Raw genomic sequence first — 72089 nt, 5'->3', positions numbered from 1 at the left:
ACCTTTGGTAGGATGCAAAAAAATGTTGCCAGGTATAATGTTATTGCAATGTATGCAGTTTAGACATTTCAGCATTCCTACCAAAGGTCACAAAATTGATCTACTGTATACAGGTACCTGTGACTCAAAAAATCTAATTTATGCCATCAAGTGCCCATGTGGCAAAATCTATGTCGGCCAGACAGAAAGAAAGATTAAGACAAGAATTTCAGAACACAAAAGCAATATCCGTACCAAAAACATGAAATCAGCATTATCCACACATTGGCTGGAAAACAATCATCAGATCACTCAACTTAAATTCACTATACTGGAGATACTTCCGCAACGCCACGACATGGATCCCACCAAGCAACGTCTACAAGCAGAATTTCATTGGATCAAAAAATTGAATTCCCTCCAACCAGCAGGGATCAATGACCGAATTGAATTTTCATGCTTCCTATAATTTCTGGCACTCCATAAGGTCATAGGAGCGATCCCCCCACTCCTCCGAGGATGACCCCATGAACATCAGTTAACTGGACTCTCTTGATTAATAAGTCATGTTCAAATGCTTGACATTTGTAATTGTTATATTCATCAGCAATTGTTACATTCATCAGCAGGTATCGTTTTGTTATACCATTTTCTTTACACAGCATTTTTCACGAGCGCTCATGAGTAATTTCACATAGCTTCATGTTTCAGTCAAGTTCCATGGTGTTGTATGTTGTCAATTTACGTTTTTCACAATATGTGTTTTGTTTGTATACCCTGCATTTACAATTGCGCAGGGCTGCCTTGTTGCACTGTCTTATTCACCAACCTTTGTTTACATTCACTCGGCGTCACACGTGACCCCTGTAGACCTATCAGATCACGCCAAACTCTCCACGCTTTCATAGCGCTTTTTTGTAAAGTTGCATTTGTTTTTCCAAACCTTATATTTCCCGTGATTTGTATTACCCGGGCATTTAATTTCATGCTTTTTGGCAAAAATATATTGAGTTCTTCCGGATAGCTACTCCCGGGTCCCGCACCACGTGATCTCGGACCTAGTTATAACCAAGCTCCCGATTGGATGGGTATCTAGCAGGAACAGTTCCGCGTTCGGAACTGCGAGACGAGCACTCATTCAGATCACGGTAAGCTGCCGGTTGCAGTTGGTACTTTGGTTTAGACTAGCGGTCCGCTCTCCTTAACTATTTAGAGCACGTCTTTCTTTTTAATCCACTCACAGAATGCTGGCAGTGAGCTAACCACTTTTTTGTTACTTTCTCGCTAGTTTTCCGTTTTCGTATCAGATATTAGCTCGTGTGACATGTCTTTGTTGATGAAATGCACAACACTCTGCAATTGCGGATATTATTTTGGTTTTGTATAAATGTTAGGAAGCATGTTTTTGTGCATATAATTTCAGCACTTATGCTGTTGTACATTATTGGTCAGTCTGACCCCATGGTTCGTTATGCTGAAAGTTAAGGTCTTGTATGTTTTCATTTTTTCAGGCCCCCGACGAAGGGTTACTCCCACCAACCCGAAATGCATTGGGCAATGAATGAGTAACTTTGAAAATGGAATGATGTTTAATTTCTGTTGGATAATGAATTACAGAAAAGAATACTAAAATGGAATGAAATAAATTCTGATTTAAACTTGAAAAGAAGTTGTAGTTTGGAGTTATGATTATAACATGTGAAGAAACCCACCAGTTTCATGTGAAATTGCGCGCCTTACAGTGATTTCCCATCACAGCTTGGTTCAACTGATTAAACGCCACATGCCCGATGTTGTTCTCCTTCAGTAGACGCATCTGTTTGGGAACACGTGCAAAGCACTCAATCGTAAGGGATACAAAATGGTGGCCCACTCGGGGTTCTCTTCGGGATCTCGGGGGCGGGAGTCCTTGTTCGTACGTCCCTTCCGCTTGAGGTCGACGTCACCCTGATCGATGAGAGGGGGCGGTACGCCGCAGTGGCGGGACGATGGGAAGGGCGTGCCCTGACATTACTTTCAGTTTACGTTCCCCCGGGCTTACAATCTAGCACTTTTCAAGACCTTGGTGGCGCCATTTTAAATTTGCCTGCTGGCTTGTTGATAATGGGGGGTGATTTCAACTCGGTTTGCTCCGGCTCCTTAGACCGCCATCCGCCTAGAGACCTCCGGGGCTCCCAATTGTGGTTGCCATCTTTCCTTGAGACCATGGGACTAGTGGATAGCTGGCGGCTTTTACACCCCACGCTCTGTCATTTTTCCTTCCATTCCGGCGCCCATGGTAGTCTTTCTCGGATAGACTACGTTCTTACATTGGCTGCACATGCGCCTGCCGTTTCTGAGGCCCGTTTTTTGGCACGGGGCATTTCCGACCATTCCCCGCTGTGGGTCTCATTTGATTTCGACATTGTCTTGTCGGATCGGCCGGTGGCAGTTAATCCATGGTATTTCCGCAATCCCAAAACTCGCACTCTCTTAGCCAAGGCCATCGACCTCTATTTTTCTGAAAATGAGGGTTCGGTTGGTTCGGCCGCGACTCTATGGGAGGCGTTTAAGACTGTTTTGAGGGGTGAGGCTTTCGCTCTTATAGCAGAGGCCCGTAGAGTCAGGGATGCCGACTTGGTGCGCATCGAGGAGGAGATCATGGAACTTGACTCCCAGTTGGAGATAGAACCCGACCCGCTCTCCTGCACGACCTTTCCCTCAAACAGTCGGAATACCGTGACCTTGCCACGAACGCTGCCCTAGCTTTGGCTAAGGAACAGCAGGGTCGGATATACGACGTTGGCGACAAGGCTGGGAAGTTGCTGGCCTGGCTGGACAGGAGAGAGATGGCTAGCCGTGTCGTACCCGAGATAATGGGGGATGACGGAGTTGTCGTCTCTGATCCCAGTGCCATTGCCGAGTCCTTCGCTGATTACTTCCGAGGCGTCTACACCTCTATTTCGGACCGGTCTGAGATCGATTCGACAGCGCTTCTCTCGACCGTCGCCCTTCCCCGTCTTTCGGATGAGGAGCGTGACGACTTGGACAGGGACATCTCTGCTGATGAGATCGCCCTTGCGATCCGCTCATTGCGATCGGGCAAGGCACCTGGCCCCAACGGCATCCCGGTTGAGTTATATAAGATCAGGCCGGATGTGGTTTCCCCGCACCTGCGTAACATGTTTCTGGAAGCGCGGGACGCCGGCCTTCTTCCCCTAGACCAGAGGTTGGCCACCATTGTGGTCATCCACAAGGAAGGGAAGCTGAGAGACTTGTGTCGCTCTTATCGTCCCATTTCTCTCCTTAATGCTGAGCCTAAGATTCGCGCCAAGCTACTCGCTAATCGACTGATTGGAGTTATCGGTGACTTAGTGCACCCGGACCAGTCGGGCTTTATTCCTCACCGCAACACTGCCCTTAACTTGCGTAGACTCCACGGCGCCCTGGCCAGGGCCCACACCCTTGAGGAGCCGGCAGTCCTTGCTTCCTTGGACGCCACGATGACTTTTGATTCTCTTGAATGGAGTTACCTCTGGGCGGTGTTGACGAAGCTTGGTTTTGGCCCGGTGTTCGTGGGTTGGGTGAAGCTCCTATATGCCGGCTCACTGGCTAACGTTGCCGTCAATGGCCGCATCTCGGCATCTTTTGCCCTTCATAGGGGCACCAGACAGGGCTGCCCCTTGTCGCCTCTCCTGTTTGCGCTCGCTCTTGAGCCGCTTGCGGCCATGTTGCGCACGCACCCGGATGTGCACGGTATAAGCTGGGCCCCTGGTTTCGAGGACAGAATCTCTCTCTATGCCGATGACATTCTGCTCTACCTCACCTCCCCTTGCAAGTCACTCATTTAGGCATGCGATGTACTTAGACTTTTTGGGCGATACTCTGGCCTCGTTATTAACTGGGCCAAGTCCTCCCTATACGTACTGAAAGGGGACACACCACGCCTCCCTAGAGGCTGTAACATCCAGGTGGCCAGCCAGGGCTTTAAATACTTGGGGATTTATATCTCTGGTAGTGCGAAGGCGCGATATGACCACAACTTGCTTCCCCCTCTTCTGCGCCTCCGGCGTGATGTGGAGGGTTGGCGCAAGCTTCCGCTTTCTTTACTTGGACGCGCGGCATTATTTAAGATGATGTCTTTGCCCAGGTTCCTGTATGCCCTGCAGAACACCCAAGATCCGGTTCCCGCCCGCTACTTTCGAGAGATTGAGGGCCTCCAACGTGCCTTGCTCTGGGACGGCCGTCCCCGCGTCGCTATCACGAAGCTCACGCTTCCGTGGTACGACGGGGGTATTGCACTACCAGACGTGCGCAGGTATTACTGGGCCTCCCAGTTGTGGGCTATCAATCATGGTTTCTACGGTCCGGAAAATAACCCTGGCTACGCAATGGATAAGTGGCTTTTGGGTGGTGGTAATTATTACAGGGTGCTGTATTCGAGGTCTCTGGATCGGCGGATGTCGGGTCCAACGAAAACTGCGGTCCACATTTGGCGGACGATTACCAAGGCGCAGGGCTGGCAGGGCAGGCTGACTAGATTCACCCCTTTGTATGACTCTGATATTTTGGGCAAGTTATGGCACACCAAGGGATTTGATAAATGGGACCTCATAGGCATTTCCAGGGTGGACGACATGATCTCAAAGGGCGAGATTAACAACCTTCTCCCAACTGCAGGCTGAGTATCAGCTGGGTGGCTCGCAGTCCTTCCGTTATGCCCAGCTGCGACACGCGCTGCTCTCTGCTAAGCCGGCAGAGGGGGCGATTCCAGAAAGCTCCCCGTTGGAGGACAGGGTGTTAGATTGCCATATGCCTGACAGTATGAATGAGGGTGGGATGCACACCTTTGTACTCCATTTTTAAAAAAATCTATATTTATACGTCTTCTATTTGTCCAAAGTTAGTCCTTTACGGCGTGCAATGCTGGTTTTTGTGCCTCCCCCGGTGACACCTTTAAATCAATGAAGAAGGGTGGGGTAACACATGTCACCCCAAAACCAACCGCAGCTGCCATCTTTTACGCCTTCCGGCGAAGTTCCATCCATGTTTTACACGTTTTTCATTTTGAATATTCCATAGTTTTTACCATATCATTCCACAGTTTATCTCATTTTTTGTATTACTCTGTCATTTCACTTCACGCTCAGGTTATGTTCTGCCATTTTCCAGATTTCTAATGCTCGAACCGTGCCCTCCGGGCTTCATTTTCAAACATGATCAACGCAGTGGTTCGTCCAAAGCAGTGTTTATTTAAAATCCAATGCATTTCGGGCACATCATTGCCCTTCGTCAGGGAACACTAAAACAATAATGACAATAAAGTAAACATCGTGTACTCTCTTACATCAATTCTATGTTAAACTGAGTAATTAAATGTTTGTGTATCATGATCATTATAACGATTCTCTTGTACAGTCTTTCGCCTTAACCCTAACAAACTTTATCAAACAGTGCCTATCTAACCACATTTTCACACTCGTGATCAGCGCTATTATGCATAAAGATTCTTTCCTATTATTACCCTTCACGGCTGCGTATCGTTCTCTGCTCACCCTTTACTACCAGAAGCTCCGTTTTCTACTCCCTTGGTTTATAGCATGGTTATCTCAAATCCGCTACCAGTGCGTTTTTGATGCTAAGTGAACTATTCCTGTCTTCATACGCAAGTCTGCAGACTCTTCGGTCTTTTTCTGTCTCGCTGCTACATTTTAAGTCCTTCCACGTACCTGCTATGAATGTTAAAACCCATCCCGTCATCCCGTCTTGCTACGTAGTCTTAAGCGAAATTATGTGTACCACCACGTGAACATGAAAGCGTGTGACAGCGCGCGGCTTGGGCCAATTAGGAATAAGGTAGCATAGAGATGAGGTTTAAATGAAGGAGTAACAACACAAGGGTCACTTTACCGGTTTGGAAGCAAGACGGGATGGGTTTTAACATTCATAGCAGGTACGTGGAAGGACTTAAAATGTAGCAGCGAGACAGAAAAAGACCGAAGAGTCTGCAGACTTGCGTATGAAGACAGGAATAGTTCACTTAGCATCAAAAACGCACTGGTAGCGGATTTGAGATAACCATGCTATAAACCAAGGGAGTAGAAAACGGAGCTTCTGGTAGTAAAGGGTGAGCAGAGAACGATACGCAGCCGTGAAGGGTAATAATAGGAAAGAATCTTTATGCATAATAGCGCTGATCACGAGTGTGAAAATGTGGTTAGATAGGCACTGTTTGATAAAGTTTGTTAGGGTTAAGGCGAAAGACTGTACAAGAGAATTGTTATAATGATCATGATACACAAACATTTAATTGCTCAGTTTAACATAGAATTGATGTAAGAGAGTACACGATGTTTACTTTATTGTCATTATTGTTTTAGTGTTCCCTGACGAAGGGCAATGATGTGCCCGAAATGCATTGGATTTTAAATAAACACTGCTTTGGACGAACCACTGCGTTGATCATGTTTGAAAATGAAGCCCGGAGGGCACGGTTCGAGCATTAGAAATCTGGAAAATGGCAGAACATAACCTGAGCGTGAAGTGAAATGACAGAGTAATACAAAAAATGAGATAAACTGTGGAATGATATGGTAAAAACTATGGAATATTCAAAATGAAAAACGTGTAAAACATGGATGGAACTTCGCCGGAAGGCGTAAAAGATGGCAGCTGCGGTTGGTTTTGGGGTGACATGTGTTACCCCACCCTTCTTCATTGATATGCCTGACAGTGCCATCTCACTGTCGTATAAAAAACTAATTAATGTTCGCACTGACCTTCTCCTCGGTGTACGGGATCAGTGGGTGCGTGATGGCCTGGAGATCGACGACGAGGATTGGCAGAGCGCTGTGTCTTCCCCTAAGGAAGTTGACGTAAATAATTAATTTACTCTCTTAATTTCTATGCAGGTAAGTACTTAATCAATAATAACTCAGATCGGAAGAAAAAGACAGAGTCCGTGGTGTTAGAGTTCTTAGGGGTTTTATTCCTTAAAAAGGAATGGTCGTGACCAGGATATCATGTTCTGACCACCACAGGGGTGTCAGAAGGGATAGAGCGCTACATTTTATTAACAGTACATAGCTTATATACTTAATTCATGCCATAAGCAACAGTGCAGGAGGCGTAACAGCTGAGAGAAGACAAGATAACAGTGTACACGTGTTACAAGTGCGTAATCAAGAGGCGTGAACTAGAGGTGTAACTGGAGGTGTGTTCTAGAAACGTCACAGGTAGGTGTCACGAAAGGGGTGGCACTAACAGAAATGTTGCAATGTCAGCAGAAATCGGAAACTTGGATGCGCGCGCAGCTGCATGACGTGTGATTGACTTGAAGCTGGAGGGTGCAGGGGACTTGACATTTACACTGACGGAAAGAGACAGAAGTCTGGCATGTCAGATCAACTTGTGCTTCTATCATATCTGGTATCTGATGTTTAGGAACTAAGCTATCTGGACGGAAAGGTCTCTAGGGCAGAAGCTATTCTATACTTGCTGTGAGTGCGTGTATAAGCGCCTGAGTGTCTGTATGAGAAGCGTGGGGGCATGGGCCTTCCATGGGAGCATGGCAACAAGGGCTATGAATTACTTGAATTACTTGCATATAGACAGGCCGGCCCTTTGGCTCTGCAGCTGAGGGGAATGTTTACTGAAACTGGCAGGCAGGAATGTATTTTCGGGGAGCGGAACAGATAACTCGAAGGTTATAGTCAATCTTGGCAGGCAACAGGCTGAGCTGAGCGCGAGGGGCCGCGCTAGAAGTAAGTCAGAGTTCACTGGTACAGAGGCAGCCTGGGCAGAGGCCCTTGGAGTCAGAAGCCAGAAAAGAGGCTCGGTGGCAGAAATTCAGGGCCTACTCAGCTAGAGCTGAAAAACGTAGAAGTACACTACAAAAAGACGTTGGCATAGCATACTTAGGAACGGACCATTCAACCCATTCAAGGTGGGTCTGAAAGAGGACATGTTAACGTTGGACGCAAATGTATTTGCGTCTTCATAGCTGGTACAGGAGGGAAGTTACATGCACTTTAACTCGTACATGGAGACGGTGGGGTACGCGCTAGGGAACACATCTTGACCATAACATTTATATTTCCTCATTCCCTCCTTGTTCCCTACGGACCCTTCATGATATATTGATCATCATAAATTGATCAGTTTGTTCTTGCAACATCATTTGCTCATCTTTCTTTCTTTGACGATTTGAGAGGAAACTGGAATGTTCAATGCATGATGTGGCACACAGTCCACATATCGCCGGCCCACACTGTAGGCACAGGCAGCAGCTGAATACTATGACAAGGCCGAAACCTAGGAAGGATAGGATCTTCCATCCCCAGGCAGTTAACGTTGTCCAGAACCAACCGGACCAAGTCCAGGTGCCTGGATTCTGATGTATCTGATTTGCAATTTTATGCAGACGGGTAATAGCTTGATAGACAGATGGCGCATTTTGTGGAATGAAAACACAGCAACTTGACCCGATGACCTTACAGGCTCCACCTCTATCTGCCAAGATGACGTCAATAACAAGACGATTTTGAAGGACAACAACCCGCATAGCAGATTGCTCCTCTGTTAAGTTACCTAAGGCGGAGGCAGTTTCATGTACTACAGCTTCAAGTGTTCTAGTTAATCTACGTATTAATTTACTGTTTTGAACAGGTCCTAAAAAGAAAAAGAATCCTTTATTAAAATCAGTGTACTGTTCCCATGCCGTTTCTGTGTAGTCGACAAGCGGGATATCTCTTTTGGGTCTATTCTTTACTAGATTTGTATTTCTATGGTAATCAGGGGGAGCTAGAAAAACAGGTGGCAGAAGGAATGCAATATAACAGGTACCATCCCAATCTGGAGGCAAACGTATGTATGCAGTATGACCACAAACAAAATAGGAATGACTGATAGCTTTAAAGGACGATTTACCATGGTCACTGAATTCGACCACAGTAGTGCATTTACTATGACCTAAGTGTACTGAACCTTTCTTTCGGACACATAATTCACCAGTGACTGGTAATACTAGCATATGGGGCAGAACTGGTGCAGCTTCGGATTCTACAGTAAGAATCATAAGGCTAATTGTGTAATTACCTAATCCATATACTTCATTTTCTAGATCAGTTCCTATTCGAGTGGGGAGTCCCTCTTTATCAGGGTAACAGACGTTGAGCAGAACTAAGTTAAGGTTTCCCCAAACCCAGCCCCCATCGAAGACAGCAATATCAGGATCTAAGGAATTAATTATTTTAAACCATGCCCCACAGGAGCCATTGTGAGTGAACGGGTACGGAAAGAGGGGCAGAGCTCCCTTGTAGTTCTGGTAGGGAGGGAGTCGGCCACATATCCAGCAGTCTGTAGCATTATTAGTCTGATGGGAGTGATGTAACATACTAATGAATGTATTGTTGCGCAGCGCAAGTCTGTAAGAGAGTTCGTGTGCAGGTAATTCACTAAAAGTGTGTTCAGCAGAGACATTGTAAACAGACTGTTCACGCTTGAAAATAGGCCAGTAGATAGGTAGCAGAAGGCTACCAAAGGTAAGCCCGTCTACGCCCGTCCGCGCCTGGACCGCGCCCAGCGCCAGTCCCCCTGCCCCTCGCGCAGCCCAGCCCCCCCGCATTACCTACGATGCCGCCGCCCTCCTAGCCCTTAACCCCGATCGCGCCCCCAACTGCGTCCTAGCCGTTCCTGGACGCACCCATGGACCGTTCTCCTGCCTCTCCTGCAAATTCACCGGCACCCTCAACAACTCCGCTCCGACCACACCACAGATTCCCGACCCCAACCACCTAGAATGCATCCTTCTCAACACCCGCTCAGTCCACAGGCACGCCATTGACCTTTGGAACCTACTAGACACCATCTCTCCAGACGTCGCATTCCTAACGGAAACATGGATGAACGCCTCCTCCGCCCCTGACATCGCCATCGCTATCCCTGATGACTATAAGATTACACGCAAAGACCGCACCGACCATTCAGGAGGAGGAATCGCTATCGTCCACAAGAAATCAATCCGCATCTCAACCAGCTCTGACGCCAACCTCGCCAACTCCGAACACCTTCACTTCCAGATCCACATCGACCCCAAGACCACACTCAGAGGCACCCTCCTCTACAGACCACCAGGACCCCGCGCAAAATTCAGTGAAGACATCACGGACTTCATCACCCCACACGCGCTCCTCTCCAAAGACTACATCCTTCTGGGAGACCTCAACTTCCACCTTGAGAAAATCAACGACCGCAACACCGCCACCCTCTTGGACAACCTCGCCAACCTCGGACTTAAACAACTGGTCACTTCCCCCACCCACATCGCAGGTCACACACTCGACCCCATCTTCACCTCCAGCAACCATGTCTCTTTCAACCACACTACGGATCTCCTTTGGACTGACCACAGCTGCGTCCACTTCTCCTACAACAAGCCGAAACCCATCATCCACCTCCAACCAACTCTACAAAGAAAGTGGAACAAAATCACCGCGGAGCAGATCTCCACTTCGCTCCTTCAAACCTCCCCAGCCCTCTCTTCTAACGCCAACGAAGCCGCCTCCAACCTCACCCTTTGGCTATCCAACACCGCCGACACATTAGCACCACTGAAAAAACGCCACCACAAACTTGGCATCAAGAAGGCCTCATGGTTCAACGAAGACCTCAAGAAATCCAAGAAACTATGCCGCTCCCTTGAAAAGGCCTGGAAAAAAGACCCATCCACCAGCAACAAGGACGCCTACAAAAGCGCCATCCGTACTCACCACCAACTGATCCGAAAAGCCAAGAGAACAGCATTTAAGGATCGACTCGACAACAACGCCCACAACAGCAAGGAACTTTTCAACATCGTCAAGGAATTTTCCAACCCCTCGGCCAACTCCAACGACATCACCCCCTCTCAAACCCTCTGCGACTCCCTAGCCTCTTTCTTCCACAACAAAATTGCTGACATCCACAACAGCTTTGACAACCAACCCGGAAGCCAACCCACCCTACCATCAGCTGACTATCTTCCCCCCGTTAACACCCTTAACGCCTGGAACCCAATCTCCACTGAGGACACCATCCGCCTGATGAATTCCATCCACTCTGGATCCCCCACAGACCCGTGCCCTCACCACATCTTCAACAAAGCAGACTCCGTCATAGCTCCGCACCTCCGAGACGTCATCAACTGCTCCTTCACCTCCGCTACCTTCCCAGAAGACTGGAAACAAGCTGAACTCACCGCCCTTCTGAAAAAACCAACAGCAGACCCCACCGAACTCAAAAACTACCGCCCCATCTCGCTTCTTCCATTCCCGGCCAAAGTCATCGAGAAAGCTGTCAACAACCAGCTCGCCGCCTTCCTCGAAGCCAACAAATCCCTCGACTCCTCACAGTCCGGCTTCCGAGCAAAACACAGCACTGAGACCGCCCTCATCGCAGCAACAGACGACATTCAAACTCTACTGGACAATGGAGACACAGTCGCCCTCATCCTCCTCGACCTCTCTGCAGCCTTCGACACAGTCTGCCACAGCACCCTTTTACAACGCCTCAGAAACATCGGTATCCAAGGAAAGGCACTGGAATGGATCACCTCGTTCCTCTCCGGAAGAACCCAGAGAGTCCGCCTCCCACCATTCAAGTCCGAAGCCTCTGAAATCATCTGCGGCGTACCACAAGGATCCTCACTCAGCCCCACCCTCTTCAACGTATACATGAGCCCCCTCGCGGCCATCGCCCGCCAACACAACCTCAACATCATCTCTTACGCGGATGACACTCAACTGATCCTATCTCTCACCAAGGACCCCAGCACCGCCAAAACTAACCTACACGAAGGAATGAAAGAAGTCGCCGAATGGATGAAACAAAGCCGCCTGAAACTGAACTCAGACAAAACAGAAGTCCTCATCTTAGGTAAATCCCCCTCTGCATGGGACGACTCCTGGTGGCCGGAAGCCCTCGGAAATGCACCCATCCCGACAGACCACGCACGGAACCTTGGCGTCATCCTGGATTCTTCACTCTCAATGAACAGACAAGTCAGCGCCGTATCCTCTTCCTGCTTTAACATCCTTCGCATGCTCAGAAAAACATTTCGCTGGATCCCCTCCGAAACAAGGAAAACAGTCACCCACGCTCTAGTCACGAGCCGACTGGACTACGGAAACACCCTCTACGCAGGTACCACCGCTAAACTCCAGAAGAAACTACAACGAATACAAAACGCCTCAGCCAGGCTCATATTAGACATCCCACGCAACGAACACATCTCTGGTCACCTTAAAGACCTCCACTGGCTACCCGTCAATAAGAGGATTACTTTCCGACTGCTTACCCACGCACACAAATCACTCTACGACATCGGACCAGATTGCCTCAACTCTCGACTGTCCTTCTACACCCCCTCCCGCCAACTTCGCTCTTCCAGCCAAGCACTCGCCACTGTCCCTCGCATCAACAAAACCACCATGGGAGGCAGATCCTTCTCATACCTGGCTGCCAAAACATGGAACTCACTCCCCGCTTACCTTCGCCTCACCCAGAATCACCTAGCGTTCAGAAAGCAACTTAAAACGTGGATATTTGACAAGTAATCCTCCTCCCCTCCCTAAGCGCCTTGAAACCCTCTGGGTATGTAGTGCGCTATATAAATTTTATGACTTGACTTGACTTGACTAGCAACAATAACTAAAATGCTTAGAATAAACATGATTAATAGGGTCACTATACAGTGACTACGGAGTGATTTACAATATGCACCTTTTTTAACTTGTCTCTCTCTCTCTCTATCTCGATCTAGGGGATACATGTCAGAAACTATTTAACCGATTCACCTAGGGGAGGACTTAAACAATTAAACTGTCTGACTTGCTAGATCGGAGTTTCATACGGTACTCTTCTTGGGGAGTTTTTTCTCGTTCGGATACAGTAAAGTCTTTTTTCTCAACACAGTCTTTGGTGGGGGTGGACGAGTCTCGATCAGGTTTCAGTCCACAAAATTTTTTCACATGACTCGTGTGGACCCACCCCTTTCTCCCCTCAATCTTCACGGCGGTCCTCGTGGTGAGAAGGACGGTTTTCGGACATTTCCAGCGGGGCTCCAGCGGACTCTTCCTGTCGAAATTTCGGACCGATACTAGGTCCCCAGGACGGACCTCGTGCGGCTTTACATCAGTGTTGTCAGGGAAGGCTGCGGCAACCTGTGAACGACATGATTGGAGTGCAGACATCAAGGAGGCAAGGTAATCTGTCAACATATTACAATCAACATCAGTGATTTTCTTCGGAATGGGCGTCCCCCACATATTCGGTGGTCTGCCAAAGACCACTTCGTACGGGGATAGCCCTGATCTCGAGTGGGCGACCATCCTCATGTAGAATAGTGCCACAGGCAGGGCGACTATCCAGTCGACCCCTTTCTCCTGACATATCTTTGCAAGGCGGATTTTTAGTGTCTGGTTATGCCTTTCTACAACGCCTGCTGCTTCGGGGTGTCGGACACAGTGGAACTTCCACTGATATCCTAGCAAAAGGGAAACCTGTTTCATCAACTCGGATGAGAATGGCTGTCCGTTATCTGAATACACGACACGGGGCAAACCGTACCGTGGGAAGAATTCACGAACCAGCTGCTTGGCAGTGGTTGGGGCGGTGTAATCTGATACTGGGTAAGCTTCTGTCCAACGGGAAAGTGCACAAACAACTACGAGGACATATTTGAAACCTCGACAACGGTCCATCTGGATATAATCCATCTGGAGGACTTCAAAAGGGTGATCGGGAGGATGAAATCCACCTTGCTCTACAGGGACGCTTTTACCTGGATTGAACTGACAACAGATCATGCAAGTACGCACTTTCTGTTTTGCTGCTGCTCGTAAGTGTTTGTTGTACCAGAGATTCTGCAAACAATCTATCATGGCTTTCTCTCCTAGATGTGCAGGACTATGTGCTGTATTTATCATGCTTTGAACCATTGAGTCGGGGAGAAACCATGTAGATTTTCCCTTCGTCATCCAACCTTGATCTGTCTGAATCCCTCCTAGTTCAGTCCATTTCTTTATTTCATCTGGAGTAGCGTGTGTCTGGATATCGATTACGTCTAGGGTGGGATCTCTAACTGCCATACACTTTGTCGGTACTATTGTCTTTGTCACATCAGTAATCTGGGTGTGAGTCAGTGCTGTATGTTTTGCTGTCTGGTCTGCCAGGTCGTTACCCTGGGAAACAGAATCTGTAACTTTAGTATGTGCTTTACACTTCATGACTGATATGCCCGAGGGCAAATGTATTGCTTCTAATAGTGCTTGAATGAGGGGACCATGTTGTATCTTGGCCCCATGAGAGGTCAGGAAACCTCGTTCTTGCCAGAGGACTCCGAAGTCGTGTACAACTCCGAATGCATAACGTGAATCTGTGTATATGTTAACATTTCTGTTCTTGGCTAGAATACAAGCTCGGGTCAGAGCGATGAGTTCTGCTGCTTGAGCAGACAGTGTGTCAATACGATGTGTTTCTTTAACTTCAGTGTCAGTGGTCACGGCATACGCAGCCACTAATTCTCCTGTACTTGTTCTCATGCATGAACCATCCACATAAAGTGTCAGGTCTGGATTTGTCAGTGGGACATCTGTTAAGTCTCGTCGTGGCTTTGTAACTGCATTAATGACCTCTATGCAATCATGCGGGGCTGGATCTGTCATAATTGTAGGTAACAGTGTTGCTGGGTTCAGGATACTGCAGCGTCTGATTTCTATGTGTGGCTGGAATAGTGTTAATTCATAACCTGTCAGTCGTGCTATAGTCAAGTGCTGAGTCTGGGTTCTGTTTAACAAAACCTCTACAGAGTGTGGAACTTGTACTGTTAACTGATGACCTAAAACAATTGAATCACTTTGTCTTATTGCTAACGCTGTTGCTGCTACTGACTTTAAGCACGCAGGGAGTGCCTGGGCTACTGAATCCAATGTACTAGAAAAATAAGCGCAAGGCTTATGTGCACCTGCTTGATCTTGGGTGAGGACAGACAACGCTGTACCATCATGTTCTGTAACAAAAAGTGTAAACGGTTTGCTGTAACATGGTGTCGCTAAAACTGGTGCTTGGCATAAAGCTTTCTTTAATTCTTCAAAAGCCTGTGTATGTTCTTGAGTCCAAGGGAGGGCAGTCGAAGTTGCTGCCTCCTGCGTCGTTAACTGGATGAGTGGTTTGGCTAGAAATGCATACTGGGGAATCCATTGTCTGCAGTACGAGGTGAGGCCTATGAAGGCCCGCACTTCCTTTTGTGTCTGGGGTTGCGGCATATTTACAATTAACTGAATGCGATCGGGAGTGAGCTGTCTCCCCACTTTGGACAGCAAGTGACCCAAGTACACAACTTGCTGAACACAGAATTGTAGCTTCGAAGGAGACACCTTGTGTCCCTTGTCGGCCAGGAAATGTAAAACTGTCAGTGATGCTTGTTCACATTCGGGTTCACTTCGTGCGGTGATCAGTAGATCATCGACGTATTGCAGTAAAGCGGTGTTAACTGGCATTTGAATACAATCTAGTTGTCTTTTCAGTGCTTGACTGTAGATACTGGGGCTTTCTGTGAATCCTTGAGGTGCGCGTGAAAATTTGAAGCTGCGTCCATTTAAACTGAATCCGAAGAGATATTGGCTCTCTGGATCAATAGGCACGCTGAAGAAGGCGTTCTTGAGGTCAATTACAGTAAAGAACGTTGCTTCTGAATCAATAGCAGTCAATAGGGAGGAGATATCGGGGACCACAGGATACTGTGGTACAATGCATTTATTCAGTTCTCTTAAATCAATCACCAGCCGATATACTGGCGGTGCATTGGGATCAGTACGTTTAAGAATCGGAATGATGGGTGAATTACAGACATTGGAGTCGGTCTCTACGACCACTCCTTGGGCAATGAGCTCTTCAATGATTTTCAGTAAAGCCACTACAGCATCGGGTGGTAACTTGTATTGTCTGATTCTGGGTAATACAACTCCTGCTTTGAGCGTAACACGGTATGGTGTAATGTGCATACAACCTACATCAGTTGGGCCTTTTGCCCACAAGTAATCTGGTACATTTTTCAATCTGACATCGAATTCTCGCAAAACATAATGACCCTTGAAATCCCGTAGAAAGAGTCTAACTCCCTCCGGGGAACAGCATATTATAGCTCCTAGAGCCTTCAATGTTTTTATTCCTAACAGATTTTCTGGACATGATTTTGTAAGTAACAAGTCTGTAACACGTGATAATGGACCCACAGCCAGGGGAACTGGTTGCGATACCTCATTTACAATAGGCTGTCCTGAAAAACCAAGGGAAACATTCTGTGAGCCTGAGAGGGGTGCCCCTGGAACTTCATCATGGCTGATTGTGGTGCGACTTGCCCCTGTGTCAATTAAGAATTTTCTGTCTTTTCCTAATACTTGACTATGTACATAAGGACCTTCTTGATCTACAGGAATCTCAATGAGAGGCAAGCCACCTTCCCTCTCTAGGCTGTTTCATGTATATCGGGGATAATCTGGATATGCGGACTGGGCATACTGATACATCTGCTGTGAAACTTGCTGAGACGCGGCAATGGGCTGTGGCTGTGATACCGCTACTGTCTGTGCTGGAGCTGAAGAAGCATGCATAGGCTGTGTATTCTGTGTATTCTGTGAAGACTGATGCTGGTTATGGTCTTGTCTAGGCGGATGTGGTCTTTCTTTAGTTTTACCTGTCGCTATGTTATGTTTCAGAACTGGGCATTCATGTACGTAGTGACCTGGCTGCTTGCAATAATTGCATGCCCCTTTAACGGGAGCTGTAGGGTGACTTGTCTGGGTCGTACCCTTTCTGTGACCGTCGGCTGGGACCGTCTGTCCTACTAACATTTTCATCTTCGTGTCTTTCATATGTTTCTGTTCCTGATCTTGTTCTTCTCTAATTCTGTTCTGGTGGTATTGTAACATCTGTAACATCTGTGATGGCGTATTTGCCTGCCATGTACTTTCAACTTTGTATACTCTGTTTTTAACTAACGGTAGGGAATTCTCGACTAACTTTGATACAAAAAGATGCGGGTACGACTCGCTACTTGGTTTGAGGCCACTACTAATAATAAAACATTTCTCAAATCTTGAATAGAAGTCACTAGTATCTTCATCATGTTTCTGTTTACAGGACGAGATGGCGTCCCAATCTTCCTTTCTAGTTGTCAATAATCTGGGCAGAACCTGTACTATCAGACCTGGTAATGCTTTAGTTTTGTCCCCAAGGCCTACCCCTGGGACCCGTTTTCTTTCTTCATCCTCTATTTCTGCCCATGCAATCTTTGTGTCCCCCACCTCCCATTCCTTTTCTTTTAATTTCTCGAAGATACCCGTGGGCAACAGTACTTTTAACATTTTCATGATATCATCATACGTGTAATCCCCCATCAGTAACATGTCTTTAAGCTCTCTGTGAAAACCTGCAGGGTCTTTATCATGGCACGGGACTAGTTTCTTCATTTCTAACAGTTCTAGCTTAGTCAATGGCGTGTGTACATATACACGTTTCAAGGTATTATCTGTACCCATAACTGGGTGTACTTCTCGTAAGGGGTTCTGACTTTCAACGCCACTCAGGCGTTGCATGTGATACATTTTCCTTTCTGGGGGCGGGGCGGGAACATATTCAGAGCTGATGAACGTGTCATATCTACGACGTTGTTCTAGAATTATTTGTATTAACTTAGTACTTAAGCCTCTCCATCTATCCATGAGTAGCGCTTCTAGTGTTTCGTGTAAGGGACCTGGATCAGAATAATGTTTTCTGTATTTGATGAGGAGGTGCTGAATCATGTATACACCTGCTAATTTCTGTTCGTCAGGGGAGAGGTTCAGGAATGTCTGCGCTACTGTGTCATCATTATATATGTCTGTATTTTCGGCCCATGATACAGCTGATCGGGCTAGTTCTTGTTCATCCATAGAATTGAGTACGTGGTACCCAACTCGATCTCGAAGCCTTTTATCAGTTTCCTGGAACTGATGTTCAGCAGAATTCGGATTTGTCAAGGCAGAGAAGAAAACTCTCTTACTTTCTGGACGAATGCCCTTCCTAAGGTAATTTCCCTTACCTACATATGCTATAGTATCTGCAGTCTTTTCTGGTTCTTCAGATTCTTCTTCCTCCTCGGAGGGAGCTTTGTCTTTCTCTTTTTTCGTGTATCTCTATTACTGTCTTTCTTATTTTCTTGTACATGCTAGCTATGCAATTCTGTCTATCATGTTTTCCTTCCGATATATTTTGACCCCACTTGTGGAGTGCCTCTATTTCATCCTGATCTGTCTCAGGCCTGTCTCGTTCTCTTATTAGACAGTTTATGAAAAATCGTAATATCTGTGCTTGAATGTCAACTTTCTGTTTCTCCATGGCATCCTTGATGCTGTCAGGGTCTTTCCCTGTCTGAACAAACTCGTATATTCTATCTAGACGGTCCTTCATTCCTACATAGCATAGCAAGATATCAGTAGCAGATCTTAACCGTAGTGATGCCAATATCATTAGATCGTCTTTTCCGGGTACTGGATCGTATCTGCAAACTGAAATGTTTTCTTTAAATGCATCAAAGCGGGGTGATCTGAACGTGAGAGGACTCTGTATATCCCTAACATTTAATCTGTGAGTTAATGGCGGGGTCCGAGGACCCGCGGTCGCACCCCCCGAAGCGGAGGCTTGTGTATTATCTCCTTGTGGAGTCTGTTTTTGTACTTGAATTTGTCTTTTTGTTAGATCAGGTAAACGTGGTTTCGGTAGATCTGTTTTGAGTGCAGGAAGTGGCGGGGCTGGCGGAACGGGGGAAGTCTGTCGTGGTACTGACGGAGCATGATTTGGGGGCGGGGTGCCACCCTCGTCCCTGTCATTAGGCAGGGCGCGGACAGGCAGATTGGTGTAAGCGGGAACTACATCTTCTAGATAGGAATTCAGGAATATATCTTTAGTGGCCCTATGAGTTACCTTAGTTGGAACCAGTGGTGGCGGCAGATTTTTCGGTATTTCTGAAATGGCGTCAGGTGTACCCTCGGCCATAAGATACATGCCGTTTACTTGGCTATTTCGGATGCGATCTATTTGTTCTGTTTTTACTCGGATTCCTTCAGTAACTAATTCGTTTTCTTGAGCTTTGTCTGATTCTTTAAGTCTGTCTTCTCTACGGAGTGCTCTTTCAGCACGTTTATGTGATTCCTTACGCCAAAATTCTATGGCGTCCTTCTGAGATTGTCTGGCTTTCTTTTTCCATAATGCCTCTTCTACCTTCATGATGCACTCGGCATCCCATGTTCCATTAACTGGCCATCTGTGTCTCTCGTCAAGATGTTTCGTATAATCGGCCCATAATTCTAGATACAATATGGCATCTATGCCATGCTTGTTATACATAAAGTTACCTGGAGTGTCCCTAGGGGGGATAGGAATTTCTTCCTCTAGTATCCCTTTCCTAGTTCCTATCTGCTTTAACTTGTTGAAAAACGGCATTTTGCTTACTTAATACTGAATGCTCGATCCTTGATACTTAATTCTGGATATAACTAGTTTATACAAGAAAAACACACAATAATGCACAAAAAACGGTCACATTCATACCACAACATTAATCACATGGAAAGACGTTGGAGACATAGATGACTACCCCCTATACCGGATGTACTGCTAAACAGTACAGATACACTGCTGTAACAGTGCAGAAATTCAGAAATTCAGAATACTAGATATACTGCTAAACAGTACAGATACACTGCCTAAAAACAGTGCAGACCGGACTTGTGTACCCAAACCCGTCTAGATACGTCCCAGCAATGGTACTCACCGGGAAGCACGGAAAACAGAAGGCCTCGGAAAACTCGACTGGATTCGACTCGAAACTTCGGAAAACTTCGGGAAACTTCGGAAAACTTCGGAAACCTGGTGGGCCTCTTGACACCTCGGACCTTGTTTCTTTCGGCTAGGCTCTGGTCGGGATCCTCCGCACTCCTCACCGCCTCGTCTGGGCACTGATCGCAGTCTTCGTCACCTCCGTGGGTCAGAGGGAGATGCAGGAAATCCTGCCGGTACGCGTATGGTCCATCTAACTGATGGCAGGGGACAGAGCTTGCAATGCGCCAACCGGCGCGTGAGGTGGGGGAGGGGTCCCTATTCGGGCGCCAAAATGACGTAAATAATTAATTTACTCTCTTAATTTCTATGCAGGTAAGTACTTAATCAATAATAACTCAGATCGGAAGAAAAAGACAGAGTCCGTGGTGTTAGAGTTCTTAGGGGTTTTATTCCTTAAAAAGGAATGGTCGTGACCAGGATATCATGTTCTGACCACCACAGGGGTGTCAGAAGGGATAGAGCGCTACATTTTATTAACAGTACATAGCTTATATACTTAATTCATGCCATAAGCAACAGTGCAGGAGGCGTAACAGCTGAGAGAAGACAAGATAACAGTGTACACGTGTTACAAGTGCGTAATCAAGAGGCGTGAACTAGAGGTGTAACTGGAGGTGTGTTCTAGAAACGTCACAGGTAGGTGTCACGAAAGGGGTGGCACTAACAGAAATGTTGCAATGTCAGCAGAAATCGGAAACTTGGATGCGCGCGCAGCTGCATGACGTGTGATTGACTTGAAGCTGGAGGGTGCAGGGGACTTGACATTTACACTGACGGAAAGAGACAGAAGTCTGGCATGTCAGATCAACTTGTGCTTCTATCATATCTGGTATCTGATGTTTAGGAACTAAGCTATCTGGACGGAAAGGTCTCTAGGGCAGAAGCTATTCTATACTTGCTGTGAGTGCGTGTATAAGCGCCTGAGTGTCTGTATGAGAAGCGTGGGGGCATGGGCCTTCCATGGGAGCATGGCAACAAGGGCTATGAATTACTTGAATTACTTGCATATAGACAGGCCGGCCCTTTGGCTCTGCAGCTGAGGGGAATGTTTACTGAAACTGGCAGGCAGGAATGTATTTTCGGGGAGCGGAACAGATAACTCGAAGGTTATAGTCAATCTTGGCAGGCAACAGGCTGAGCTGAGCGCGAGGGGCCGCGCTAGAAGTAAGTCAGAGTTCACTGGTACAGAGGCAGCCTGGGCAGAGGCCCTTGGAGTCAGAAGCCAGAAAAGAGGCTCGGTGGCAGAAATTCAGGGCCTACTCAGCTAGAGCTGAAAAACGTAGAAGTACACTACAAAAAGACGTTGGCATAGCATACTTAGGAACGGACCATTCAACCCATTCAAGGTGGGTCTGAAAGAGGACATGTTAACGTTGGACGCAAATGTATTTGCGTCTTCATAGCTGGTACAGGAGGGAAGTTACATGCACTTTAACTCGTACATGGAGACGGTGGGGTACGAGCTAGGGAACACATCTTGACCATAAAATTTATATTTCCTCAAAGTCGCCATTTCCTCTCGTCTTCGGCTGGTGCAGTTCAAAATCCTGCACAGGGTGTACGTGACTGGCCCCCGGCTTGTACATATGGGCTACTCGACCGATGGGTTCTGTCGCCGTGGCTGCGGCGCCTCTGCTACTTTCATGCACATTCTTTGGGACTGCTCCGTCATAGCCTCCTACTGGAGACGTGTGCACCGGATTATGGTTGAGGTGACTGGGGTGGTGGCGACTGCGGAGGCTAGGAGGTGTCTCCTCAACATCTGGGAGCCATCCGATCACAATGTGGCTCAGACGCAGTGGGTGACCCTTGGCAACATGGTGGCCAAACGCGATATCGCGCAGAAATGGGGGGCTGCGACGGCTCCCCTGGTGGTACAATGGAAAGCCAACATGGATTGGTGTATGTTTAGGGAAAAGACGGTCTATGTTGCCAGGGGTAAGCCCAAAAAGTGGACGAAAGTGTGGGGGGCCTGGAATGCTTACAGGGGAGATATTTGCTTGCCCCCGGAATCTGTTTCTTTGGAGGAACATCTGTCACCATAACCTGTGACACCAACTGTGATACGTTATACTGCTGAATCCTGTCTCCTCCTCTTCCCCCCTACTATCCTGCTCTATTCTCCTGTATCCGTGCTTATGTGTTCGCTGTCCCCCTGACCCGCTGCCAACACCTCGAAGGCTTCTTCTATTCCATTGCCACTCTTTAGCGCCCTTTGGCGTTTTCTTCCTTTCCTTGTTCTATGTTCCTTTTATGACATAAAATTATAAAAACAACCTTCATTGTACTGTGACAATTGTTCTTGCACTATTGTTCTCCTGATTCACCGTGCTGCCTTGCCTCCGGGATGTTAGGCTGAATAGCTGTGTGCACTTTTTAAATAAAGGTTTTAAAAATAAAAAAAAAAAACAAAACAAAGGCCTTTCTGCATTGGTATACATCAAAAGGGGAACTAGGCAGGGATGTCCATCATTACCTCTGCTCTTTGCGTTGTACATGGACCCTCTTTTGCGTAAGCTGGAAGGGAACCATAATATACCACCAATAGATCTTAATGGCAGGCTGTTCACTGTTCTTGCGTACGCCGACGACGGGCAATAGTTATTCCCAACCCTGCTCTAGCAATCCAAGATATAGAGTCTGAGGCAAGTTTGTTTGGTGGAATTTCAGGGTATAAATTAAATAGTAGTAAGACTCAAATAGTTAAGAATTCATATGCAATGCGCAGTGATCCTAGGGTAGTTAGTTCTGCAATCTATCTTGGGGTAGAGATCTCTGCAGATTTAAATATTATAGTGGAGCGAAACCTGGTGCCCCTAATGGCTAAAGTAACCTCGGATTTGGCGAGAATCAATAATCTTCATCTTTCATTGCTAGGGCGCACAAACGTAATTAAAATGTTGATTCTCCCGAAGTTTTTATATTTTTTTAGGGCAATTCCACTAATATTTGAGGGTATATGGTTTAATAAATTGGAAGCACTTTTGAATAGGTTTATATGGGCGTACGGGAAAACTAGGAGGGCGTACAGGTGTATGACTTTATCAAGGGAGAGGGGTGGTTGGGGGTGCCGGATTTTAGACTTTATTACTGGGCAGCAGTCCTTCAGTTCATGCAGGGTCTGGTGGGAGGGGGGGATCAGACCGTAGAATAACATCAACCTCTACCGAAGTTTATGCAACTATTCTTGGCTAGGGACGGAAAATTGTTTCCTAAGTTGCACAGATTATTCCTATTTTAAAAGGACAAGGTTCAAGACCATTCAAGCCGCTTATATGAGATCTGGTCTGCATTTGCAAGGAAATTTGGTCTAGGAATATTTAACAGATATACCCGGATCTGTAACAATAGATCTTTACCCCCAACAATATTTGCCGATGCCATTATGATTGAATTGGCTAGTAAAGGGATTTTGAAAATTGGGTACTTGTTGGGATCGGATGGGGGTATACAGCAGTTTTCAATGCTGGAAGCTAAATACCATTTGAATAGGCAGAGCTTTTTTAAGTATCTCCAGGTGCGCAGTTTTTTGAGTAATAAGAGAGGGGGGACTAGTGGGTTTGCTAGAAATAATATAACGGAGGCTGTTGAAAATGTGGTGAGAGTTCAATTCGAGGGCTGTATGCAGCCCTGGCAGCAAATAGTCCGGATGACATGGGGAAACACGGAGACAAATGGGCGAATAAACTGGAGATCGAATCAGGGTTTTTTCAGGACTCAATAGATCTGGGATGCTCAGTACTTTGTTCAGCTTCACTCCAAGCGCAACATTATAAAACATTATTTTCTTTATATTTCACTCCGGCGAGGATAGCCCAGTGGGGCGGGACCTCTGGGACAACCTGCCCAGGATGCAACGAACCGGAGGCTGACAGTATTCATATTTTTGCTACCTGCCCTCAGCTCCATATACTCATCAAGGCAATCGAAGGCTTTTTGGCCAATTCACTGGGGGTGGTTACCACTCTCACCCCCCCTTTGATTATGTTAGGAGTCAGCACAGATTTGGATAATACATATGGTGAATTTTTATTTATGGCTATGGCAGTGTTTAGACTAGCAATAGCTAGGACATGGTTGGATAAAACGCATCCAGTGATGCAACAGTGGCTGGCCACGCTCCTTGTTGTATACAATTTGGAAAAAGGGATATATGCTAGGAGCGGGAGGAGAGGTCGGCGACTAGGTAAAAAGATCTGGGAGCCTAAAAGGGCCTGGAAGGAGGGTTTTGGCTGAATAATGAGTGACTATCAGTTCGGCTTTTTCTTTATATAGGTAGGGGTTGATATCTGTGGATCCCGCACTCAGCAAGGAGGATGTAGGGTGCAGCTGGGGATACAGGATGTATCTACAGTGGTATCTTTTGTTTCTTCTTTTGATTTTTAATGTTATTTTTTAAAAAAAAAATATTATTATTTACTGCGTATTATAATATTGTACTATACTGTGCTGTGTTTCTCTGGAGGTGTGATGTTTTGTTTTCTTATTGTGCTGTTAATGTGCTGTGTGTTTGGGCAAAAAAAAAAAAATAAATATATAAAAAAAAAAATATGAAACTGCCGGAGTCATACTAAGAAGAATCGTCCACTCTGTGTAGTTTGACATTGTCAATGGAATGTACCTCTGTTCTTTACGACCTGGAAGTGGTGGTAAAATGACTGTTCTTGTGCCCTTTACGCCAAGCACTGGAACCGGAGCTCGATAAGAGGGACCAAATTCTTTCTTGTTTTCGATCTTCTCTCGAACCAGTTCTCCAACTTGAGGTAGCCAGCCAACTACTGGTATCTGCAATGCATCATCAGATGTGGAGGGCAAGTGTTCCTTTACAAGACTTTCTCTAGTCTCTTGTTGTAGATTCTGTAAAACATGACAATGTTCATCTACGTCAAAGGGGGCAGCAACCTCCGCCTTGTCTAGACCGTCAAGGTCCGGGACGAACATTTTGACACCAAAGAGCATTTCGGATGGGGTCCGTCCACCCAGAGACCTTCTAGGGAGATTATTATGAGCACGCTGCACGCTATTGAGGGGGGCCAGCCAGTTCCTGCCAGTGCCTATAACCCTAGCTGTCAAAGACTGCTTTAAATCACGGTTCGTTCATTCCACAACACTATTACTCTCAGGTCTGTATGGAGATGAAAACTTGACTTGGACCCCCAACGAAGCCATGCCATCCTTGTACGCCTTAGAGGCGAAAGCAGGACCCTGATCCGAATGGAAGGTACCACAGGCAAAAATCCCTACAAAGACTCGCAAGTCTCTTACGACAGTTCGTGAATCAGCGCTGCAGTGTGGCCACATCCACACAAAGCATGTGCATGAATCAACTGCTACTAAGATGTACTTATACGCAGTATCAGAAGAAAAAGGACGGCAGTGATCTAAATTAACACAACCAAGTGGTTTATTAGAAATGTACAACTGTGTCTGGGGCGGACGCGCAGTAGTTGAAGGCTTAAACTGCTGGCAAATGTCACATTGAAGGACATAATCACATGCCTGTTTGTACAGTCGCCGCCAGCAGAAACGTTGCTGTAACTGAGATACAGAAGCCGAAACGCCTGCATGCGCATACGCAACACCCTCATGTGCAGCTGTAATCAGTGCTGACCTGCGGTCCATGTTGGGAATTAACCTTTCACCAACGTCCGATATTTTCACATAAGGAACTTTATCAGGACTTAAGTGGTATGAATACTTCGAAGGGAACCCCGTAGGATATTTACTTCCCTTCTCAGTTGCGGCTATAGCCGCCAAGATATCATCATCAATCTTACTCATGGAACGTGTAACTGCCGCAACCAAATATGTAGATACTGCTGATTTTGCAGCCTCATCGGCCAACGAGTTGCCATCAGCGTGAACTCCTACGCGCTGATGACGAAGAGTGTGAATTACATACACGAGTGGCAATTGCTCTTTAAGCTCAGCCACTCGGACCCAGATAATTTTATGTTTTATTGTGCTCCCCATGGAATCACGAAAATCATTCTGAATCCAAAAGAACAGGTTTTCGTTGTAAGACTGGACACAGTAGTAAGAATCACTCACAATAAGAGTTGTCACACCACATTCAGCATACTCCAATGCAAGCATCAGAGCACGGAGCTCTGCCAATTGTGCGGTACAGTCCCCTAAAGTCTGTGTGTGCACGACTTTGGACTAGAATTCATCATTCACCATGGTACCCTCCACAATTGCGCAAGCTGAGACGTATGCATGCTTAGACCCATGCGCCACTTGCGCTGAACCATCAGTGTAAATGATACAATGTAAATCCTCCAAAGGTCGCATAGTCAATGGCGCAGGATGAACAAACTCATACTGCAAAAACTCCTGCGACTGCAAGGAGGCATCAAAAATAAACGTGACATCCGGAGACGTCAATGATGCAGCCCATTGTATCCACCTTCGGTGCAAAGCTTTAGAATGTGGTACACTGGCCTTCGTCACTGCCTCTAGTTCTGGATACGGGGTAACAACCAACATGCATTTTCCCTGCGACAGTGCACGTTCCTTGATAATCTCCATTTGCACTGCTGTCAAAACTTTTTCCACAGTGGAAAATCGCATTTCTGCCAATGTGTACAAGTGTGACTTGTAATCAATAGGTACTGTGTCTCCTTCGTTAAAAGTAAGGTAAGTGAAACCCACCGCCCCAGGGATTATTCTTATCACCAGGTTGGTATGGTTATCACGAGTCAGTAAGAATTTAGATTCAAGAAGATCAGCCTGCAAAGATTGCAAAATGGCTGAATGTTCCGGCAGCCAGCAAGATTTGGTAAAATTTGGTTTTATCAAAGCGTATAAAGACTAGCTACGCTGGGCATATTCAGGTATGTAGGTACGTCCAAAGTTCAAAAATCCCAGCAAGGATTGTAATTTTTAGAGTTGTAGGAGCGCGCCACTGTGCGCATTTCTCCGAAAAGTGAGGAGCCAATCCTCAACCTTCATTGTTGAGCTCGTAGCCCAGGAACAACAATGTGTACTCTACAATGTGAGACTTTGCAAAGTTGAACTTGTAGCCGAAGTCCACAAAGTTACAAATTTTGCGGTCAATGCGACACCAATGCACCCAAATTTCGTTGTCTGTGAGATAGATGCTATCTACATATGAACACGCATCTGGGTCAACTCTCTCCAAGAGAGAGACTATACGGGCAGCAAACACACCTGGACTATTTTTATAGCCCATAGCCAAGCACTTAAATTGGCGTTGTTTGCCGCCACAGGTAAAACTGGTCCATTGAGAACTTAGACCATCCACATTTTGGGGAAAAAAAACGTTTGATATGTCAAGTGTGGTTTTAAACCGTTTTCACACAAGACCATCCACTAGAGCAGAGCCGTGGGTATTCTGTACTGCACAGGTACGGCAATGCGAGTTCAAATGCCAGTAACCCAATACCAAACAATAAGATCCGTCTGGCTTGGTCACAGTAAAAAGTGGGTTATTCATTGGTGACACACAAGTTTCAATTACACCTTGATATTCCAATTGTTCAAGGATTTCCGCTACGGAAGCCTTAGCTTCATGTCAGATGGGATATTGAGGTTGAGGCTGTGGCAGAGACCGTAAGGGAATCTCGTGGTCTGGGGAAAATGTATCCCAACCACAGTGCGTACGGTACAGAGCCGGCGCAAAGGCTTTAGCCCACTCTTCTGCAAAATTCAGCGGATGCTCCTTCGAGACCGTTTGCACGAAACTAGGGAGGATTACCTCCTCCCCTCTGCGAGAACAAAAGTTGGGGGCCAGTCAGCCTCTGCTAACAAAATGTCATAGGTAGTTGTAAGATTTTCCCAAAATGCCCCTTTTATGGTACGCTGTATGTCACCTTCAATTAAGAGGACTATTTCATAAAGTCTATCAGGGGGAGCTACTCTGGTATCAGCTGTCTCCACAACAACAGATCGGTCAGTTGCTGTCACCTTCAGTAGTGGACGCAGGGCCTCTCGCACAATGGTAATCTGCGCCGCGCTGTCCAACAACGTCAGCGCCCATGTCTGATTCCGAAGCTGCGTTCTCACTATCTGTGGCATATCTCGCTGTTAAAGCGGCAACTTTCTTCTTCTGAAACTGGGGTCTTTTCGGTGTTGACTCGTCCTGCTTGCCTTTACCGTCTTTCGGGCGGGGCTGGTCGCGTCCCTGCTGGCCACCCCGACCTCTGCCACCTCCTCCACCACCGGTCGATGAGGCCGATGAGTCTTGAAAAGAACGAGGAGAGAGCTGTTCAGAAACCTGAAAACGATCAGGTGATTTTATCGTCGCGCGATCGCGCAAGTCATAAACACGTTCTGTAGGTGCAGGCACTGGAAATGCAGGACCTGACCCCTGTTTCTGTTCTTGTTTACCCTGTTTTTTGTTCTTTGGCCAATTTTGCTTTTTAGCCTTGGGCTGTTCGCCCGTTTCTGACTTTAGCCCTTGGGGTTGCTTTTTCTCCTTAGTAGAGAAAGGCTTGACACCCAAACTATTACGGCCCACGGTTTTATAAGCCGCCGTAATTATTCTCGGTAACTGTTGGGGTTTATCAGCATCGGAACAGCCTGCAACATATTAGACACCTGAAAGCTTACAGCATCTCCCTTGACCTTTGCAGGTACAAGATCAGAAACTACTTCAAAAGTGCTGCATAGCCTCATTCCCAATTCAACCGCTGCCTCAGGTCCGTGCTCATCTTGAACACGTTTAATGATCGAGGGAAGGACGGTCGGAGACGGAGTGCCGAAGCATCTCGTATACACCACCGAAAAAATCTTACCCCAGGACTCTCAGTCTCCAGCCTCTGGTATCAAACTAATTGTTAGAATCCTGTGTTTTTCAACATGAGTCGTGTTAGGAAATACTGCTTCCAGCAGGTCAAACTTCTCGGCAAGCCATGAAGGCATATCATCCTTATCCTGGGGACGCTTGCCCATCACTGCGTTGACCATCACAGGACTAAGCTTCATTCTGCTCGGTCCGGCTGGAAGCGCCGCAACACCAGGGGCCCTGCCCGGGAGATTGCGGGTAATGTATACCGCTGAGCCTGTAACGAGGCAAGGTCGCCCCCACACACCCCTGCTACTGCCTCACTTGCCTTGTTGCCTGCTGTGCCCTCGTTTTGCCTTCTTTGCTGCCTCGTTTTTTCTACTGCTGTGCCCTCGTTTGGCCTTCTTTGCTGCCTCGTTTTTTCTACTGCTGTGCCCTCGTTTTGCCTTCTTTGCTGCCTAATTTTTTCTACTGCTGTGCCCTCGTTTCCCCTTCTTTGCTACCTTTGTTTTTTTCGTTTTCATTTCATACGCGCAGAGGTCACGCGCAGCGGGAGCGCCGATTGTGCGCCGAAGGCGTGCCAAAGGCAAGCCCGTCTGCAACCGTCCGCGCCTGGCCCGCGCCCAGCGCCAGTACCCCTGGCCCCCACTGCCGATGCAAGACTACCCGACAGACCTACGACGCCGCCACTCTCAATGCACTCAACGCCGGCCGGCACCCGGCCTGCTGCCGAGCCACCCCGAGACGCACCCACGGACCCTTCGCCTGCCAAGCCTGTCGATTCACCTGCTACCGGACCTGCACCAACCCCGGCAAGTCGAGCACCAGCAGCAACCACCTGAAGTGCATCCTGCTCAACACCCGCTCCGTCCACAGGCACGCCGTGGAACTCTGGGACCTGCTCGATGCGACAGCACCGGACGTCGCCTTCCTCACCGAAACCTGGATGAACGCCTCCTCAGCGCCCGACATCGCCATAGCCATCCCGGACGGATACAAGATCATCTGGAAGGATCGCGTCAACCAGACGGGAGGAGGCATCGCCGTCGTACACAAGAACCCCATCCGCATCTCGACTAACCCCGACGAAAGCTTCACCGCCGCCGAACACCTGCACTTCCAGATACACACTGACCCCAAGACCACCCTCCGAGGCACTCTCATCTACAGACGACCGGGACCACGCACACAATTAAGCGAAGACATCGCAGACTTCATCAGCCTACACACCCTTCCCTCCGCCGACTACATCCTCCTAGGGGACCTCAACTTCCACCTGGAGAACAACAACGACAGAAACACCACCACATGCTGAAGAACCTCGCCAACCTCGGACTCAAGCAACTGGTGAACACCCCCACCCACTACGCCGGCCACACGCTTGACCCCGTCTTCTCATCCAGCAAGCACATCTCCTTCAGCCACGCCACCGGACTCCACTGGACCGACCACAGCTGCGTCCACTTCAGCTTCAGAAAAACTACGACCCACCACCACCCGCAACAGGTTCCCCGCCGAAGCTGGAGCAAGATCACCGCCGAGCAGCTCACCGCCTCCCTCAGCCAGAACACTCCCACCAGCACAACGGACCCCAACGAAGCAGCCAGCAACCTCACCAAGTGGCTGACCGCCTGCGCCGATGGCCTCGCACCACTAAAGAACCCTCCCAGCAGACACGGCAGCAAGAAAACCCCCTGGTTCACCGACGAACTCAAGGAATCCAAGAAGAACTGCCGCACCCTCGAGAAAGCCTGGCGGCTCGACCAGACCTCAGACAACAGGACTGCCCTCAAGCACGCCACCGGCAAACACCATCAACTGATCCGTGCCACCAAGAAGACGGCACTGAAAGAACGACTGGACAAAAACACCCACGACAGCAAGGAACTCTTCTGCATTGTCAAAGATTTCTCCAACCCCAGTGCCGGAAACAACTACACCACCCCCTCGCAAGACCTCTGCAACTCACTCGCCTCGTTCTTCCACCGCAAGATCGCCGACATACACAACCGCTTTGACGCACAGACCACGCATCCTACCACCAAACCAACGCCCACCACCACCACCCTCTGCAACTGGACCCCGATCAGCACCGAAGACACCACCCGCACAATGAACTCCATCCACTCCGGATCACCAACCGACCCATGCCCACACCATGTCTTCAACAAAGCCGACGCCATCATCGCACCCCATCTCCGAGACATCATCAACTCCTCCTTCTACACAGCCACCTTCCCGGAGAGCTGGAAGCACGCCGAGCTGACCGCCCTCCTGAAGAAACCAACGGCGGACCCCACCGACCTCAAGAACTACTGTCCCATCTTGCTCCTTCCTTTCCCGGCCAAAGTCATTGAGAAGACCGTCAACAGACAGCTTGCCGCCTTCCTCGAGACGAACCGATCCCTCGACCCCTCGCAGTCCGGGTTTCGGGCCAACCACAGCACCGAGACCGCCCTAATCGCAGCCACCGACGACATCAGAACCCTGATCGACAACGAGGAAACAGCGGCCCTCATCCTCCTGGACCTCTATGCGGCGTTCGACACTGTCTGCCACCACACCCTAGTGAAGCGCCTCAGCAACATCGGAATCCGAGAGAAAGCACTGGAGTGGATCATCTCGTTCCTCGCCGGAAGAACCCAGAGAGTCCGCCTCCCTCTGTTCAGATCCGAGGCCACCGAAGTCATCTGCGGCGTACCACAAGGATCTTCACTCAGTCCAACCCTCTTCAACGTCTACATGAGCTCCCTCGCAGCCATCGCACGCCAACACAACCTCAACATCATCTCCGACGCCGACAACACCCAGCTGATCCTCTCCCTCACCAACGACCCCACCACCGCAGAGCCAACCTACACGAAGGGATGAAAGACGTCGCCGACTGGATGAGGAACAGCCGCCTTAAACTGAACTCAGACAAGACGGAAGTCCTCATCCTGGGATCATCACCCTCCGCCTGGGACGACTCCTGGTGGCCCCCGGCCCTGGGCACCGCTCCCAAACCCACGGACCACGCACGCAACCTGGGCTTCATCCTGGACTCCTCCCTGTCGATGACCAGACAAGTCAACGCCGTCTCATCTTCGTGCTTCAACACCCTGCGCATGCTCCGCAAGATCTTCAGATGGATCCCCACTGAAACCAGGAAGACCGTCACCCAGGCACTCATCACCAGCCGACTGGACTACGGGAACACCCTCTACACCGGAACCACAGCCAAACTTCAAGAAAGACTCCAACGCATCCAGAACGCCTCCGCACGACTCATCCTGGACATCGCCCGACACAGCCACATCACCGGACACCTGAGAGACCTGCACTGGCTCCCCGTCAGCAAGAGAATCACGTTCAGACTCCTCACCCACGCTCACAAGGCTCTCCACGACCTGGGCCCCAAGTACCTCAACGACCGCATGACCTTCTACACGCCCACCCACCAGCTACGATCGACCAGCCACGCCCTCGCCACCGTACCATGCATCCGCAGAGCCACCGCCGGAGGAAGATCCTTCTCCTACCTGGCAGCCAAGACTTGGGACTCCATCCCCACCCACCTTCGACGAACCCAAGACCATCTCTCCTTTAGGAAGCAGCTCAAGACCTGGCTGTTCGAGCAGTAACATACCCCTCTCCCCCATCGCCTTGAGACCCTCCCGGGTGAGTAGCGCACTTTACAAATGCCATGATTGATTGATTGATTGATTGATTGATGTATTGTACTAATGACCGAATAACACTAATCGCGACTGTATGTAGCCGCCTTAGATCCGCAACAGGAACCCCTCCTGCTTGAAGATGCAGTGTGGATCCAGCCAAAACAGGCCAGGTAGCGCCTGGAATGGACAAAGGACCTAACCTAGCTATTGTTAAAGAGTGGGGTAGGGAGCCATTAAACCAAACTCGGTGCTGCCAAGTATTAATTGGAACTTCCTGTGTCCGATACGGAACATAATCGCAGGGCACGGCTGTGTGAGTATATGTGTCGAACACACCAGTATTTACGTTCACAGCAGGGAAGGTCACCCACGAGTAGAAAATCTCAAAAGGGTAAGCCACTTCCGCACTCACAACCATGATAACTGCCATGCCCTCTAACCTGACGTTATAAGCTTGCAAATGATTGCGAACCTTAATACGACTATGCTGTGGTATGTCAATGCCAGCCATAACGACAGAGTAAAAAAGTGGTTCAATGAAGAACCTATGTAGCACAACTGGGTCGCAATTCAAAAGGAAACCGTTTGAAAAGATTCAAGCTTGAAAAGACCTATATAATTATAGGTAGGTTTGTCCGACAACACTGCGAAGGGGTTAAGGACTGAATGAAGTACTACTCAAGCGTCAAGTACTAAGACCACCAACGATTGGGCGCCATGTCGCAGGGATTCTGCTCCTACACAGAACTGTGCATAGAGACTTGGAATCTCAGTGAATTAGGGTGTGCCAAAATTCACCTTAGTATCCAAAATCCCCTACCAGACTTGCAATCAATGTCTCATTAGTTCTTCCATACCCCCAAAGATTAGACAACCCAGAACATGAACTTAGAATACCTCAGGAAAACGTGGAACACACGAACACTCTTTCGTTATACTATCATACCAGTCCAAAACGAGGAGTAAATGAAGACACGTGCAAGTTTGAAATATTTATTTCTAGTGTCGTGTTCTCAAGCGCAGTATCTTAGCTAATACAAGCAAACATATTATAAGCAACAAGGTTATCAGCATAGTTACTATTCCATAGAATACAAAGGGAGAAAGCATGTTAAAATGCTAAAGGGAAGAAGGCTAAATTACACCTCAGTCTTACCCTCCCTTGCTAGTATATTACATTATATCTACAGAAGGTCTCTTTGGATTTACAAGGACGTCCCCATACCTCTGTTCCTAGTAGAAAGGTATCACATAATTTTCTACACCAGCTCTCTGCATGCGAATGTTCTCCAAGTGTGTGTGCATGCTTTGCGCAGTGCATTATTAAACGCGTCAAAATCAGAGGTGGCCACAGCTGCATATGTTATGTCTAGGACGTGCGCTGATCAGACCGAACAACAGCTACTGTGTTTAAATAACCTTGAAGGCCTCGGCACTCACTGTTCAGACACAGCTTACCAAGCAAAGCTGATACAATAAGAAACATATTATTCTCGTGTGAAGCAAAATGTTCTGCTAGACTCTAAACATTTATAATATTGTGTGCCATGTGCAAAAGCAGCAGAAAGGAAAAATGGCGTTTAAACTTCTAATAAACTCATGCTAACTTAACACAGTGTAAAGGCAAAGCCAATCTCCATGACATGGCCTTACACATATTACAGAGGGACAATGTACTATTTCTCTTTTGATAGACACAACGTACACTAGCTACTCAGCTGAGCATATATGTCGTATTTTGGCGAGGTTATGCTATTTACCGATCTTGCTCCCCAAAAGATGTCGGCCTCAAGTCCATATGACCCCAGCCCATATCTAATGCGCCTTCTCAGTGTAGCACTTTGTGCATCTCTATGGACTCCAGTCCTGAGCTGTAACATGACGTGCAGGTGTAGTTTCAGCGCATTTTCGAACGGGATTTGTAGCTTACAAATAGCTGCTTTCACCAGCCTTCATGAGCCGGCTTCCTCGTGTGTCGTTGCTTCTTTAGAATCTCACCGCATTCTTAGGCACTGGGACGCACATGCTTTAACCTACACGCAATCTGCGCCTAGGTACCCTGTGCACATTAGAGGTAAACACCCCTTTGTAGTGATGGAGCCACCTGGCCTGTCCACGCAAACCACTCACGCACGCACGCACCCCGAGGGCTGGCTCGCCCAAGGGTTTAAATAAAGGGGCTCTCGACGGCTCGGGGTCTTGGCCCAGTGAAGAACTACAGTGTCCGTGTCTATCATTTGCCAATTACAGGTACCTGTGGCCTACCTTCCATATCCTGAGTGTCCTGGCGTAGCAGGATATTACATTGGCGACGAAGCGGGTCTCACCCACGCCTCTGCCGTGCCGTACCCATCGTGCCTGATCCTGGTGCTGTGGCAGCTGCGTGCGCCGCCAACGAAGCAGTCCTGCGGAGCGTGTGCGGCCTGCCTGCCGGCCCGGCATATCATCACAGTGGGTGCCCACCCCGCGAAGCAGCTGTTGTCCGGTGGGGGAGGTTGCATCGTCGCGTCAGCGGGTGCACACCCCGCGGCACTCAGTTCCCTCCCCCGACACCTGGGTCTCGTGGTGCCTGCGGATGAAGGAGACGGCGCAAGCAGCGGTCCTCAGAAGGTAAGCCTGGCTCTGCTGGAAGAGCGTCCGTGCGCACTCCCTTCATGCTGATCCCACACGTGTGGTTGAGCATACGCGCTGATCTCTGCAAGGCCTGCTGTGCCCCGCGACCACGCGGTGGAGTTCGCGGCCCGCAGGCAGAAGAAGAGCGTCCCCAGCGCAACAGTGTAACCGGCCGTGCCGGAGAAAGCGTGGGTGTGTCTCTCTCTCATTCCGGTGCCCAGTTGGCTCGTCAGTGCCCGCACCAGCTCCTGCATGTTGTATCGCCTGCTATGTCTGCGTGGCCTGCTCTTCAAAGGTAGAAAAGAAATAAAAAGTGGAAGAAAAAAAAAGAAAAGTAAGAAGGCATGAACCTACTCAACATGGCCCTCGAATCTATCTGCTACCTGACAGACTAGCGCTCCACCTACCTGTCTGGTGCATTCACCAAAAACTACTACTTAAACTATGACAGTGAGGGGCATTTGTAAAACGAGCCCAAGCTCTGCGCCTGCATTTATATTGACACCCCTGCCTCACCTCGCCTGCCTTGCCATACGCACCCCATGATGTGCCAGCCCACGCTAACAATACATATTGCGCGTGAAGAAAGCAGATGGAGGAGGTAATGCATCCGTGGCACCAACACCACTGCCTCAGCCGGCTGCCGCACCGGATCATTCTCGGCCTGGTCAGGCCATGGCTGCCCCCATACCGCCATTTAGTGAGATGTCTGATCCCGCCACCGCTGCGGCCCGCTGTAAGTCCTGGATCGGCCGCCTGGACCACTACTTTATGGGTGTGCGGGTGACCGATGGACGAGTAAAGAGGTCGCTCCTCATGTTCTATGAAGGGGGTGAACTATATGAATTGTTTGAGACTTTACCTAACACCGGACCGGATGATGATTACAATGGAGCAGTGGCAGCCCTGAACCGGTATTTGGACCCCAAATAAACCCCGATTTTGAGCGTTTCAAACTCAGACAAGCGAGTCAAGGAGAGGCTGAAACCATTGACGTCTTCGGAAGCTGGCGAGCTCCTGCACGCTGCCAGACCAGAGGGAGGAAATTAGAGCGCAGGTCATCCAGGGATGTCGTTCCATGACACTGTGCTGTCTGATACTGCGCCAGCCGGGCATCAGTCTTGAGGAAATCCTTGTGCTCGCTAGCTCCCACGAGCTGTCTAATGTGCGTGCAGACGAGATGGAAGCGGCCCACACCCCAGGTCGCAAAGCCTCGATCCCTGGTTGTCAATGAAGAGAGAGTAGACACGATTTAGAGACGACCCACTCAACCACGAGGATCCACTAGACCTCCCTAGAACAACACATGCGGCAACTGTGGTCTGGATCACTCTCCAGCAGGAATATGTTTTGCAAGGAAAAACGTGCTTTCAGTGCGTAAAACGTAACCATTTTGCAAAAGTCTGTAGGAGCGGAATAGGAAGGAGCGGTGCCCCTGGCTCACGCGGTCTCTCAACGGCAGTGAGGCAACTGACGCTGGAGGACCCGGCGGAAGAAACGGACAACACCCCACCAGAGTTTGGTTTGGGTGCTGACGAGGAGGAGGTATTCTTTGTATTCTTTGTCGGCTCGGAAGGAACACGGCGCTGACCGCCGTCCATGTGTACTGTCACCGTCGCTGGATCTCCTGTGAGTGCCCTCATGGACACCGGAGCATCAGTAAACCTGATGGACAGTGACCAGTACGAGAAGCTATCGCCATGTCCGCCACTCCTGCCATCCAAGGCAAGGATGTACACGTATGATGGAAACTAATTGCTTCCTCTACGAGGAGTCATAGAGGCCGACATTGCCAGTGAGGATCATCGTCTCAACACAAAGTTCCACGACATTGAAGGAAAACGAGGCACCTTCCTTAGTTTCCACACGGCAGAGGACCTGGAGCTAGTGCTCTTTGCAAACCAGGTGCATGACCTACATGCTCGAGAGATACTCAGAGACTTTCCCATGCTGTTCGAGGGCCTCGGCAGCCTGAGGGGGAAGACGTTCAAGTTGCACGTTGATCCGACGGTCCAGCCCATGGCCTTGAGGCATCGGCGCGTGCCATTTCACTTGCGGCCGCAAGTGGAGGAGGAGTTGAAGAAGTTGGAGGACCCAGGGGTGATAGAGAAGGTGTCAGGCACCACACTGTGGGTGTCCACGAAACCAAAACAGCCAGGGGCCATTCGACTCTGTGTCGACATGCGCCAACAAAACAAGGCCGTGAAGAGGGAACGCCATCTCACGGCAACGATGGATGACATCGTGGCCGACTTGAACGGTGCCCAGTGGTTCACCAAACTCGACCTCAATGCCGGCTATCATCAGCTGGAGCTCCACCCTGATAGTAGGAACATAACCACATTCTCCACTCATGTAGGACTGCGTCGCCACAAGAGATTGAGCTTTGGCGTATCATCGGCCATGGAGGTGTTCAAAAACACAATAAGAGAGACTCTCATGGGACTGCAGGGTGTAATAAACTTGAGCGATGACATCCTCGTATTCTCCAAGACACTAGAGGAGCACCACATACACTTCCAAGCCACTCTTCAACGGCTCGCGGACCACGGACTCATCTTACACAAAGCCAAGTGCTCATTTTATCAAGAGGCGGTGGACTTCTTTGGGTACATCTTCTCCAGGAAGGGGCTGCGTGTTGACCCGAAGAAAGCGAAGGGTCTGGTCCGCAAGGGAAGATCTAGCATTCCAGGCTGTCAAGGAGGCCCTCATCAATGACAAACTCATGGCATACTTCCGTCCACACCGTCACACTGAAGTTGTAGTGGATGCAGGTCCCGTAGGACTGGGCGCCGTCCTTATGTAGGAAACAAAGTCCAAGGAATGGTTTCAAACTGCATACGCAGCCGGGCGTTGACTGCAAAGTAAATGAGGTACGCACAGATAGAGCTGAAGCCCTGGCCATCAAGTGGGCATGCCAGCACTTCCATCTCTACTTATATGGACATGTGTTCCGGGTGGTCATGGACCACAAACCTCTGTTTTCTCTCTTTGCTGGCAAGTCTCAGCTCGCCCCTCCCCGGATCAAGAGATGGGCAGTTCAGCTTCAAGCCTATCAGCTTGAAGTAATCTTCCGTCCCGGGGTCAACTATCCTGCTGACTTCTTATTGCAATCCCCCGGCCCGACAGTGCCATCTAATACGATGGTCGACGAAAACTACACTGAAGAATTTGTCCGGATGGTCTCCCTTGAAGCATGCCCAGTAGCTCTCACACTGGAAGACGTGGGGGAAGGCTACCGAATCAGATGAATGCCTTGCCAAGGTCAAGACTACGTTATCCAATAGGAACTGGGGTCTCTTCCTAGATGGTATCAGCTCCTTGACGGTGGAGGAAAGGCTGTTCCGACAACAGGTGTGGAGAGTGCAGAGCGAAATAGGTGAAGGTCTTCATGGAGTCTTATTGCGAGGAACCACCCTAGTGATCCCGAGTAGCCTCCAAGAAGAAGTGATCCATCTAGGGCATCAAGGGGTCTCGAACAGAAAGGCCAGGCTGAGAAGCAAAGTCTGGTTTCCACAGAAGATCTGTGCCTGGAGCAGTGGCCCAAAGTAAGCCTAGATTTCGGATCATTTCCGGATGGACGGAGAACCCTGGTACTCATCGCCTCTACTCGAAATTCCCAGTGGTGGAGGTGGTGTCATCAACAGCGTTTCACCACGTCAAGACTGCTCTTGAGTGCGCCTTCGCCATGATGGGACTGCCGGCGGAGGTGAAGTCAGATAACGGGCCGCCGTTCCAGGGAAGAGAATTCCAGGAGTACCTCGCCTCCAGAGGAATCCGACACAGGAAGATCACGCCTCAGTAGCCACAGGCGAACGGAGAGGTAGAATGGTTCATGCGAACTATGAATCAGGCCCTCAGAATTGGAGTGGAGAAGTGAGAAGATGGCGAACAGTGCCGCCTGCAGTTTCTCTGCGCATATCGGCAAACCCCACACTGCACCACCCAGTGTGCGCCGGCTCATCTGGTGTTTCGGAGAGCGCCCAGAAACAGTGTTCCCACGGACCCGTCATTGACTCCCCTGGATCAAAATGCTGACCATACCTGGAGGAAGATGTCCAATGAGAAGGCGAGCCAAGCTAGAAGAGCGCAACTGAGGCACATTCAAGTCGGAGACCAAGTCGTGGTGAAAGACCGATACCCCAGCTGGAAATATCGCACTCCATAAGTGTGGGAGGTTGTCAATGTGCAGGGCACCATGGTGTCTGTGATGCGCGGGACTCGCGTAGTCACGAGGAACACCTCATGGTTCAAGAAGATTGCGAGTGGACCGCCAGCCGACTGTACCCCGGAAGACCTTGAGGCAGAAGGAGAGGTGGTCTCCCCAGATACAGTTCCTGACAGCCCGGTGCCAAACCAGCACCAAGCAGGAAGAGCGGTAGTTACAGCAGAAGAATCACAGAGTACTGGGACTGCGTCGTCCAAGTCGGAGAGAGACGCGGAGGGGTTGGAAGCAAATAAGAGCTCCCACAGCCAGAGATATGGTCGCTGGCCGAACCCAACTCCTAGGCAGAAACTGAGAGACTTTGCGTGGTGCATAAAGAAAGACTGAACATTCTCCAGAAAGGGTTTTCTTTCTATCTAAAAGATTGGAGGGATGTAGTGATGGAGCCACCCGGCCCATCCACTTAAACCACTCACGTACGCACCCCAAGGGCAGGCTCGCCCGAGGGTTTAAATAAAGGGGCTCTCGACCGCTCTGGGTCTTGGCCCAGTGGCGAACTACAGTGTTGGTGTCTGTCATTTGCCAATCACAGGTACCTGCGGCCTACCTTGCATATCCTGAGTGTCCTGGCGTAGCAGGATCCTACACCTTTGACGTGGTTTTGTGCATAACTATACATTTTGATGTTTCTTTCACTACAGAACCCTGGTGCACAAAAGGACCAATCCAAGTGTATAACATTTCAGGCAATGGCGTAAACTCTATTTGCACAAGTGCAGTTTTTCTACACATTTGCTAGTGGGCAGTGCACTGAGCTGTGCAGTTGCTCAGTTTTAAAGGCACAATGCAGCTGCTTGCTCTGAGGGAGGCAGATGTTGATTTCTTAGCCGTACGTGGCTCACCTGCGCACATCATGAACAAGGGCCTTTGTATTGTATGTGATAATGTTGGGAACAGTACTTTAGGAGACTGTCCGATTCACGTCTTATATGTTATATTGTTTACTGTGAAACGTACCGACTGATGTGCAGTTTTATGTTTTTAGTCTATGGAGAAAGAGTTGTGCAGCTCATAGTAATTATGCACGAATGAGGATGCTATCTGTGCATGTGAGTTTACATCTATGCACGCGCGTATGTGTAGACACAATAACCACACTTGTGATATTCATACCAGGTGTGCGTGTGTGTGAGTGACAGTCTTTGTGTGTGTGAGAGAGAGCTCATGGTATTTTGATTGGCCAGGGAATTGAACACTAGCTAAGTATGCTGCTAAAATATTTCTGTTATTACCAATATTGTTAAGGACAATTTACAAATTATTTTCGAACTGTCTTGTTAATCAATACACATCTAACCTGAATCACTCCATTTCGTCAGAGTCAAGGGATATCCGGGATATGTTTTGGGAAAGCCTGGCAAGTTGTCCATTTCTCTGTTCTACCCTTGTCAAAACGGCCCTGGTCCTTAGGGTACACTTCAGTAGTGAGGTATTTAGACAGAAATTGGCCTTTGATCTGCTCAGAGACTGCCTTTTTCTACCAAATCTATGGAAAACATCATGGACGCTTGGGGGGCATGGCTTGGCGCGTCAAGATGGCGGTCGCACTCTAAGAGTTCTCCTGGACCCCTCCATCATCCGCCCAAGATCCGCCTGTCCTTACCTTCATCCAGCCTCACAGCTCATTGTCATCTACTTCCTGCAGCGGCGGGCATTGAAATTCCGGTCGCGGAGCACCCCGGGACGCTGTAGAACCGTGAGACACACCGGCGCGGTGCTTTCCCAGCAGGATGCCGGCCTCTAGCCCTTGACCCGCGGCGCCTCCACTGGCCTCCCTTCATGCCCGAGACGATCGAGAGACCTGTTGCGCCCAGCCGCAGTACCCGCCCAAGTGTGCTTTGGATCCTCCTTCTCCGACTGCGGGCTAGCCGCTGCCAGAGGCCCTCCTGGGTCTCCTCTTCTGATCTGCCCTGCTTCCCCCGCGAAGGCCTGACTTCCGGAATGGAGATCGGCTTCCTTGGTGCCTGATCCTGGGTACTGGCGGTGCTTGGGGTCCTGCGTGGTGAGTGGCGGCACCGGCTGCCATCTTGGGCATTTCGGCCACCATTTCGGACGGCGTAGGGAGGAGGAGGAGACTCTTCCGCTTTGTGGGTGAGCTTGCCCGGATCGGCAGTGTGGAGGCCTGAACTGCTTGCCGCTGGGGAAGGTGAAATCGGCTGCTCGTTCACACAGCTTGGGGCCTGGGCCCCCTCTACCGCCCGCTCTCTTTATCCTGGCCAGTATGGCTGCTCTGATCCCTGCCGCAGCTCGCGGCCTACATTTCTGCCATGGACCTTAAGGCTCTCGGGAGCCTCCGACGCATGAGGTCACCTGCGGGGAGGAGTGGACTCGGCCGCTGGCTTCGAGGGGCGGGTGGGACCTGGAGGAGGGCCCCCTCCACGACTCCCGCCCCTGTCTCTGCTTCCTACAACGACATGCGGACCCTGGGAGGCGGCCAGCACCGCACTGGCTTGGCCCTACACGCTGGCTTTCCCTGGCGACGGCCTCTTGCTATCCGGCCTGGGCGCCACAACACTAGTGGTGCCCTGAGGAGCTTTCTGGATGGCGGCGGTGAGAGGTGGCTGCCCCCTCAGCCTTCCCTGGCCCAACCTGGGGGAGCCCGGGACAGAGCCACGGGGGCCCACACTGGTCATAGGCCCCATCCTGCGAGGGGTCTTCACGCTGAGAGAATGGTGGCTGGGCCTGTGTGCCTGAAGACCTGGCGGAGGGCTGCGGCGGAGGTGAGGAGTGATGGTATCTGCAGGAGTCGGCCTAAGGCTGCATCTGTCCCTGGCCCGAGATGGTTGGGGATTCGGTTGTTGCTCGGGTCACAGAGGAGGGGAGATTTACCTCCTGGAGTGATCACCACCCTCATCCCGACGCGGTCTGGGACCTTGAAAACGCTCCCCACAACCTGCTTGGCTGACTGGGGGCCCCCAATACTTCGGTGTGGAGCGGAGGGTGCCTCGTCTACTGTTTCAGGTAGCGGTGACCCCCATCACGGGTTGCATCCCCTCTTGAGGACAGCTAAGGGCCAAGTGTGCAAACTTGTCTAGGAACCTTCTGTAGGGCCTTGACCCCAGTATTGGGCAGCAAGGTTCAGGTGGTCCTCTGGCTCTGCCACCCTCCGCCCTCCATTGGCCGCCGGCTCACCCACCGCTTCCACACCCTGGAGCTGCATTCTGATCCCTTGTGCGCATCGGCCCTGGGGTCCTAGTCCTAACGCCAGCCTCGGCCCTCCATCGCCCCTTGCATGATTGAGGCTCTAATCTACAGACGCAAGGAGGTCTACTGAGGGAGGACATCGGCCGTCGATCGGGCGGCGAGGTCTGGAGCGTCTGGGTCCTTCCCCTCTCCCTCCTCCATGAGTGCCATCATGGGCAGAACGGACAGACCAGCAAAGACCCTTATTTATTTATTTATAAAGTTGCCACTGAAACAAAACTGGACCGTTTCACCACCTCGGACATGGGACGACCGGGGGTGCCGCGGAACATGAGCCCCGTCCATCCCGCGCCTTCCGCCCCCCGGTCTCAGTGCAACCCCTCCCGCAGGCGCCATGGGCAGAGACGAGCCGGGTCAGACGAGCCGTTGGGCCCCTCCCGACAACCAATATGGTTTTCCGAAGAATCCTCGGCCGGGAGGTGCTCCGGCTCATCCGGCCACCTAGACCGCTGGGGTGCTTCGCCTCGGCTCTCTTCGCTGGACCGCCCATATTGTTCTTTTTCTTCCTAATGGACTTGACTATGTACATCCTGTCATGAGATGGGGTCCTCCACGCTTCCCCATTTCCAAGCATTCTAGTTTTGTCTTTAGCTCATTTGTTTATTGTTAGGGCGACAGATGCTTCAATTTCTTAAGTGTAGGATGGGGGGGGGTGGGAGTTGGGACCGGGGCAAGGGGGGGGACGGACCGTTGTACTGATTTTTTTTGTTAGTTTGCTTCATTTGTTATTCAGTTTTGTCGCACCAGCATTCACATGGCACCCCGACTGGCACCCCTTGGGATGCACAGATTACCCTCTGGAATCCTAACCGGGCCTTCTGGCATCCCAATTTGATGCTGGGCCTCCCTTTGAGACTTTACTGCCACACTGCCGCTCTCTACCATTATGCCTGACACACCTCTACAATCAACAATGCCTAACCCTTCTATCAGACACCAAGTTCTACAAACAGATCATCGAAGACCCTACTGAGACGCTCCAAAACACCATCTCAATGATGATCTATGAGGCAGAAACTAATGGATGGATAACAGGCAAAGAGGCAGACTATCTTATGGCCAAAGAACCTAAGATACCGTATTTTTATTCACTCCCAAAGACACATAAAAACAAAATCCCACCACCAGGACGACCTATAGTTGGTGGTATAGGATCACTACTTGAACCCCTTTCAAAATTTGCGGATGAATACTTGAAGACCTTAGTCCAAACCCCCCCCCCTACTTAAAAGATACGAGAGACTTGCTGTTACAGATCTCTGATATTCCCTTCGATCAGAGTTCCATGCTTCTAGTAGGTCTAGACGTCGAATCGTTATATACGAGTCTTCCACAAGATGACACTCTCCAGATGCTTGAAGATGTCCTGTTCCATGAAAATTGGAGTTACCATACCCCGAGACATTTTATCTTACAATGCTGTAAACTGGCGTTAAAAGAAAAAAAATTTGAATATGAAGGAGTCTTATATCTACAAAATCATGGTACATCCATGGGCAGTGCCTTTGCCACTTCGGTGGCTGGATTGTATGTGAGCAAGTTTGAGGACCTACACGTACTCAACGAATCCAACCCGTACTCTTCCAGTATATTATACTGGAAGAGATACATAGATGATATTCTCCTCATATGGGACATCAAAAACGACCTCAAACTCTTCATCAACTGGCTGAATCAAAGTGACCCCTGGTTAAAATTCACTTATACAGCAAATGACTCTACAATTGATTTTTTAGATCTAACCATCTTTGTCGAAAATAACAGCCTACAAACTAAGACTTACACCAAACCTACTGCGAAAAACAGTTTACTTTCATATAAAAGTTTCCATCCTAAACCACTAAGAGACAATCTTCCATACAGCCAGTTTCTTAGAATTAAAAGAAACTGTACCAAAATAGAGGACTACAAGGAGCAAGCACTGGTACTCAGCAAAAAACTGAAAGCACGTGACTATACTCCCGCTACAATCCGCAGATGTATGAAACGTGCCAACAACCAACCGAGAGAATGTCTCCTGCAGGTTCATCCCAAAAACCCTCCACCAGATTTAGTTACGTGTGTAACAACTTTCTGTCCAGCTACATATGAAATGCAGAAATTGGTGAACAAAAATTGGAAAATCTTGTCGACCGGTAAATTTGAATGGCCTAAACCCCGGTTCGCCAACAGAAGAACTAAAAATCTGCGAGCCACCTTGGTACACACTCGCCCCAAGAAAACACAACAAATGGAAGTAACAAGAGACACTACGATGACCCCGGTAACAGGCCATTACCCCTGTGGTAATTGTATAGCCAGCAAGTATACAACTCCTTCAAAACAGCTACAACTTTCAGATGACCTCAGATGGACCCAGAGACAACATACGAACTGTAACTCCACCTACGTAATATACATGGCAAGTTGCCCCTGTGGAAAAATCTATATAGGGATGACCTGCCAAAAAGTAAAAACATGTATAGGTGAACACAGGAGCAATATTAGGCTAAAAAAAACTACCACCAAACTTTGTGCCCATTTTATTGAAGCAGGACACACATGTGATGAAATCCGTTGGACTGTCATTGAAATGCTCACAGATAAAACACGTAATGCCGAAAAAAAGCTCTATGAAAAAGAGCAGAGATGGGTAAATCGTCTTAAAACTCACATCTGGGGACTGAATGATAATATACCCTGGTACCAATTTGCCACACATTAATAACTGAAGGTGCGAACTCTGTAAATACCGCCACCGCATCTATATCTGATATAGATATACACCTGACTACGCGGTGCACCTCATGATCCATCTTTGGCCACTGCATGGATATGATTTATTTGACTGCGTTCTGCACCAAGCTACCGCGGCACTCTTCACAGTATATACATTTAATGTTTGAGTTTTGCCCAATCCCAACACAGTCTTTTTGTAGTTAATAAAGTTTCACATTCAATCCGACACAATCACGTGTCTCTCTACAAATACGTGTCTCTGACGTCTGCCCGTAGTCCAGGGGCAGATTCAGCACAAGCGGTGGAAGTCTCCTCCCACGCGGGTAATGGCGGTGGACTGTATGCTATTCCTCATTGCCAACTAGCGGTAAGGTGCCGTATACTGATTTATTTCCCGACTTCTTTCCCAGCTCTGTGGCGAAGCCTCTTGACATTTAACAATAGGTAAGAACGCTCGCATGCCATAAACGCCACTCAACATATTTGTCAGCTACTTTTATTTGTTTGCAATTGCACTTATGTTAATATTTGACACGCCTTAACAGTTTTTCTTGTAGGTGTGTGTTTATTCAGAAAATGCATCGCGCTACTATAACGACTAGAGCCTTAATAGCGGTGTACTAATGCAGCATCACCTTGCTCTTTTGATGTTTTGATTTTTTTGTGAAATCTGTTCACATCTCCTCCTTTATTTGTACTGTCACAATAACGTTAGCAGTATTACAGCGGTCCTTTTTGATATTCTAGGACTCCTTTTACTAAACACAGTCACTCTGCTGAGCCTCTCAGTCTTTTACCTTGCATGTTCCCTCTCATATTGATACCGAAAATTTCTAAATTTAAAATTTAAATATCCCAAGATGATACTATCACGTACTCTGGTGCCCTTGTACATATAGATAAACAATATGTATTGTATACCTGTCTATTTGTCCCTCTTTTTCAGATTAAAAGAGCAGGATTGGCCACTGACTATTTAACCAGTAAGCCACGTAGTAACTGCACATAAAGGTGTAAGTAACTATTCTATGTTTGTATGTTTGTTTAAGTCCTGACGAAAGCCCTGCAGACTCCGTTGAGCAATAGGGGGCTGAAACATGTCGACACCATTCTCAAAGCTATACTTCTAGATCCAGTTACTCGATCTAGCACAAGTACCAATTATTTTACCTTTTAGATCCACACCAATTAATACAACTCTCTGGTGTTGACCTAATTTTAAATTCTTTTTTTGGGGACACTTTTTCTTCACTCCCTTTTATTCTCTGGACACTGCAAATCTAGACCAGAGGAGCCTCTGGTTGAGGCAGGCACCTAGCATGTTTTATGGTATTCGATGATAACTGCCACAACTACAATGTAGGGGCGGATGAAAGATATATACCGCAATACCAACAAAAACATTGTGTTTTTGAGGATACCATAATCAGTCTATCCAAAAGTTTAGAATTGTTACAAGTGTCCATTTTTTGCCCCTGATAACCTTCACACCTCTACTAAGCACATCCCTGTGCATCATGTCCTGGAATGTTAATGGCCTCTTGGACTGTTTTAAGCGCATGGCTGTCTTAACATCATGCACAACCCCTTGGGGTGGACATCCTACTGCTACAAGAGACGCATTTGTTGGGTAATCACTGCCCCTTTTAACACGCTACGGCTATGACAGGATTTGGCATTCAGGGTTCACTCCGGGGGACGGCAATGTGGATGGTCGTCTGAGTCCACTCGCTCCGCACCCTTGAGGCTAACTACGGCCATAACTACCCGCCAAACAAGTTCGATCAGATCAAAAGAATAAGTTTCAAGCATGGGAAGAGCAAGGCTACAAGCGGAACGGAGAATTGCATGACAGGAACAGAGCAAAACCGAGATATCCGACCTCGAAGATCCCGAGACCCAGTAGAGGAGCGGACTACAAAATGGCGCCCAGCGAGTGGGGAGAAGAAAACCCAATGTGGACCCCGAACAGAACGAGGCAGAGAGAAGAAGGAGAGGAGCAGAGCCAGGCACCGACACCCCCTACCTCCCAGCGGGCTCTTTAAGCACATCAGCCGGGCAGCACAAGAGCGAGAGACGGGAGGTGAGCGGAGTGAGCGGCGGATAACGGAGAAGCATCGAGGCAGGCGAACGAGCGGAGAACCCATCAGAAGGCTTTGCAGAGAGGGTCGCCAAGCAGTGCGAGGGCTCAAGGCGGCCATTTTGGTCCCTAACTAAAGACACCATCGGAACAAACAACGATCGAAAGCGAAACCAACCTCATGCACGGGGGCCGCCATCACCGGAAACAGAGGAGCAAGTAAACAGCAAGCGCCGGAAGCGTAGAACGCCCAAGAGGAGAAGGAAACGCGGAGAAGAGCCTTAAGCACCACCTCCACTCTCGGCAGCCCAGCGCTGGGGGATAAAGTGGCGGCGAGACGGTAGGAAGAGCGGAACCTACTGTGACACCGAACCAAACGACCCAGTGAAGAAGAGAAGGGGTGAGTCGCGCGCCCGCACCAAGATCCCCACCATCACCCGGACCCCCCCCCCCTTTTTTTTTCCTGACCAGCAAAACACGATGGCAGAGATGAGCTGAGGGGCAAGTGGGGCAGAGAACAAGGTGCATCGAGGGCGGGGAAGCGGAGCGCGCCCCTGGCCGGTTCGGAGGAGGGAGCCTCCAAAGCAGGGGGAACGCACAACAGGCCCCTATCACCGCTTACGGAAGACCACCGGCGCCAACGAGCAGAGGCGGCAATAGTGAAACTGACTGTACGCGTGGGCGCAGCCATTAGAGGAAGCCGCCAGAAGATCAAACAGGAAACGGAAGACGCCCAAGCAAATAGACCAACGAAGGAAAACAACCAGCACGGGCGGTCTCTCTCGGCAACCTACACTCACCAGCAGAGAGACCTCTCGGCGGTGAAGAAGATCCCAAGGGGCAAGGGGCAAGAGACGGGGCGACACGCACTGCCACGGCGCAGGAGGCAACGCGCTAACGGGGGACAATCTAGTGCTTGAGCGCACATCAAAAGTGCGGATAAGGACCAGAGAGCCACACTAAGCGAGGTCCACTGCCGGCGAGCAGCAGAGTGCTCGGAGGTGGGGGATAACAAGGCTACCCTTGGAAGTGGTGGGCACACCCAAGCATAACACAAGCCCGCACAGCCAATCACAAAGTAGTCGGCCTCGAAGCCGCGAACGAGACAAAGCACACGCTGGCAGGTCCAAAAGCCAAGACCAGAACAAGACACATCAGGGAGCCAAGCAGATACAGAACTCAGGCATCTGTCCAGACCTCAAAAGCAACTCTAGCCGGTACACCAACAGCGGCCCAAAAGGGGGAGCGCCTAGGCAGCATTCTGTCGAGGAGAGGCATTGGAACAATGGCAAACAATGAGGGGAAAACGGCAGGAGACCAAAAGAAGCCTAAAATAGACACTCAAGGCTCCTCGCTGAAGTCTAAAAGCGAAACAGCCACCCTAGAGACTATCCTCAGGAAGATCAATGAAGGGAACGCAGTGGCGAAAGAAACAAAACTAAAGATTGAAAACATGCAACTAGAATTGGCAGCAATAAGAGCTGATCTGCACAACACCAACACCCGAATGGAGGCAGCAGAAGGCCAAATAAGCTCGGTGGAGGATGCAACCGCAGAGAACAACAAAGCCATAGCAGAATGTCAGAAAGCCACGAAGGCCAGACAAAGACAGCTAGCTGAGCAAGACGACAGGGCCAGGAGAGGCAATGTGAGGATCCTTGGAGTGCCTGAGGGAACAGAAGATAAGGCAGGCTCATGTGCAGCCATGTTTGAAGAAATGATCCCAAAGCTCACAGGCATCACTTCGAAAGGCGGTTCGAAGTACAAAAAGCGTATAGAGTGCCGGCGGGGAAACCAATGACGGGTAAGGGACCCAGACCAATAATATGCAACCCGCTAAGAATGAGCCATACTGACGCCATTTTCGCATTCGCCAGGAAGAACCAGAACCTCACGTGGGCAAGCAGCAAGATTGTACTGACCCAAGACTACTCAAAACCAACGGTCGAGACCAGGAGAGGCTTCCTGGCCCTCAGGGAGACCCTGCGCAAAAGAGGCGTCAGTTTCAGCTTCGCTGGCCCGGCCCGTTTTAAGATCACGGACAAATGGAGAACAATGGTGTTCAAGGACCCAAAAGACCTGAGATGGTACATGCAGGGCCGCCGGCGGAGGAGATGGAAACAAAAAGCCCCGGAGCAGCGAAAAGAAGTGCGTCTCCTGACGAGGCAGCACACTCGGAGTAAGGAACAACACAAGCAACAGGACAACACGTCTACCTCAAACAAGCAACCTATCCCAAGGGACAAACGGACAGATGATCACAAAGAAGATGGGCAAGCCCTACTCACCCGGAACAATCTACCTCAGCGCAGACAGGACCGTGCAAGGGCGAGGGAGACCAAACAAGCAGGGAGGCAGAGTTTTCCCTTTGTCTCCATGTCACCAACGGAGCTATGGATCATCAAAAGCCATTTTAAAACAAAAAAATGTATATGCTCTTTCAACTACCTCAACACTGTGAAGGACCAGGCTGGTACGGAAACGAACAATCAAAAGGGGCTGGACCTTCCCTATTTTTGGCGCTCTACCATCGAAAGTACAAAAACTCTACCTCAGGGACGATGCGGAGCAAAGGAACTTTGTCGTCGCACACCCACTCAGCAAGTAAGGGGGGGAGGGGGGAGGGAGGGGTGGGGGGGCAGGGGAAGTTGGGGGGGGGAGCACGTACATGGGGTCACTACTTTTCACTATCTCTACCACTCTTTCTTCAAATCTTCTACACTTCCTTCCAGGAGCAACAAGAGCATGCGTAAGCACAGGCAGGCACAAGCAAGCCAAGGGCCAGGGAGAGGCAACCATAGCAAATCGTACAAAGTACTGCCACACAGACCGCCAGATGCACTCCACCACAAATGACACACAACAGCCATCCCAACCTCTCCACCGATATTAAGATAGTATCCCTTAACCTCAAAGGTCTCAACAGCCCAGTGAAAAGAAGAAAAGTACTAGAACACCTGAGGAAACTTAAGAGCGATATCTATGTACTGCAAGAAACAAGATTAGAAGCTGAGGATATAGGGCGCCTCAGAGCCAGCTGGATAGGTGAAGTGAGAGGGTCAGCAGCACAGAACAAGAAAAATGGGGTGGTCACACTAACTAGCAAGAGATCCAAGCTAACAGTGGTGGACTTGCAGGCAGACAGCGAGGGTAGCACTCTAGTGACCAGCCTAAGGAGAGCCGGGGAAACCATACATGTGGCCAACATATACGGCCCAAACACTGACGACAGGCCCTTCTGGGACAAGCTAGGAGTACAACTACACACTCTACCACTAGACGACCTACTTGTCGTAGCTGGAGATATGAATCGGGTTCTAGATCCGGCCATTGACAAGCACCCGCACAGACCGAGCCAAGCAACACACAAAGGGAACATCCTAAAAAACCTCCAAACTTAGCCTCAAGGACCCATGGCGCCTCCAAAACCCGGACGCCAGAGAGTATACCTTTTACTCCAACCCCCACATATCCTACAGCGGAATAGATTACATCCTCATATCAGAAACACACACGCACCTCATAGACCACATGGAAATTGGGCCCGAACCATCTCAGATCACTCGCACATAAGCCTAACCCTATCAGGGAAGCACAATGAGAAGCCAACTCGCAGATGGCGCTTTGACGACAATCTACTCACCAACAACTCAGCGAAAGCAGAGATCGAAGCAGCAATAAAAGAGTACATGGCAATTAACAACACCCCCAAGATAGACAGAGAGCGCTATGGAATGCTTTAAAAGCCACCATCAGAGGGACCGTTATGACAATCAAGGGCAGGCTGAACAAGGAAAGAAACAAAAAGATTGCTGACCTAGAAAAAGAAATCATAAACCTAGAGAAAGGCCACATAGCCAACTTAGAAGATAGGAACACCCTCACCAGCCTGACTAAACGGAAGTATGAACTTAACAAATTACTGAGTGAAAGAGCAGGGACCTGGATAAATAAATACAAAGCTATCAACCTATGCACCGCAAACAAAGCAGGGAAAAACCTGGCATCCTACCTTAAGGGGAAACAGAAACAGCACTCTATAGAAGCCATCAAAGACAGACATAACAAGTCCCAGACTGCAAACAAAAAAATACTGGAGGTCTTCAGAGACTTCTACGAGAAACTCTACATGAGGGACGAAACACTAAAAGAGGATGGGGCAAAGAACTACTAGATCGCATATCCACACCGACACTATCAGATAAGGAACGAGACATCCACAACCTAAACATAACGGAGGACGAAATAGGGAGAGCCACAGCGAGCCTCAAAGACAACAGGGCACCAGGGCCATACGGCTTCACGGCCGGTTTTTACAAGCAGTATCTACACATTCTCAGACCCACAATGACAGAAGTATTCACGAAGTGTGTCCAGATTGGACGCATGACACCGACAATGGCGGAAGCAAACATAATAGTAATACCAAAGGAAGGCAAGGACACAAACCAGGCAAAGAACTTTGGACCAATCTCACTCATAAACGTAGACTGTAAAATCTACGCCAAAATACTAGCAACCAGACTCAACGCATACCTGCCTAAGCTCATACACTGCTCCCAGGTAGGCTACCTTAAGAACCGAATGTCACACAACAACACGAGGCTGCTATGCCACATAATAAACCACTCCTCCAAGAGCAGCAAGGCAGCGGTCATGATAGCCCTGGACGCTGAGAAAGCGTTTGACAGGGTGTCCTGGCCATTTCTAGACCAGTGCATGGTAAAATTCGGGCTAGGACCCAACTATAGGAAGATGTTACTGGCCCTCTACAATGACCACAAAGCACGGGTGGTAGTAAACGGTGGTACATCCGAACTACTACACCTAGGTCGGGGGACCAGACAAGGATGCCCGCTCTCGCCAGCTCTGTTCCTGCTAGCAATAGAACCACTCCTAAACATGATCAGAACCAACACAGACATAGTAGGGATACCAGTAGAGGGAGAAACCTTTAAGCTAGCGGCATACGCAGACGACGTGCTAATAATAACCGAAGATCCAGAGAGATCAATCAAAGCGCTGATGGAAATGATAGAACAATATGCCCACGTCTCTGGGTACAAATTAAACAGGGACAAATCCGAGTGCAAACCGCTGAACGTTCATACCACAAAAACGGTGTTGGGCTCCTCCGGCCTCACATGGCAACAAAAACCTATCAAATACTTAGGCCTCCTCTTCGAGAGAGACCTAAGATCAACACTAGAACACAATGAGGAAGCCATCCTACAGGAAATAAAGGAAAGAGTAGAAGGATGGTCCCCCAAGTTCACCACGTGGTGGGGGAGAGCAGAAACAATCAAAATGATGCTCACACCAATGGTAAATTACATGCTGCACATGCTGCCACTGATAAACACTGAGGACTTCCATAAAAGACTAGACAAAATGCTGAATAACTTCCTGTGGAGGGGGAAAAGCACAGAATAAGCCTACACAAGCGCAGAATGTCAAAAGACCTAGGCGGTCTCAATATAACCACCTTCAAGACATTCCAAAAAGCATGCATAGCCAGACAGGGCCTCCACTGGCTCAACCCGAGACCGGAATATACCCCGGCGTGGCTGACACTCGAGCGGGGACTACTAAAAGGGATGAATCCAATCGCCCTTCTCACCGCTACCCGACATCCAGCTATCAAAGACAACCCCGTCCTAAGGAACACAAAACAGCGCTCCTAAGTGTTGACAAACTAATGGGAACAAGAATTAAAAAATCCCATCTCGAGTCCATCTGGTACAACCCCACAATAAAATACAGGGATAAGACTCTGAACATGCATTCATGGTACAGACACGGCATCTCCACTGCCAGCAACCTACAGAAACAAGGCACGAACCTAACATTTGACACCCTAAAAGAAGAGCACAACCTAGAGAGCATAGAGCTGTACAACTTTCTGAAGATCAAGGTAGCTGTAAGAAAGGCAAACCTCAACGGTCTAACACCTTCACTCATACAATACGCCACCAACCTCAACATACTAGGACACCAAGTAGCTCACCTCTATAAGGTCCTAAGCCCCAAAACCACCAAACTAAACGACAAAGTCACGTCTTTTTGGAGCACACTAGCGGGCGGGGTGCTAAGTGAGGACGAGAGATCAGAGCTATGGAGATCAACGTCCAGGAAAAAGGTTACGGCAGCTCTAAACCAGACCAAATTCTGGCTCATACATAAGGCATACTGGACACCCGCCCGCCTAGCATCCATGGGAATTCGCGACAGTGACTCCTGCTGGAATTGTAGCAAGGGGAAGGGGGACCTCGCACACCTACTCTTCCACTGCTCCAAGGTTAGGAAATTCTGGAACACAATCGAAACACTAATAAACGATATCACAGCAGCCACCATGAAGCTAGACTTCCACAGCCTGGCACTGGGTTTCACATCCCCCTCGATCGCTACTACAGAGGACCGCGATCTCGTCGACCTACTACTTTCAGCGGCAGTCAAAACACTTCTGAACAACTGGAAGGACACAGGGAAAGCCACGCCAAAAGCATGGCTCAACTGGATCACTTTCCTAAGAGGGGCTGACTACATCACAGCGACACACTCACCCAAAACACACGGGCAGTCAAATATGTGGGGGTCCCTAGACAATTACCTAGCCCCCTGGGCGTTTTTCTTATCTTTTCTCTTTCACCCCTTTTCTCTTTTTTCCTCCTCATGTGTATGTTATGCTCCATGTAAATATATATTTTTCTACACTAAAAAATTACGGAAAAAAAAATGTACATACCAACAATCTTACAAAAAAAAAACAGACACGAAAAACTCCCAAAAAATAAATAAATAAAAAGGGTTCACTCCGGGATCCCGAGGGGTGGCGATCCTGGTAAAACGTTCTCTTCCCCTTTTGACTGGGCAGGTAATTCATGACCCCCAGGGCACCTTTGTGGCCTTCAGTGGCATACTAAATGGCCCCCTAAATCTTATATCGCTCTACTCTCCTCCCTCAATGTTGACGGCAACCCTAACTAAATCTGCTGACCTCTTGGCATCTCTACCCCTGGGTCCCACTTTCCTCAGGGTCGACTTCAATGTGGTCCTCTCACCTGCCCTTGATGCGACCGGTCCCCCCTTCCCCTAGTAGACTCGGACAGGCAAAACAGCTGACGACTTGGTCCGAATCGTTGGGTCAATGTGGGCCTATTTAGATGACTGTGACTTTACAGCTCGAAAGAAGGCAAACACAAATGCAGATAACTGCAGGGTTGTTTAGAACTTACCAATGACAGACTCATGTTCCTGCGCTTGTATGATTAGAAAAGCACGGCCATTCTAGGCCGTGTCTCTGTATTGACGTACCAGACAATTAAAAATCAATTGAGAGCTTGCTTTCTCTGGGGAGAGGTACATTAAAAAACAATGTATTTGTAAACATGGCAGCGCAGACAAGGCTATGTTACGGTGTTCTCCGACAGTCTTTTATGTGCGATATCACAAAGTGTAACAACCATGCTACTGGAATAGTAAAGTGAAATTCAAAGCATTTTTGAGTGGTAGTCTAGGGAGTGAGCAAGATATGGTTGTTAAATCACATTAGTTTCACAATTGAAACCTGATGTTCCCATACTAGAGACACCGTAGTGTTTTTAATCACGTTTCGCATTGTATGGTTATAAATGTAGGAAATTACAGCCTGATTCATCATAGACCCGTTTTGCGAGTCTATAATAGCGATTCATAAGGAATCGCTTACAGACTCGCAAAACGGGATTCATGTAGGAATTGCAAAAAGATTTGCGATTCCTACACAATCCTTATTTGCGATTAGCTAATTGCTAATCGCAAATAAGGAATAACTCCCCATTCATTCCTATGGGCCAAAAGGCCCATGGCCCATAGGAATGAATGGGGATTATAACTTATTTGCGATTAGCAATGAGCTAATCGCAAATAAGATAGCGATTTAAAGGGTGCCAGGGGTGTCCAAAGGACACCCTGTAGCACCCCTTAAATGCAAATTGAAACAGGTGTTGCGCACACACATGTCCAAAGGACATGTGTGTGTGCAACATACAACTTAGAAAAATGCTTTTAAAAGCATTTTTCTAAGTTTTCGCAATTTACCACGAGGTTTGACCTCGCGGTAAATAGCGGGCCGAAATTACGAATTCTCAATTTTTTTATGTATGATGAATTGCATTTAAGGAATCTCAAATAGAGATTCCTTAAATGTAATTCCTCGCAAAATTGCGACATCGCTATTACCGATTTTTGCATTTGGGATGATGAATCCCAAATGCAAAAATAGAGCTCGCAAAGGGCCAGATTCTCAGAATCTGGCCCTTTGCGAGCCGATTTCAGCTTGATGAATCAGGCTGTTAATCCCTGCAAGTCCATTTGTGGGAGTAACCGATCGCTAGGTTTTTGCCACAGAATGGCATATTGGGATTTTTAGTGCATCTGTGAGCCCTTCAGAATGGTGTCGTTAGACAGAAAAACGTATTTGTAGTGTAAATGAGAAAAAACCTGGTCTGATTGACAGTCTTCTGTTAAGTGATAGTGTACGCTTGAGAAGACAATCTTCAAGGGTTTGACAGTGTGACCAGCTGTCAAGAACGGTGTCCTGTGGAGTGAGTGGAGTGGAGCATTTGGCAGGACCTGGCCTGGCAGTTCGGGCTGGACTGTTCCCATGAGGCACAGGGTCAAGACTGATTTGCATATGGCTGGGTCCAAACTGGAATGGCATGGTGAGCAAAAAACATTGATGTAGGCCCAGATCTCTGTACTGGGGTGAATGTATGACATTGTTCTGCATTCTTGCCATCATCGTTCTTTAGCTCACTTCGCCACCCCAGTTCAGACCTAACTAAATGCAAATCAGTCTTGACCCTGTTCCTCCTAGGAACAGTCCATGCAGAAAGGAAAAGTCTGACCTACAAGTTGGAATATGTAGGAGCAGCGATGAGTGTTGCACATGTGTGTGGGGGAAGGGGGGGCGGGGTGCAAGGACCACCGTCGGAGTGTCTAGACTGCATGTATATTTTGTGACATTGTATAGGGTGCACTGCTTCAGGGCGACCTCAGGTTGGGAGCCAGCCTCCAGCACTAGAAGTATCACATCCCACCAAGTGAGTAGAGTTTTTTTGCCCGGGCTTTCGGTGGGGCTTTTGCCGCACATTGTCCTTGGCCATCTCCCAGGGCTGGACGTTGTTTCTCCATGCACCCTCCAATGCATTGCTATCTTGCTAGCATCAGTGCCAAATCTGTTAGTCTGATTCCTGTCTTGTCCGTCCTGGGGCAGGGCATCCAACCCCACAGGCAAATCTTGGTTGTGTTGATATGGCGTCTGCACGTTACTTGTGGGAGGTATGTGCAGACATCAGTCTAAAAGGAGCGCAGCACTTCACAATACCGCATCACGATAAAAGCCAGCGTGATCTGCACCACATCTGGGACATTCGGGTGGCACCATGCCAAACATCCTGTGCAGTTGTGTGTGAGGTACGTGCGGAGTACATCATTGAACTGTAGCAGTTTCAGTTGTGCATTCCTTGAGATCTCTAGATATGGCTCACGATCTTATTCCAGTCTGTGTCGCTCAGAACAATCTGTAGATCACTGGTCCATCTGTCCTTCAGGCGATGCAGCATCGGGCACACTGCCTGGCCCATCTCTGTGCATACATCGGTGATGCTGTGTCTCTCCGGACTCCATATTAACAGCACATGCAATGTAGGATCGGCCTCTGGCTGCCTGTTTGGGTCCCCCAACATATCCCCATTAGCCCTCCTTAGTTCTGCATGGGTCAGAAATTGTCTCCCTGGGATGGTGTATGGTCCCCCGGAGGTCCTTCAGACTATGTCAGACTGGATACAGTTGGGGGGCATTTACCTACTCCTTACTGAATATCAGGACATTGTAGGGGTGGCCAAAACTGCCAACAGCATATTACTTTGTGAAACCTTTAAATCTGTGTATTGCTTGCTATTGCTTATCTACATTCTTTCCCTGACTACATTAAGATGGTTCTGCTGTTGTGTGGACATTCATAGCTGCCAGGTGTTCTCATGGCAGATGTCTCAATTTACGTCAGTCCTGAACGTTTAACAAACATCACATTGTATTCTGGGACTTGGCATTTTTCTGTTAACATTGTAACTATGGACTCAAAAACCCCAGCAATAAAGTGCAGTTGAGTAACAATCCAGGCCTAACTGAAGGTATCACGCATAATAATGGGACGCCTTGCAACTATGAATTTTGTGGTATGTGGAAAATCTTGATTACTTTTTTCACCACTGTTTCATGTGCATGGTGATAGCACTCTTTTCACAGGTGCTTGTCACTACACTTTGCATTGAATGTTTAAAGCCTGGGGTGTTTGGCAGCTTATCTGCTAGGAATACTGACTTGTTAGAAAAAAGGGGCTGATGTATCAAAGGGTTTTGCCCCTTCTGTGTCTGTTGGTACATATAACAGTACATCTTGGCCGATACTCTTATAAACCATCAATCATGGAAAGAATTAAACACTGCCAAAAGATTAAATATGATTAGTATATTCCCAAATTATGTACATTGTATGAAATAATTAGATCATACCTGAAATATGCTTCTAAAAACTGCACATTTAATCCAAGCACGCAAAACTGGGGGAAACAGAAGGAAGAAGAAACAATATTTTAGTGAATAATCTTAGACCAACGTTTTTTGCTGCAACCTTGTACCACAAAGTTCATTGTGTTGGCCTCTTCAGGAAGAAATAGAAATTACTCATTTTCTCTCACTTTCCTTTCTTTGAATGCCATTTTAGTGTGAGCTTATGCAGGTGTTTATCAGTGTTGATATGTTTACACTGGTGATGGCTGTTTCCCTTTTGGTGTGGTTTCATCAGTTTTCATAGGTTGAACCTAAAAAGAGATAGCCTACTAATAAGAGAACAAGAGTGAATTAGGCTACTATCATTGATGATATAATCCCAGCCATTTACAATTATGTCTTTTCCATATTAGAGAATGTTTTACTCACCTCATTGACCGCTCAGCTCTCCTTAGGGCTTGGTCGCTCCACCCTCTGCTGCCGCTCCTGCCTGCCTTGCCTAGCTGCCTCCTGCCTGCAGTTTCCCTCGAGCGCCGCCCGCAGCTCCTGGGATCCCCTCTGCCCGCAGACCCTTGGATTTCCAGCCGCTGCCTACCTGCGGCACCGCCCCCCTGTGACTCCATTCGCCGCCCCGCCACCCACCTGCTCCTCCCTCCCAGCTCCTTACTTATGACGCCCCCTGAGTGACCGCGCAGCGTACGCGCGCAGCGGGAGCACCGATTGAGCGCCAAAGGTGCGCCAAAGGTAAGCCCGTCTGCGCCCGTCCGTGCCTGGAGCGCGCCCATTGCCAGGACCCCTGGCCCCCGCCAATGCAAGACTACCCGACGGACCTACGACGACGCCACCCTCCACGCTCTGAATGACGGACGGAACCCTGCCTGCTACCGAGCCACCCCGAGACGCACCCACGGACCCTTCGCCTGCCAAGCCTGCCGTTTCTCCTGCTACCGGACCTGCACGGCCCCCGCCAAGCCCAGCACCAGCAGCAACCACCTGAAGTGCATCCTGCTCAACACCCGCTCCATCCACAGGCACGCCGTGGAACTCTGGGACCTGCTCGACACGACAGCACCGGACGTTGCCTTCCTCACCGAAACCTGGATGAACGCCTCCTCAGCGCCCAACATCGCCATAGCCATCCTGGACGGATACAAGATCACCCGGAAGGACCGCGTCAACCAGACGGGAGGAGGCATCGCCATCGTACACAAGAACACCATCCGCATCTCAACTAACTCCGACGAAACCTTCACCGCCGCCGAACACCTGCACTTCCAGATATACACCGCCGCCGAACACCTGCACTTCCAGATATACACTGACCCCAAGACCACCCTCATCTACAGACCACCGGGACCACGCACACAATTCAGCAAAGACATCGCAGACTTAATCAGCCCGCACGCCCTTCCCTCCGCCGACTACATCCTCCTAGGAGACCTCAACTTTCACCTGGAGAACAACAACGACAGAAACACCACCGCCCTGCTGGACAGCCTCGCCAACCTCGGACTCAAGCAACTGGTGAACACCCCCACCCACTACGCCGGCCACACGCTTGACCCAGTCTTCTCATCCAGCAAGCACATCTCCTTCAGTCACGCCACCGGACTCCACTGGACCGACCACAGCTGCGTCCACTTCAGCTTCAAAATAACTACGACCCACCACCACCCGCAACAGGTCCCCCGCCGATGCAGGAGCAAGATCAACGCTGAGCAGCTCACCGCCTCCCTCAGCCAGAACACTCCCACCAGCACAACGGACCCCAACGAAGCAGCCAGCAACCTCACCAAGTGGCTGACCGCCTGCGCCGATGACCTCGCACCACTAAAGATCCCTCCCAGCAGACACGGCAGCAAGAAAACCCCCTGGTTCACCGATGAACTCAAGGAATCCAAGAAGAACTGCCGCACCCTCGAGAAAGCCTGGCGGCTCGACCACACCACAGACAACAGGACCGCCCTCAAGCACGCCACCGGCAAACACCATCAACTGATCCGTGCCACCAAGAAGACGGCACCCACGACACCGGTCTTCAGCATCGTCAAAGAGTTCTCCAACCCCAGCGCCGTAAACAACGACATCACTCCCTCGCAAGACCTCTGCAACTCACTCGCCTCGTTCTTCCACCGCAAGATCGCCGACATACACAACAGCTTCGACGCACAGACCACGCACCCTACCACCAAACCAACGCCCACCACCACCACCCTCTGCAACTGGACCCCGATCAGCACCGAAGACACCACCCGCACGATGAACTCCATCCACTCCGGATCACCAACTGACCCGTGCCCACACCACGTCTTCAACAAAGCCGACGCCACCATCGCACCCCATCTCCGAGACACCATCAACTCCTCCTTCCACACCGCCACCTTCCCGGAGAGCTGGAAGCACGCCAAGCTGACCGCCCTCCTGAAGAAACCAACGGCGGACCACACCGACCTCAAGAACTACCGTCCCATCTCGCTCCTTCCTTATCCGGCCAAGTCATTGAGAAGACCGTCAATAAACAGCTGGCCGCCTTCCTCGAGACAAACGGATCCCTCGACCCCTCACAGTCCGGGTTTCGGGCCAACCACAGCACCGAGACCGCCCTGATCGCAGCCACCGACGACATCAGAACCCTGATCGACAACGGGGAAACAGCGGCCCTCATCCTCCTGGACCTCTCTGCGGCATTCGACACCGTCTGCCACCGAACTCTAGTGAAGCGCCTCAGCAACATCGGAATTCGAGAAAAAGCGCTGGAGTGGATCATCTCGTTCCTCACCGGAAGAACCCAGAGAGTCCGGCTCCCTCCATTCAGATATGAGGCCTCCGAAGTCATCTCCGGCGTACCACAAGGATCTTCACTCAGCCCAACCCTCTTCAACGTCTACATGAGCCCCCTCGCAGCCATCGCACGCCAGCACAACCTCAACATCATCTCCTACGCCGACGACACCCAGCTCATCCTCTCCCTCACCAGCGACCCCACCACCGCCAGAGCCAACCTACACGAAGGGATGAAAGACGTCGCCGACTGGATGAGGAACAGCCGACTTAAACTGAACTCGGACAAGACGGAAGTCCTCATCCTGGGATCATCACCCTCCGCCTGGGATGACTCCTGGTGGCCCCCGGCCCTGGGCACCGCTCCCAAACCGACGGACCACGCACGCAACCTGGGCTTCATCCTGGACACCTCCCTGTCAATGACCAGACAAGTCAACGCCGTCTCATCCTCGTGCTTCAACACCCAGCGCATGCTCCGCAAGATCTTCAGATGGATCCCCACGGAAACCAGGAAGACCGTCACCCAGGCACTCGTCACCAGCCGACTGGACTACGGGAACACCCTCTACGCCGGAACCACAGCGAAACATCAAAAAAGACTCCAACGCATCCAGAACGCCTCCGCTCGACTCATCCTCGACATCCCCCGACACAGCCACATCACCGGACACCTGAGAGACCTGCACTGGCTCCCCGTCAGCAAGAGAATCACGTTCAGACTCCTCACCCACGCACACAAGGCTCTCCACGACCTGGGCCCCAGGTACCTCAATGACCGCATGACCTTCTACACGCCCACCCGCCAGCTACGATCGACCGGCCACGCATTCGCCACCGAACCACGCATCCGCAGAGCCACCGCCGGAGGAAGATCCTTCTCCTACCTGGCAGCCAAGACGTGGAACTCCCTCCCCATCCACCTTCGGCGAACCCAAGACCATCTCGCCTTCAGGAAGCAGCTCAAGACCTGGCTGTTCTAGCAGTAACTTTCCCCTCCCCCAGCGCCTTGAGACCCTCCCGGGTGAGTAGTGCGCTATACAAATGACGTGATTGATTGATTGATTACACTATTCTATTACTGGATGAGACACTCCAAGAATGATTATCACCTTTAGTCAACAAGCCCACACACTAGTAGGAATACCACACATGAGATTTCCCACCTGTGCTATGACCTGGAGTGTATAGCCCTCAAGGAAAAAGAAATTCACAGTGCAAACAGAGTATAGTCGTACAGTGTCCCCAATATGCAGGGAATACAAGCTGGTACTAGAAGATACAAAAAACAACCATTGGTGGAAAGGCAGTGGAGGGTTTGCAAGAAGATGCTAAGAACTAAGATTCTCGAAAATTCTGCCCAGTAATCGCTTACATTAATAAGGACCACACAGTCTGCCCTAATGCACACATAATAGATTATGCTTGTTACATTTATTTTTCTACAGTATATAAATGTAGGAATTGTTCATAATAGGTTGTTAAAGTACAAACTAGAAGGGGAGGCGGAGCAACAACAATAAGACTTCCAAAGTGCGAACAAGACCATGTAGCCAACCAGTGCACACTGAGAACAGTGAGGCCTCATAAGTGGCACTGTCGTCCTCCATCCCCTCCATATGAATAAATCTAATCTGTGATGCGGCCGGGCCTGAGTTCAGTCCTGTTCCTCTAAGTAACCTCCATCTGCTCCAGATGAAGCGCTAATGTCCGGGCTGCGGCGCCGTTCCCTAGACCAGTCTTTCATGGCTTTCTGTAAGGCCTATGGGTCTGTGAACATTTGTCATTGGCCCTGGTGGTTGACACGAAGGCGAGCCGGCTACAGCTTTGCATAGTCTATGTTGTGCTTTTTTAACTGCCGCTTGAGTGGTACAAACTGGCGCCATAACGGGTGAGAAGACAAAGCCTTCATAATGTAAAGTTTGTTTCTTCTTGGCAACTCTCATCGCTGCATCTCTGTCACAGTAGTTTGATCATTTTGCAATTTGCATTTTGCAATTATCGGCCCTTGGGGGGCGGGGGGGAGCACCAGGCGGTGGGCGCGGGCCCAAGGAGCAGTGCGTTCACTCAACCACAAACATGGGCAAGGTAGTGTCGCTACCAAGGAGCGTGACCAGCAATTTCTCAATGAAATGTCCCATATTGCCAGTCTGCGTCGATTCCGGCAGCCCGTGATTCTCAGGTTGCTCCTCCGAGACCTCGCTTCTAAGTCTTCGGCTTTGTCCTGCAGCACCCTGCCTAATTGTTTGTGGTCCGAGTCCAACGTCGTCTGCGACTCTTTCACCTCCGTGATATGGCGCTCGGCCATGTCAATGCGTTCCGTGTGCTTGTCAAGTCTCTCTGACAGTCTGTCCATGAGTTACAAGAGGGAGTCCATCTTAGTGCCCAGGACAGCTAGCGAGTTCTGTAGGCCCTTCTCCATTGAGACGAGCATGGACCTGATGTCGCCTTCCTGTGTCTCCCGAACTTGGTCCGTGCCATTTTCGCCCTCCTCGGCAGACGTTGCGCGCACTCTAGGTTTGCGCTGATTGAACGAAAATTTCAGCTGTGTTCTATCCGTCCTACCCATCTTTGCCAACCTTTGTGGGTCTCAAGAATGTAAGGTGCACCAGCGTGGCTGTAGCAGGTACTTTCCAGGAGTGCAGCAGAGCCGGGTCAGGTTTAAGGTACTCAGATCAGTCACAGCTTTCCATGCACCACCCGGGAACAACGTAGCAGCAAGTCTAGTCGCTTCTATTTCAGCAGCCCCTCTTGCACCAGGCACTAATGCACCCAAGTGCTCCCCAGTGCACTCAATCAGCAGCAGTTATCCACTCCACTAGCCTCTGGACACCGGTCAGCTCCCAGCCTCTTTGGTACCACAGCCACCAGCCAACAGAAGATAGGGATGATCACTGTGCCTGCAAGGTGTGCATAGGTTCCCTGGGCAGCAGGGTCACTCAGCAACAGTCATTAGGCAGCTGTGTTTGTCTCCCATGGAATATCCCAGCGAGGCCCAAGGACAGGTCGATGCACTGTCCAAATCCCACGTGGCAGCCCTTTGTCAAAGCGCCGTCATCACAGGCCCAGTCCCTCAAAATGGCATGCCCTGCCCCGGGCCTTGCCTCGCGTCCAGCCCCAGCTGACACAGATTCCCAGGGTGCTCCGATTTTTAGAGCCTCAGGGTCAAAGGGTCAAGGGGACCGTCCGGTATCGCTGCCGACGGAGCCTCCGATCCTCTGTATTCGCGAAGGTTCAGTCACGGAGTGCTCCCCAGCCCGACTCAATGCCCAGTGAGGTCATCGTCCGGTCACTGCACATGGGAGTCGGTGAGGGCACTATATGATGTTAGCGTGTCGAGGCCGATTACGAGCCTCCAGGAGCGCTCATCACTGCAGCCGGCTCCGGGGTACTCTAAGCTCCAGCGAGACCCCACTTCCGGCGGGCTCAGGAGGCCAGTGCTTTGAGGCCCATTCAGCCCACCGCATGATCGATGTCGTTCGCGCGGATTTCACCCCAATTCCAGGCGTTGGAGGTAGGTCAATCCATAGCGGCCGCCTCCGGAATTGGAGGCGCCCGTCGGTGCAGTAGCGCTGACTGCTAATGCCGGATTAATTCAGGATTGCCGGATGGTTGTGTGGAGCTCGTCTCTTAGGCAGCCATCAATGGGGCTGGCAAGCTCCCCCCCCATGGGCAGTAAAAATATTAGGTTGTATTCAAACTATCCACTAAGCAGCAAGCGATATTACTTTCCCAATTTTAACTTTATGAAAACATATCCTCTTTATCACCATTGTTGGGAGGAGTTTGAAATGCAATCAAGGCACAAAAACTCTATATGCCATATTTTAAAACAAGCGCTTCTAACGCTAAATCTGGAGGAAGTCTGGCAAACACCTATGTCATACGCTGTTCAAAAAAAAAAAATCTACTAAAAGAATATCGCTACAAACCGATAAAGCCTTACTTGCCGGCAAAAGACATTCAAGATGGGTGATGCCAACTTACAAGCAAATGAAACCACAACCCTACCCGCAAGAATGCTTCAGAGACCATTACAAGCGGAAATTGACCTTACTGAGATTGGGTTATTTTTCAAATAAAGATCTTAGTCCAAAATGGCTACAGACTTGGCCATCCCTGGACTGCCGTCTTTGTGGTAACGGAGCAGAGTCACTATTACATCTATTATGCATCTGCCCGACATTACATTATTTAAGGACGTCACTCTTAAGGCCAATCTTAAGAGAAAATCAAATCCGGACTTGCAGAGCGGCCGTCATAAAATGCCTCTGTGGTTCCTCAGTCCAACGATCTTGCAAGACTGTCAAATTCTTGTCACTAGTAGCACAAGAACAAGAAGAGAAAGATGCAGCACAAGAACTTGGAAAGAAAGAAACATCAAAACAGGAATTTGGAAGAATTTGGAAGAAGGGCATAATGTAGCCGGCCTAAGTCTTATTTAGATCTTTTTTGCACTCCCTATCTTTCAAAGGTTATTTCTACGACAAGTCTTAGGCATAAATACGCTCATACCAGTAAATGTTCCGGGACAGAAAGCCATAGTGACTTAAGAAACTGGAAATAAGGTTATTCATAGCAGTTTGGCACTTTTCTCCTTCCCCATTTTTCGTTGGCATTAGCACTTTACTTACAATGGAAAGCACGGACATGTTTACATTGCTGTTATAATAATCTGTTGTACCTTGGCTTAAGAAACTGGAAAGAAGGTTATCCGTAGCAGTTTTGCACTTTTCTCCTTCCCCATTTTTCGTTGGCAATAGCACTTTACTTACAATGGAAAGCACGGACATGTTTACATTGCTGTTATAATAATCTGTTGTACCTTGGTACCATACCGCGTTAGGGTTACGACAACTAAAAATGTTTTTTGCAATTTTTATTCTGTAACTGAATTATGATGTTTTCATCATGATGGTATGTTCCACTCTTTTTATGATTTTAACAAATCAAATAAAAGTATTATTACCCTTTGTCCTCTTTATAGGAGATTGACAAATAATTGATGGTTTTATATGTAAATATGTTTTAGTCAGCTGTGGAACTGTATTGTTATTGATGTTGCATATATTGTTGTTTTTATGAAAGTATGAATAATTAAGTCTCCAAAATAAACATATTCTTATCTTACCGTACATTAAGCTAAAAACAGATGAAAATGTTGCACTCTTCCCACTGTGTAAGAGATGTTATTAATTAATTTTTGCTTTGTATAGTATAATTGAGAACAATACTGGGTGGGGGCTCTTTGTACATGTCTGATAAGAACAATCATTCTGATGGAGCAGCATCCTTCAAGGCTGCCTATGAAGTTATTTAGTATGTGGTTTGCATCTTATCATATTCCTCATAAGGTTTTCCCCTGGGCATCCAGTCCTTGCGTTCAGGTAAAGAATGGAGAGGTTAAGGTAGTCTCCCATGTTTGGTCCTATTGGGTTCTGGAAGGACCTAAAACCAGAACCTCCGCTCTTATCACCCCCTAGTCTGTCCCCCCTCCCTTCATCTTAAATCTAACCCCTTACTCCTTCCACAGGACTTGCATCTATCTTCTCCTTGCATTGCTTTCCTATACTCTGTTCAGTTCCTTAGTAGAATTCAGTCTAGTTTGTGCCTCGCTTCTTCTCTGTAACCATTATACCCATAACACCAGTAATTTCTGTGATAGTTGTTTATTTCCTTGATTTGCTAACTCACCACCCCTGGACGGAACCCGTAGACCCAGTGCTGTGGTGACTGTGTTTGCGTTTATGTTGCATAATTTACGGGGGGCGTGGCTAGCAGGCCATGTGAGAAGACGAGCACTGCTTGAGCTCCGGCGCTGACGGGGGTTTAATCCGGTTTTAAAATATCCTGGGGGGCCTCAAAGCGCCGAATCCTGTTGCCGGTACATAACTGGAGACCCCTGGTGCCATCAACGCTGGCCGATTGCGAAGGCGGCGTGCACATCGCCGAGATTACTGGAGTGAGGCCCGCGGCGAGTGCGTGCAGGCCGGGGCCGGGACCCACAGTGGTGAGAGAGGCCGGGATACTCGCTGCCGGCGCCACCGGAAGTCATTGGAGGACCGGCCCGAGGACTTCGCCGGGACACCGTAGGAAGGACACACTGTGCACAGCGGTAACGGGGGAAGACCCGTTGTCACTCCGGCCCCGGGGCGGGGACCGCGGGGGCCTGGGGAACTGGCGAAAAGACCTGTGCTGCGGTGCGCAACGCGGGGGAGCCCGTTTGCAGGAGGAGCGGCTGGGAGTGCTGCCGACGGGACGGGGGCGATCTAGAGCCCCAGGAGGTTGGTTTGGACTTGGGTTGCCTCCCCTCCCGCATCCCGTGTCCGCTCCTCGCCCCCCCGCACTCTTCGGACTGCGGCACTCTGGCAGCCGAGGAACGCAGGGGACTGCTGGTAGGCGACGGCAAGTCCAATGCATAACCCCTCCACTTCAATATTGGCGGTGATAGCGAGGAGGGCCCTGCGTAAAACAGAGAGACCACCAGGTCGGGAACAGGCGCCCGGCGGCAACAAGACTTTTGGGGTTCAGGAGCCACTCAATGAGAGTACGGGGAGCCCCTTAAAGAACTCAGACTGCCCCCCCCCCAACAAAACAAACAAGCAAATAGTTTTTCCCCCCCATTCATAATCACACCGGTGAATTGTGTGAAGGTAGGAGGAGGTGGACTGACCCCCCTGCAGGACAAATATTGTGCAGGGGCAGCGCTGGCAACTGGGTAGGCTACGGCACCCTCCCCCTGGACTGGCCGCCCACTCCTACATCCAGCCAGTTGTAACAACATCGGAAATTATCCCTCTTGAGAGGCCCTAACGTGGAGACACCCACAAGGTGGACTGCGGTGGGACCGGGAGTACTACGCGCCATGGTACGTAAAGGAGTCAAGACTGCGGAAACCTTGGGGGGACCGACCATGGCCCGTACCATGCCACTCACAGAAGGAGAGGGAGCCTCGTCGGCATCCGCTGCACTACATCAAGCAGAGGGCCAACCCATGGATAAACTAGACATTATATTACAGGAAATAAAAGACTCTAGGGCGATATTGGAACAGCAGATGGGTACCCTGACGACAAATCTGTCCCTGCTCAAGGCGGATCAAGGAAAACTGGCGGACAAAGTCAAGGACCACGGACTGGTGTTGGGGGAGATCATGCCGGCGGTGGCGGAATATACCGTCTCCATACAACAGCTACAGCAACAGATTACCTCTCTCATAGACCAAGTCGACGATGCGGAAGGCCGAAACCGCTGCAACAACATCCGCGTTATAGGCCTTCCGGAACGGTGTGAGGGGGCTCAGGCGGCGGACATTATGGAGCAATGGTTCTGAGATCACGTTCCTGAAGAGGGGCTATCACCGCACTTCTGCGTGGAGAGAGCGCACAGGATCCCAACGGGCAGACCTAAATCTGGCTACCCCCCACGACCTCTCATAGTGCGCATCATGAATTATCGTGACCGGGATGTCCTTCTTCAGAGAGCGAGCGAGAAGTCTCTCATTCAATACGAAAACCAGAAAGTCTCCCTCTACCCGGACTACACCAACGCGGTCCAAAAACTACGCTCCTCATATCTGGAGGTGAAAAAGCTATTGCGAAAGGCCAACATCAAGTACGCTCTGCTCTTCCCAGCTCGCCTGAAGATAATACATGATAGGAAGACACACTTTTTTGAGAGCCCTTCGGACGTCACGGAATGGCTGGAAGTAATGGGTATTGACGGTAGCCAAGGGACTACGCAGGAGCTGAACGCCGATGGAGCGGGAGACATGCAAGCACATTGCCCGACGGGGTCCCCCAAACTGCGGCGGGACAGCCGAGACACAGACCCTCACAGAAGCAGCAAAGAGAGAAACAGCTGGACGCAGTGGTGGCGATGAGCACTTTCAGGGACGATCCTCAGAAAATTGCAACAGACTCGGAAGAAAGCACTGTCCACTCAGACTCGTACCACAGTGTGCTACTGTTCCCCACCTTGACACCGCGCACAGCTGATGACGTGATGGACAATTGTGGGAGAGAGGACCAGACTGGAAGCGGCTGATCCACCTGAAAACTGTATTGTATCTTGCTGTTTAATTTTACTATGCTTTGAGATGTTTTTTCCTTGGTGGACGAAGGGTAGAAGACACTCTGCACAAGTATTTTGCTGTTTCACAGGATCGACAGTTCTGAGTTTTCATGCTTTCCCTGTTGCAAATGTACATTGGTATCGATGCCCCCTGAAGTCAGTCTGCCATTGAGCCAGTAGAGCCCACTAGGTGGGAAAGTGGACTGAAATGGTGCTGGGCCAACCCCCCGAAGGCGAATGCAGCGGACCTCCAAACTGGTTTAACCTTGATTTATTGTTGGGCACAGCTTTGTTCTTCTGCTGCGCCGTTATTGTTCAGTTTTGTGCATGGGATTGGGGAGTGGACGTCTCCTGGTGGTTAGGGCGAAGGGATCAGGTAAATCGGCTGGAGTGGCCGCAGTATAAGTGCCCGGATGACTATGGCTGAAGTAACTGGAACTTACAGGATTACAACCTGGAATGTACGGGGCCTGGTGGCGGAGCAGAAGAGGCATAGAATACACTCTTTTCTGCTCAGACACCACACACAAATCGCCTTTCTTCAGGAATCCCACCTCACCGACTCTGAAGCCACTAAGATGCGGAAAAAGTGGAGGGGCGCAATATTTTCTACAACTTACTCCGCCTTCTCTAGGGGGGCGACAATCTGGGTCCGGCATGGTACACCGTTTATAGCGTTGGAGAAACGGGTGGATGAACAGGGCCTATACATATTAGTGAAGGGCACGTTAGACGGTACACTAATAGTCCTGGGCTGTGTTTATGTCCCGAACTTTGACCAGGACAAATTCCTGGAGAAGGTGGGATTGGCATTGGCGGACTGGGTGGACATCCCTTGGGTCATAGGAGGGGATTGGAACATGATTCTGGACATAGACCTGGATAGATCACATCCCCGCCTACAGGTGGCTGGGGGTCCAGGATGACGGACTTGTTCCGAACATGGACGGCGGGTTGGGGCCTGAGGGACATATGGCGCGCACTTTATCCAGAGGCCAGGGAATACTCACACTATTCACATATACACATGCTACACACTAGAATAGACAGGTTCCTATGTTCCGACTCCGTAGTTGCGAAGGTAGAGACCCCGGAATATATGGCGAAAACTTTCTCTGACCACAGGACAGGCCTTTAACGTTTTGCCTCCTGTGGGGTAGGGTTCCGACTCCGGTCCCCACCTGGTGCCTTGATCCACTCTTACTGGAGGATGGCCCCTTCCGGACATCTTTGTCCGAAACTCTAGTTGAGTATTTTGCAGACAACTGGGATTCTGCCTCTACTAATTTAGTAGTGTGGGACGCCATGAAGGTGGTGATACGTGGCGCAGCGATAGGACAGCTCGTAGGTGTCCGACAGGAAATACACCAGAAACTTTGCAGCATAGAGGCTAGATTACAGAGGCTGGAGAGAGACGTAGGAGTTGATCCTACCAAACAAAAATATCTGCAGAGGGAAAACATAGAACACGAAGATACTCTAGAAATGCTTTGTGTCATAGATCACAAAGAATACCGTCGGCGACAACACACGGAGGCGGATCGGTCTGGGGCATTATTGGCTCGCTTGGTGAGAGATCGCCCGGATGTCCCGGTGATAACCCAAATCCGAACTCGGGAAAGTGCCTTGGTTGGTACACAGAGTGATATTAACCGGGCGTTCTGCGCCCATCTGACAGCACTATATGCCCGACCTGAGCGGGAGACCTAGGCCGAATGTCTGATTTCCTGGCCGACCTTCCATTCCCAACTTTAACTGCGGACGCTAAAAAAGACCTCGAGGGACCTATTACGCAACATGAGATACGCGTTGCCATCAAGTCCTTAAATCGTAACAAAACACCGGGTATGGATGGGCTCCCGGTGGAGTTTTACGCGACCTACTCAGACACCCTGGTACCTGTACTGGAGAAGGTGTTCCGGGCAGCGTTAGAGGAGGGCCATCTGCCTGACTCCACTCTGCAAGTATTAGTGGTCTCATTGCCAAAGCCGGGTAGGGATCATCTTGACATGTCCAACTACAGGCCCCTATCAATGCTCTCTACTGAGTATAAAATTCTTAGTAAAGCGATAGCCCTACGGCTCCAGGTACACCTCCCTCCCTTAATTCATAGAGACCAGTGCGGCTTTCTCCCAGGTAGAAGCACCTCCATGAACACGCGAAGATTACATGCTCTCATGGCAAAAACCCCACAGGCCCTCCCCAGAGCAGGCTGCATAGCCTTGGACCTTAGACAGGCCTTTCATTCACTGTCTTGGGCTTTTATGTTTCTAACCTTGAAGAGGTTTGGGCTCCCAGATTCCATCCTGGCATGGATCAAACTGCTTTACACTGCACCTACGGCACAAGCACGCACAGGGCATCATGTGTCTGATACATATGCAGTGCACAGGGGCACCAGACAAGGATGCCTCCTGTCCCCAATGCTATTTGTTCTTGCTCTAGAACCCCTGGCCATAGCTCTGCGAACAAAGGAGGGACAGAGAGGTATACTGAATAACGGTACATACGACCTGATATCGATCTAGGCAGACAATATCCTGTTATACCTACAAGACCTGGGGGCTGATCACACTGCCATCTATGACATATTTGACCGCTTTGCAGGGGTCTCAGGCCTAGCCATTAACCTGGAAAAATTCAACAGCTTTTACTTTCGGGACATCCCAAATACAGGCCGTATTCCCTTTGGGGCCCATCTTATCCCAGTAGCTCCGATTACGTTTAAGTACCTGGGGATTCAGGTATACAGGACACCAGTGGACCAGATAGACGGGAAAATCAAGAGGGTCATTACGCGGCTCCGCAGTCGGTGGGATTCTGGATCGGTCGTGGGCAGGATCGCAATTTCCAAAATGGTGATGCTCCCCCCGAATACTGTACTTCTTTGTTAATCTCCCTGTTAGTCTGCCTCAGTCTATTTTTGACACTCTTAATACACTACTAGTTACTTTAATGTGGGGGACCGGGAGACGACGGATAGGTCTCTGGAAGCTACAGTTAGGGACAAGAGACGGAGGGCTGAGGGGCCCCGGATTTCAAAGGTTATTACACCTGGCTAGTCAGCTCCAATGGCTCTCCTACTGGACGGCAGGACGGAACCTACACGAAATAGGCTACACGCCCGAGAGGCTGAACCGAGGTGAACTACACACATTGCTACTCCCGCAAAGCCACATCCCCGCAGACTGCCACCCGCTCCTCCGCATGGCTTTGGTGTGCTGGCGGAGGGCCCTAGCGTATACGGCCCCAACGGTGGCGTACACGGATAATATCCCTCTATTGGGAATCCGGACGCCACAGGGTAGACTTACTGATAGAACAATGCACCCATGGCAGGAGGCTGGTGTGCTTGAAGTGGGTGACTTTTTCGGAGATGGCAACTTGTTGGACCACGACGCCTTCCGGCAGGCCACTGGAGCTCCCCCACAGCTATACTTGCTTCATGCCACTGTCACACATTTCATACACATCAAATGGGCACTGCAACGTCTCCGACCCCCACAACATGAATTAGTTCACCTACTCTACTACATGGGCCCAGGGGGTCACCTAG

This window comes from Lissotriton vulgaris, chromosome 7, assembly GCF_964263255.1.
Source record: "Lissotriton vulgaris chromosome 7, aLisVul1.2, whole genome shotgun sequence".
Taxonomy (NCBI): domain Eukaryota; kingdom Metazoa; phylum Chordata; class Amphibia; order Caudata; family Salamandridae; genus Lissotriton; species Lissotriton vulgaris.
The sequence above is the reverse complement of the archived record's forward strand: the minus strand, read 5'-3'. Positions refer to the sequence as shown.